The sequence below is a fragment of the Chenopodium quinoa genome, unplaced genomic scaffold (genome assembly GCF_001683475.1).
Source record: "Chenopodium quinoa cultivar QQ74 unplaced genomic scaffold, ASM168347v1, whole genome shotgun sequence".
Classification (NCBI taxonomy): Eukaryota; Viridiplantae; Streptophyta; class Magnoliopsida; order Caryophyllales; family Amaranthaceae; genus Chenopodium; species Chenopodium quinoa.
Window position 1 is genome coordinate 3899110 of NW_018744616.1, and position 71834 is coordinate 3970943.

Here is a 71834-nt window from a genome sequence, read left to right on the forward strand (position 1 = left end):
AACCTCTCGAACGGTACGAGGCGACTGCATGTCAATGACCGCCTGTACCTTCTCGGGGTTCGCCTCTATTCCTCTCTGGTTGATAAGGAATCCGAGAAATTTCCCAGACTCAACTCCAAATACACATTTCTTGGGATTGAGCATGACATGGTGCCGCCTGAGTGTGGCGAAAGTCTCTCGGAGGTCCGTCAGATGATCTTTCTGAAGTTTAGTCTTGACAATCATATCATCAATGTATGCCTCGACGTTTCTCCCAATCTGATCAAAGAACACTGTGTTTATCATTCGTTGGAAGGTAGCCGGAGCATTCTTAAGACCAAACGGCATGACCGTGTAACAGTATAATCCCTGATCAGTGACGAAGGCCGTCTTCTCCTGATCTTTCTTCCACAAAGGAATTTGATGAAAACCAGAATAGGCGTCCATAAAACTCATCAAGGCATGGCCGGCTGTTGAGTCGACCAGGTTATCAATTTTAGGCAGAGGGTAACTGTCTTTGGGGCACGCCTTGTTCAAGTCTGTGTAGTCTACACACATTCGCCAGGTGCCATTCGGCTTTTTAACAAGTACCACATTTGCAACCCAATCTGGGAAGTAACATTGCCGAATGAACCCTGCATCAAGTAATTTTTTGACTTCGGCGGCTGCCGCCTGACCTCTCTCTTCACCATGGTTCCGCTTCTTTTGCCGTACCGGCTTCTTTTTCGGATCCACAGCGAGTTTGTGTACTGCCAGATCAGGACTAATGCCTGGCATTTCATGGACTTCAAATGCAAAGATGTCCTTGTATTCTTTCAACAAGTTGTGAAAGTCGGCACCAAGGTTTCTTAGAGCAGCCGTCCCTACTTTGACTGTTCGGTCAGGATGGGAGTCGTCTAATATCAGGTCCGCATGCTCACCAGCCGGCTGAGGGCGGAACTCATCCGGCCGGTCCTCTGCCAATGATTGCTATTTTCTTGCTTTTCTTGCGGACTCAGTCTGGAGTGCCTTTCTCTTTTTGTCGCCTGTTTCTTGAACAGGCGCACTTTCCTTGACATTGTCAAGGTCTGTTTTTTCTCCACTTGACCCAGTGGCCATAACAGTGGGCTTGACATCCGAGAGATAGCACTCTCGGGCCATCCTCTGATCTCCCCTAAGGGAGCCGACTGTTCCATTGTCCCTTTCAAACTTAAGCAGCATAAGTGACGGGATTATAACAGCCTTGGAATTATTCAGGGTTGGTCGACCCAGAATCATGTTGTAGGCAGAGAGTTCCTCTACCACTAGGAACCGGACTACCATGTGTCGTCCTTCCCCTTTTTCGCCCAGGCGGATGGGTAGATCTACTCGTCCCAGTGGGTGGACGACTCCTCCCCCAAACCCTATTAAAGGGTGGGAGGCCGGATGTATGCAGTCCGTCTGATATTTCAGTTTTGATAGACATTTGCTGCTGATGAGATCTGAAGAGCTCCCGGTATCTATGAGGATTCGACCAACTCTCTGGTTGGCCACTTTACATTCAATAACGAGAGGGTCGTCATGCGGCCCCCTTATTCCTCCTAGATCCTCTTCAGTGATGACAATCTCAGGAAATGTATATTTGGACGGTCGTTCTTGGTGAACGGAATTTACATCTAACCGCCTTATATTATCTTTGTTGCCCCTAATAGAGGGGCCGCCTCCTGAGAAGCCGCCTGCAATGGTGTAGACGACTGCATCATCTGTATCAGAACTGTCGGCCTGCTGATTCTTTTTGGCCGACTGCTTTTTTGAGGAAGTGTTTCCCGCAGATTTCTTGACATAAGTGTCAAGATCACCTTGATCAGCCAATCGGTCTAGGTACCGCATGAGACTGATGCAGTCATTGGTGTGATGACCAATGTCATCATGATAAGCACAGATTTTGTCTTGGTTCCGGTTGCTCGCAGAACCCTTCATGGGGAGCGGCTTCTCAATTGAGAGCCGTCCCTTTATTTCTTTTAGGATAAACTGGTTATCCTTGTTAAACACATATTTTGGGGAGTATGGTTTGAATTCTTTTTTCTTTTTCTGGGCCGGCTGTTTAGAGGAATCAGCCGCCCAGACCCCTTTTCTTTTTTCATCCTTGTTGGACGACTGTTTCTGTCGTCCCTCTCTATTGTCGAACCTCTTCCCGTCCGACTGTTTCATCGTACACAGATCAGTCGCCTGTATATAGGCTTCTGCTTCAATCAAGGCCTCTTGAAGAGTCGCCACCCTTTTTCGAACTAAATCAAATTTGAAAGTAGACCCGTCTTTGAGACCTCTAAAAAAGTCAGTATAAGCTACCTCATCCGGTAACCCTTGAATCTGTATTCTCATCAGGTTGAACCGCCTGATGTAGGAACGAAGCCCCTCCTTTTCACCCTGCTGAATTGTTCCCAAATCAAGGGTCGTTTTCTTCGCAGGGATGTTCATTGCGAAGTTGGAGGCAAATAAGTAAGCAAGCGTCCTGAAGCTGTTTACACAACCAGTCGGCAGGTTGCCGAACCATTGCTGTGCAATTCCCTTGAGAGTCGCTGGGAAACACTTGCACCAAGTGGGATCATCCAACCCTTGAAGGTACATCAGGTTGGTGAATGCCATCAGATGGTCTTCCGGGTTAGTAGTGCCATCATAGGCGCCTACTAAAACATTTTTTACTTTGGCCGGCTGAGCGGCTTCAGTAATTTCCTTGGAGAAGGCCGACGGCTGTTCACCAAGTCTAAGCAGCCGTAGCTGCCAGTCCATAGGTTGGACGTTTTTTGCTGCAGGTCCACCAAATGGAGGTGGCTGCATAAAATACTGTTGTTGCGGCACAAATGGTAAGTTTGGTACCGCCTGGGCACTATGAAAGTCGGACTGACGGGAGGTGCCGCCTGACTGACTCTCATGGTACGACTGAGTTGGCCTCATCGAGGCGTTTCGCAAACTGTCCTGAAAATTTGAAGTAGAAGCCGACTCTGATAATCGGTCACTCTTCTTCTGCTCTAGCAGGTGCCGAGCATCTGTGAACGTTTGCTTTGACCCGTCCGCCTGAATATGACGAACCGGTTTCCTATTTCCCGTAGGGTAACGGAATTTTGTGAAATCAAGAGCAGACGGTTCCCGCTTCTTGGATTTAGGATGGGGAGTCGCCTCTCGCCCTTGAACTGGCTTCCTCCTCATTGAAGTGGAAGGTTTCTTGGCCGACTGCTCTTTGACTGAAGCAGGCGGTTTTTTGTTGATCAACTCTTGGATCTCTCCCTTGAAGTCCCTCATGAAGGTCATGAGTTCGTTCCTTATGATGGGAGCAGACCCATCAGTCGGCTGTTGCCGAGCAAGCGGTGCGCCTGCTGGCTCGCTTCCTGTTTGAAGATACTCCCGTTCCCTTATTTCAGTATGACGGGTACGGCGGGCCCTTAGGGTCCCGTCTGGAGCTGTATGAGTTTCAACTTCAAATTCACTTTCGGTATCATGGTCCGACTGAACTTGAGGGTCGTCTAGGGGACGCCTCTCTTCTGGAGTCGGTACAGACTTGGATGCCATCTCTGAAGTACTCTCCCCACAGACGGCGCCAAATGTTTCGGGGTTTTCTGATGTCCTGCGGGAGAGTTACAATTCCGAGACTGGAACCGGACGTCTGTACCTGCAAAATAACGGAGACTCCTGAGAGCTCCGCCTCCAACGGTCAAGTTAGTACCTGATTAAGGAGTAATCAATACAGAAAGTAAAGTAATGAGATCTCTCTAGGTGAGAGTGCTTAGTGTTGGTAATCTGCGTCGTTAGCGAGATTAGCCGGTTGTTAATAAGTCTGTTCTTCTCTGCTTGATCTCTTAATTATTCGGTTGTTTTTTTTGTTTCCTGATTAATGAGGATTAATCGAGTATTTATAGCCTTGGGAAGCGTGCAACTCTCTAGGTTTAAGGTAAACCTAGGGCTGATCGGGCCTCTAGACTGAAATGGGCCTTGATGGCCGGTTGTCCCACTTGGCATGGGTGGACACGTGGCGTGTCTTAAGTGGTCCGTGGAGGACGTATCTGTGACTGACACGTGGCAAGCTCCTGTTGGCCTTCGTGAAGGACACGTGGCGGAACCTGGTTGGTCCACTTGTCAGACGGTGATTGGTGGATAAAAATCCCCTAATCACCTGGCAACAGGGGAGCAATCCTCTTCTTCGTCCTAGCTCATCCTCGTGCGCTCGTCTTGGTGATGATGATGAAGACTAAGGTAGGCAGTCTTGAAATGGCCATTTTGGTGGGTTCATGCCAAAGATGATGTCCCCACCTCATGCATGCACCGATCTCATGAACTTTCTCCTTGCATTCCTTCAAACTTGAGCGACAAGCAAGAGGCATCCAAAATGATGAGAAATATGAGAGGAAGGCTGGGGAATCCTTGGAATACGATCATAACCTGAAAATACATGAAAACAAGCAAATAAAAGGGAAAAAGACCAAAAAAACTAAGAAATGCACAAAGAAAGAAAACTAACTAAGGAAAGCACAAACTAAAGAAATAAAGAACAAAACTAAGGAAAACTAAAGAAAAGAACTATAAAAGAGCATGAAAATCATCCTAAAAGAAGTCAAATGAGTGCCATAAATTGTAATACCCCGTATTTTTATGTATTTTTATAAAGTATTTAAGTATTAATAAAATGTATTGTTAAGGGCTCAAGTATTTTAATTAAATATTTTAAAGGGTAAAATATTTTAAATATAAGGTTTTATAAAAGTAAAATATATTTTTGGCCAAACGTTTATTCATTATTGGGCAATGTAAATTATTCCTACATACTCTTATTGGAATAACCCATTCCAAAACCCATAACTTAAGCCCACATTTTTTTAAGCCCAAATTTAACCCTACACTCTCTACTCTATAAACACCCCATGAATCCCCAAAATTTCCCACTCAAAAAGGTTAGTCTTATTTTCTTTCTCCCTTGTTTTATTAATTTGTGTAATTATAATTATTGATTTATGGAATTTGATTTTATTGTTTGAAATTAATTTAATTAGTATCAAATTGTATTTTTGATGATTAAACTTTATAATTTTTAGATTTTGTAAATTTATAACCTAGGGTTTTAATTATTGAAAATAATGATTTTAGAGTTTTTATGAACAATTGATTTAGGACTTTTATAGTAATGATTGTTTAAAATTTGGTGATTATAACTACTGATTATTTTAACTTAATTCCAGATTGTTTTGAACACATAAATTCGTGTTTTAATTATTAGATTTCCGTTCGTTAATATTAATCCCGTTTTAATCCCGATCAGGTTCTGAACTCATCCGATTTTGATAAAAAAAAAAAAGTAGTGTTTTTCTTGTGGAAACAACGTTCTAAGAAAGACTTACCACCTTTGGTAGTAAGCATCACCCTCTTGTGGCTAAATTAAGCCTTTAAATATGATTTTCGGGCAGTTTTTATTTTTTAACGAAGTTTTTTTATGTTTTAAATTTTATCCTTGAGTTTAAATGGTAAGAGATAATTTAATGTTTCTATGGATAACTTAATTATAAAGATGTATTTTGATGAAGTTTTAAAAGGGTTTTTAATTAGTTTAAATTGCTGGAATTTTATTTAAAATAGTATTATTGTGTGATTACCCATTAAAAAGGAGTTTAATTAGGGATTTTTAAATATATTTCAGATTATTATAAGTTATTTAAAGTGAGCTAAAGTTGCTGGAAATTGTGTATACAAGGGTAATTAATATAGTATTATTGTCTCTTTATGTAGGAGACTTGGTTCGAGAATTGTTGTAAAGTACTCGGTTATTTTAAGAGCTTATTTGAGGTATGTTCGCGTACTTAGTACATTTTGGTGATGTAGCATCATGCTAGGTTTTATTTAAATCAATTACAAGTAGTATCATGCTCAGGTCTATGATTGGAATTGTGAATTATTGGTGTTGGTGATTGAATTGTGAAGCATGAAGTATTTGTGATGGTTTATGGATTGGAAAATTATATTTTTGGCATGATTATATGGACTACACTTTTATTTAGGGCATGTTAGAGTGCATGTTTAATTAAACTACATGTTTAATTTGGCTTGGAATATCGAAAAGGAATTTTATTGTGGTTCATATAATTTTTATTGATGCTTTAAGCATGAGTAAGGAGCTATATAAGTGTCTATGTACACGAGGAATAAATTGTATATTGGTGCCTTTGTGCACTTAAGGTGTTTTTAACACCGAGGGATAGGATTTTTGGCACTTTATGCGTTTAAGGTGTCTTTGACACTGAGGTAGAATTAAAAGGGGTTCAACATTAAATAATATGTGGTCACTAATTATTCAAGAATTAAATTGGTATGTTTGGTTGATTGAATAATTATTGTTGATTGATTTATTATGCTTTGAGAGTCATCACCAAGTCCAATAACATGTAAATAACGTAAAGTGAAAGAGATTACGCACCAAAACTCTTGGAACGCATATACCTTGAGTATGAACAATGGGGGGAATTTATGGGGTTTTATATTTGACCATAAATTCTAATGGAGTACAGGACGCTGTACATTCCTTTTTATTTATTATTATGCGCATGAATTCCGCCACCTTTGAGTGGTTTTGTCGCTGGCACTGTTAGCTCCCGTGTCAGTTAACCTCAATTTAATTGGGGGAGGTATAGTTGGAAACCCGTTCGATTCGTAATCAACGCTAAATGAATTATTTAGTGTCTAGTTAATGTGTCTTGTTGATTGTTGTGTGTGCTTGTAAACAGGTGTAATGAGGTAAGTGTGTGTTGATAGGTGAAAGCATGTTAGTGTGTTTAATTATGCTTATGTACTCAGCTTTGCTGATTGTGTGTGTTTGTGTGTTTGGCCATGTCTTTATCTTGGCCCTATAATGACCCATTTTTAATGGAGAGTAGTGGGGACAAGTAGAGATAAACTTTTCAGGTATTGAAGCATATTCATGATGGGGCATGAGAGAAGAGTGAATCATGCTAGCTTTCATTAGTTTACGATGTGTTTTATGCTTTATTTATTTATGACATATTTTATGTGGACTAACGCAAAGGTTTGGTTTTGGAACGGTTTTGAATAAGGGCCTTTAATGGTTCCAAGTTGTAGTTTGGTTTTATTTGACTTCGTTTGTTTTGGTTTTAAACTTTACTTTCGTTTGGTTGACTATTGAGTTGACTTGTTTTAACGATTTTTTTTTAAGTCTTCCGCTGTGTATCTTTGATAATTGCCTTAGTCGTTTTCACGGTGGCGGTAATGTCTTAGATATTCCTAAATCGTATTTTAAAGAGTAGAATGGGTATTTAAAGGAAAGGAATTTCTAGGGTGTTACATAAATGACACTCATCAAATATCATCACCCGATTTGTACTAGGATACCCGCTGAATGACCTAGGAAGTTCCATGTGTGTTGATGGAGAGTCCAATTTATTTGAAAACATATTTACACAAATGGAAAAATCGTAAAAAACTGGAAGAGAGGAGAGGCGATTACCTTTTTGTTTAACTCTGAAACTTTGAAAACATCCTCAAGCGGTGAACGGTTATGTTCAATGGAAAGGCAAACGGAAGCTTGAGAAATCAACTACAGGCGGCATTAGAGTCTCTCTCTCTAGAAAAATGCTTTCTTTCTCTCTCTAGACTTGAAGAATGGTCAAAGATGTGGGAGAAAGAGGTGGGGTAAACCCCTATTTATAGAAGGTGAAGACTGGGGCATCCCCATCACACCTCAAAAGCAGAACAATCTTTTTACTGATCACCACCCATGGGGAGATGCGTGTAACATGCGCCCCGTGGCCTGCCACGTCACCCTGTAAGGGGAAAATGTTTAGGGTAAAATTACCCTGGACACGTGGCCTAATTAGAGAGGGACACGTGTCAACTGGACAAATAGAACATGGGCCACTCACCAACTGACACGTGTCAGCCTCAGATATCAGCTAGAATTGCGGCCTTTAAGGCCCAATTCCCGAGAAATACGCAAAACGGCGTAGCCCATTAAGTCAGAATGACCTAATGAGCACGTATTCCCATGACCCTGTAAATAGGGAGATTTTCCTTATTTTAGGGACACATTCATTTATTACACTACCCTACATTCTCTCTCATCCGAGAAAGCACCTGATCTCAGAATCCGTGAAGATCTCACTTTACTTTTTTTGCATTCTTTACATCTCCAAACACGTTCTAACTTAATCGTCGGAGACAGAGCTCCAACCACTAGGAGTCTTCGTTGTTTTGCAGGTACAGGCCGTACCGGACCAGTTTTCGAGCTGTAACTCTCCCGAGGGACTAAAAACACCCAAAACAGTAACGTTAGTCAAAAGATTCCTATAATCATATAATTTTATTTAAAATATAATTTATTTGATAAAGATTATATAGTACTCCGTATAATTGAGTACTTTACTAAAATATGATTTTTTTTTTTTTTACAATTTCACTTTACAATGCATTTCTAGTGCGGCTAGCCGCACCATGCGGTAGGGTGCAAAATCAGCAAATGACAAAGTAACCTAACCAACCTAGTAAACCCTCCAACCAAGTAATCTTTGACCCACTTGGTAACCCCTGAATTGACCAAGTAACCCCTGACTGGACCAAGTAACCCCTAATCGGACCTAGTAACCCTTGACCGGACCTATTAAGTATTAACCCCCCTAGTAACCCCTAACCAAGTAAGTAAACCCTAATCCTACACCACCTCAAAGCCTTAAACTCCCCCACACCACCACTTGTTGCACCTCTCTCATCTCACACATCTGACCACCTTTGCACCTCACAACAACTCCAGTGCACCTGACCACCACTCCTCCACCACACTTGACCACCTCACCTTCCTCACAACCAGCATCAATCGCAGGCCATCTGACCACCGCAACAACCTCTTATCTCACGCATCTCACCTACGAAGACATTAATGTCGCAATTTTCGCAATCTCCTTCAAATCTGCATTTCACCACAAAGAAGACGAAGATGATAGCGAAGATGACCAGTTCAACCGCGAAAACTTATTGTATGGAAGAAATAGGAATGAAAATGATGAATTGGTACCTGAATGATTTGTTGATATTTGAGGGAAATATAAGGGTTTGGAGCTTCGAATTTAGTCGCAATTCACCGTAATCTTCTTCAAATCGATCTGCAATTCATCACAAAGAAGACGAAGACGATGGTGGAGGTTAGTTTGGCTGGCAATTTCCGCGACAAAGAAGGCAAAGACGACGGCGCCGTCAGAGTTCTAGGTTGATTTGGCCGACAAAGACAAAGATGATGGCGGAGATGATGGAGGTCGGGTTGATTAGGCCAGTAAAGACGAAGACGACCACGGAGATGATGGAGGTATATATGGGGTGGAGGTGATGGTGGTCGGGGTTGATTAAGGTTTGGAGGTGATTATTGTGATTGACCATACCGTGTGGCCAGCCACATATGAAAGTTTATGTTCACTTTATGATTTTTTTTAATTATATATTAAGAAAATATATACTATACATGTTTTTTAATTATATTTTAAGAAAATATATACTAAACTTATAAGATATATATGTATAATTTCTTAGCTTATTAGTTTAAGAAAATATATTTTCTAATAAAAAGATATTTTAGTAAGTTTCTAAGAAAAATAATATTAAATAATATATTTATATATTGAGTAGATATTTGCATGGTAATAATATTAAGTAGGTATTTGTATGGTACTATACAATGATTTTTTCATATATATGCATGAGCAATAATCGATTTAAATACATATAAAAGTATAAAATAATATACCATGAACAATATTATTTGATGTTATTTCCAAAGTTGGTGAACAGTAAATTTATTGTTTTAGTAAAGATGAAGAATATTATTTACATATTCTTTACTAAAAATATATAAGAATATAATATGAATAATATTATTTGATGATCAATCTTACCATAATAAACACAATTACACATAGACTATTTATTAGTATGATTTTTAATTATTTATGTGAAAAAAATAATATTAAAAATTAAGATAGGGACACGTGCAGTCTTGGAGCTAGTGTACCATGTTTTAGTATAGTATATATATAGATACCTTATAATCATGGCCATTGTTTATCCACCAACCGATCCTCGTTGAAACCTCTCGAGACCCCACCATCCAACCGATGAGGGAAGAGGATAGAGAAATGGGTCGGGGTGGGGGAAAGTAGGGTCGGGGTAGATCATATGAAAGTAGGTTCAAGGACTAGGTCGGGGTAGGGATAGAGGTGACAATAAGGAAAGGGGTGGGGATCGAGTAGACCACGGTCGAGGGTGATTTGCAAAGACCGATGAGCAAGGAAGGTCGGGGTTAGGGTTATAGGTGAGGGAGGGCGTTGTCCAATGTTGGTTGGCAAAGGGGATTTGGCCAGCAAGGGATGAGTTGATATGGTGAGAAGGGTTTTCTTTAAAAAAAATTATTTTTAAAAAATATTTTATTTGTTGAAACAATTCTAACCAATACCGTGACACAACCTATTTAACAAGTAAATGGTTTTCTTATTCAATTTTTTAGTATATGTCTGTCAAATGTCGTTTTAGTTTGAAATAATCGAAAGATGGTTTTATTTTTAGAAGACCAGTCAAATATAGTATTATTCGTGGTACGGTGGTAATGTTCCTTTGACCTATAAATTTTTTTTAAAAAAACAAGTCTTTTTTTCATTAATATTGATACCTCTTTTTTTTTTTTTATTTGAAAAGTAATATTTAGACCTTTTGTTAAACTACTAAAAAATTTAATCTTCTTATTTTATATTGTTGGTGCGTCTTAGTTTAAAGTAATATCCAAATAAAAAACAAAAAAAAAAAAATAGAGAATATGTGAGATATTGCGTCTTCATGTTTGAGACATTCGAGACCCTACGTATTACAACTTAACAAGTGTGATAGATCCTTTTATATCTTAATTCATGCATTTCATGTTTACCACAAAAAAAAAAATAACGCTGGTAGAAGTCAGAAAGCAAAAGCGCAACAAAGTTCTAGATTTACGTGAAAATCGTGGAACAATTTGGATCAATCGCGACGCTAGGTAGTTAATTTTCACTAATTGTTGCTAATCTTCGCTAATTTCCAGCGTATTATATATTTCTTCCTCTATCACATTATTTCGTGCTTATTTCTAAAAAAACGATAATTAAGAAGAATGGTGGAAGTAGTGAAATATTACATTCGAAAGATAAAAGTACTACCTTCATCCCTAAATTACATTTCTATTTCTAAATTTACACGGGAATCTAGAAACTTAGAGTAACCTGAAAACCCATGATTAGAAAGCACAATAGGAATTACAATACATTTATTGTTATCTTTGAATAAAACAAATCAGGATGATATTAAATGCTTGCACATGTCATCTATCATTTGAAAAGAAAATTGACCAATCACATTTGTTTATGAAAAATAAAAAGACCAATCAAATTCATTTATTGTGCTGCACATGGGAGAAAGTAGTAATGGAGGAATGTTATGCATGTAAAAATGCATAACAAAGGACAATTATGTAATTACATATATGTTAGAGAGTGGTGTCATTGGATGATCAAATAATACCACTGAGTATACGATGATACTATGTATGCATATATTGGTATTATATATGCATTCAGTTGTACCAAATTTATACATAAATAGTACCACTAAAGATTCAATGGTATTATATAAGCTTACAGTGAAACAATCAGAATGTGGTCCCCCCATCACATGAGATAATCTGACCAAAAAATAAATGAGGTCCACCTTCAAACCTCCCTCTTTCCTTCTCTCTCCTCTTTTCTCTCTCTAGCATGTGTTTTTAGAATATTTTAATCATTGTTATGTATTTGTAAATACAAAACATTCCTCCCTATAAAATGTCTCCTGCACATGGATTACAATTTTTCACATGGACTAATCAAATTATGGCTTTTGTGCAGCAATTAATTGCCAAACGGAAAAGTAATTATAGTAATGCCACATCACACTGATTTAGGGATAATTTGGGGATATTTTGGGGAATAAATTTGGAGAATAAAGATAATTTGGTAAAAAATTCACTTAGTAATAAAAAAGGAAAGTGGGAATCGAATTTTTAAAACCCTGAAAAGGAAAGTAGTGTAATTTAGGGACGGAGGGAGTAGAGAATATTGTATGAGAATTATCAAAAGTAGAGAATATTGTATTAAAAAAATTAATGATTTTTTTGGGTGTATGTGTGTTTTGTATGGGAAAGATAAAAAGTAAGTAATAATTATTATCAAAGTAAGTAATAAAAGGTAATTAATAATTTTTTGGGTATATATGCATATAAATATCTTTGAAAAGGTATATAGACATGTAGTATATATGGGAATGAAAGGTAGTTGATTTAATTTTGAAAAATTTGCAAATTGCAGCCATTTAAAGTTTGTATTTTGCAAATAGCAGCCATTTAAATATTTTTTTTTTTGCTAATTGCAGCCCAAAAGTTTGTATAAATTTGTAAATAGCATCTCAATTCAACTTTTTCATTGTTAACATGTCAAAATATCTTCGTTTAAGGTTTTAAGGGCCATTTTAGTTCTTAGGGGATGGAATTGAGCTCGGAATTAGCAAAAAAATAATGTAACAGTCTCATTTTTACAGTTTTCAACAAATCGATATATTTTTGTTACGCAAAACGAGGCACTTATGTTATTTTTTGCTAATTTCAAGCTCAATTTGGATTCTTAAGGGCTAAAATGGCCCCTAAAATCTTAACCGAAGATTTTTCGACATGTACATCGATGTAAAAGTTGAATTGGGCTGCAATTTACAATTTATACAAACTTTTGGGCTGCAATTTGCAAAAAAAAAAAATTAAATGGCTGCAATTTGCAAAATTTGAACTTTAAATGGCTGCGATTTGCAAATTTTCCTTTAATTTTTGTCAAATAAAAAAAATTAAATATGAAAAATAGGAAGATGACGAGTGTCCTTCCAACTTCCTGTTTTAAATTATTAGTATTGATTTTGCTACAATTTTTACTAATAGATAATAAAATGTATTAATAGTCAAGTTGTGTCTCGGCAAATGTGTCGGTCAAACAGATGCAAAAAAAAAAAAAAACAACAACAACAAAGGGAGTATGTTTTAGGGTGTGTTTTATTCATCTAATTTTCACTGATCTGAATTTACTTTACTTATGTGAAATTACCCGAACTATTCTGAATTTATTAGAACTTATTAAAACTTGTTTTAATTGCAATTTGTACTTGGGTAACCCTTACAGAACTTATTAAATCCGGACTGGACTTTTTAGAACTTATTACACATGATATATAAGTGTAAATAAGGTGAAAAAAACAGACTCTTAACCAAAAAAAAAAACTTTCTAAAAAGGAATCCATGTCAACTAAAAAAAACATGGGTACTATATCATATTATTTAAAAAAAAAAAAAAAAACCCTAAACTAAACAAAACAAAAAACAGAAAATCACTGCGATACAAAACAAGCCCTAAGTTTTTAGTTTTGGTTAAAGTTACAACTTATGGATTCAAATCTTATCTACCCCTCCTTTTTTGTATAAAATCCTAAGTTTTGGATAAAAAATGGAACAAATTTTAAATGAATTTTGTAAATTATAAATGACCAAAATAATCAAAGTTGTATGTGTGATTATCGTAAAATGTATTTTGTCAAATTTAAAAATGTTGTAACATGTAAGACATACTCCCTTTATCATCTTTAATACAAACTTCGTACTTCGTATAACTTTTTTAAAATGACTGTTTTTTTGTAACATTTTTTGCCTTACCTTATACAACTGGTACAAGTGCATAATATCTCTTTCATTACATGTTCTCTACACCCATACTCATACTCTTTATGCTACGAAGTATTATTTATATTCTCTCACATACCTAACTTTCAAACACCTCAAGCATAATATTTGATACTCAACTCACCCACCTTAAACTTTAGACGAGTTAAACTGTTGCATTTAAAAAATGACAGGAGTTACTGATACGGAGTAGTAAATGGAAGAAGATTGATGGTGATAATACTATATTTCAATTTGAAGAATCAAGTTTTAATATAATCGATAAAAACAATTTATGTTCAATTAAAACAAGGGGAATGTTTAGGCAAATCTCAGCTAGGACATCTAAGAATCTGTTAGGTTTTGAGGGGTAATAACAATCATTCCACCAATAATATATAAAGCAATTAAGAATGATAATAAAGCATTAAATAACTAATAATTAAGCAATAAGTATTCGATAAGATCAAAGAGATTGAGTTCAGAGATACAATACTGAATAAGGACAAGCCTCCTTGTTCAGCAGGGACACAGATCCGTAGACAAGAGTAGAGTAACAGTTTATATTGAATTATGTGCGAGCGTACATGATTGTTATAATGTCTAACTCTTCCTATTTATACCTAGGGATTCCTATGGTTACACAAATATTCAAAATATATTCAAAATAGAGAGGATCTTCTTAATTTATTCTGTTCCCTGTTTTGTAGGTGTATTCTTGGCAAGTATCTTCTTGATTGATACTCTTGATCCTACTTTCCTTGTTTGTTCCAATCAAGCCGTTTTGTCTATTTTGCGGAATTCTTTGATCTTGGATTGGTGCCCTACGTATACTGGGTCGTATATTAATACGGGCCCAACATTTGCCCCTAATTTTTATTTTCAAGCGTTGAAGGTGAAAATTACCTAAAGAAGCCGTTTGAAGGATTTTCGAATTTTAGAAATTATTTCAACGGTTAACAAAAATAAGGAACGTGGTGGCAGTTTTAAGGCAATTTCTTCGGTAACCGTGAAGGGCGGTTTATTTCTTTCTTCATTATTTATTGGGTGTGCAGGCTTATGTCTAATCACTTTACTCTTTGCCCCAATTTCGAATTTCATGAGGTACTTTCTCTCTCTTAGCTTCTCTGTTCTTCTCTGTTTCTTCGCTTCTTTATTTTTCTTGCGTTTTTATGATGGATGGTACTGTAAGAGTGGTGTTTGCTGGGGTGGATGAAGGTGTGAAGAAGCCGACTTTGGTTGCGCAGATTGTTTTCCATGCTAAGGATGTTTATCCTTCCACTGTGACAAGGGAGGAGGTTCAAAAGATTGATGCAGTTGCGCGATTTCCTAATGGAGTGGTGGTAAAAATTCCATCTTCTAGGGAAAGAGCTCACTGGACTGCCCCTGGTTGGGTGTGCTTTTTCGAGTATCCCTCTGTGATTGGGCATACCTTCCCTTTCTCTCCCCTTGTTCGTCAATTTCTGTCTAGGGTTAGGGTCTCGCCTTGCCAGTTATTGTCCCAAACTTGGAGGGTTTTGAGAATTCTTGACTTGCTGAGTGTGAAATTGGGTATAGAACTTGATGTGAGGGTTTTATGCTATCCTTATACTATCGATTACATTCTTTATGTTGTTGTTGGAAATTTTATCGTCCTCTTGTTTTGCTTTTTCTTTATGGGCTGATCTGTATGCATTGTTAAGTTTGTTTTATAATTTGTTTTACTGTCTCTTATAGACCTGGTACTTTTTGCTGTATTCCCTTTTGAATTTTTTTTTTTTTTTTTTTTTGCAATGTGTAGATATTTCCCGGTCGTTGAGGTCTCATGAACTACTTAGTTCTTCTTCTATCTTCGGTCGCATTAGGTCGCGGGCCTCTCTTAAGGGTTCAGAGGATGTCCCTGCTCCAGCTAATGTGAAGCCTCTAAGGAGTGCTCCCCCTCCACCTCCTCCTCGTACCAACTTTAAGAGGAATCTTGAATCCCTACTGACGTTGATGCTGCTGACTTCTCTTATGACTCTTTGGCTCCCCATGTGGGTAACTTGCTCTTCACAGACTTTCGCTGACCTTTCTCAAGAGGTTGCCGCACGGTCTTTCTAGGTATAGTATACTCCCTTAAAAAAAATCAGAAAATCAGTTTGGGTGCCCCTTTGCGTCTCTTGACCTTGTTGTGATATTCTGTAGAGTTTTCAGTCGTGCCTTGGTGTATTGAGCAAGGTGTCAGAGTTCACTCAAGCTTATGATGTTATGAAGAAGGAACATGATGCCCTTGTTGATAAGTATAAGGCTGCCACTGATGCTTTGAAGGCTGAAAGGACCAAGTACAAGCAGTGCCTTGCAGATCGAGATGGGTTGAAGGGTACCTTGAAGGAGGCTGCAAAAGATTCTCTTAATGTGGCTAGTTATTATTTTGGAAAGGCGCGCTTAGAGATGATGGAGGATTACCAGAAGGGGAAGCATGGGGCATGGGACTATGATGCTGAGAAGTCTGCCTTTGAGAAAACTTTCCCTGCAGGGACTGCTGCTCCTGGTACCTTGCTGCTAGCCTATGCTGATGAAGAAGTTGATTCTCCCATGAACGAGGATATCAAGGATGGTCCTGAGGATTCCAAGTCTGTTGCTGAAGAGAGGGTCCATGTTGATAACACTAGGGAGTATTAGTTTCCATGGTGTTGTGTCACCTGCTAGTTGTGAACAATATTTAAGTTTTTTTTTTTTTTTTTTTTTTTTGGAGAATGTTTGTTTTTACTGCTCTAGTGCATAATTTGTGTTGTTTTTGTGCTGCCTTGTTGCAGCTGGATGATTTGCTTACTTTGTTGCTAAGTATTTTAACCTCTTTTGCTATGTTGTTCCTGTATTTCTTATTGCATCACATTTTTATTACAGCTGTATTACGGTTGTATTACAGTTGTAGTACGTACGTAATATTGCTTACAAGTTTGTGTTGATAGTGCCTTGTTGGCGCTTCTTGTAGGGATAGGTGGTTATCGCCTTCTTTTGCTTTGTATGGTAGCGTAGCTTGTTCGTCCTTGCAAAACAGAATTGGGTGAGGGGTGGCCGTGGATTTCCCCAATGGCCCTCCGATGCCAACGTCAGTACTCGTAGTGAATATAAATTGAATTGACAAAGTTTAGGTGAAGAAGAGTACATGTCGTGCTGCCTTTGGCTGTTGGAGATTTTTTGGTTTTTCTGTTTTTCTTCTTTTTTTGTGTTTTCGTTGCTTTTTTTGTTTTTTTTTTTGTATTTTGTATTTTTGTAAAAAGAAAACAAAATTTAAATGATAACTACGTACCTTTGTTCTTCAGAAATGATAGAGTTTTAGATGTGATGTATTCCAACTTCTTTGTACCTCTTTTCCTTTTGCGTTCTTGAGTCTGTAGGCTCCGTTGCCTACTACCTTGATGATTTCGTATGGTCCTTCCCATTTGGGTGCTAGTTTTCCTGCGTTTACTTCTCTAGTATTCTCGTACATTTTCCTGAGGACCCAATCTCCTAATTTGAAGACTCTTGCCCTGACGTTCTTGTTGAAGGACCTTGCTACTTCTTGCTGGTATGCTACCATTCTCATTTTTGCATCTTCCCTTAATTCTTCCACTGTGTCCAGGCTGTGCATTAGTTCCGCTTGGTTTCTTTCTTTTGTCATCAACCCGTACCTTGCTGTAGGGACTTCTACTTCTGTTGGGATTACTGCCTCGCATCCATACACCAATGAGAATGGGGTATGACCTGTGGCACCTTTTGGAGTTGTTCTGTCTGCCCATAGTATGTTGGGTAGTTCATCTGCCCACTTCCCTTTCGCTCCTTCTAGTCATTTCTTCATGTTGCCTATAAGGACTTTGTTACTTGACTCTGCCTGTCCGTTTTCTTGCGGGTATCTCGGTGTGGACATGATGAGGGAGATGTTCCACTCCTTACAGAACTTCGTGGTCTTGTTGCTGATGAACTGAGACCCGTTGTCTGTAATGATCTCTGCTGGCACTCCAAATCAACTTAGGATGTTTCTTTTGATGAATGAGATGACGTGCCTTATCCTTGATTTCCTTGTAAGCTTCTGCTTCGATCCATTTTGAAAAATAGTCTGTCGTTGCTAAGAAATACACTCTCTGCCCTGATGACGGGGGCAGTTTCACTATGTCCATTCCCCATTTCATGAATGGCCAAGGCGTCAGCGTTGGATGTAACTCTTCTGACGGTCTGTGTGTCAAAGGTGCGTGTTTTTGGTATGCTAAGCATTTCTTGGCAAATTCTGCAGCGTCCTTTCTCATGCTGGGCCAATAGTATCCCATTCTTAGAGCCTTGTTGGCTAGATTCCTTCCTCCTGAATGATTTCCGCATTCTCCGCTGTGTAGGGACTGTAGGACCTGCCGTGCTTCTTCTTTCTCTAAGCATCGTAAGAAGGGACCAGCTACAGACTTTTTGAAGAGTACGCTGCTGATTAGGCAATATTTTGAAGCTTTCGGGGTGAGTGCTTGAGCTGCTACTTTCCCTCTTGGTACTGTCTTGTCTAAGAGGTACTCTTTCAGTTGTTTAGTCCAGCTACCGTCCTCTTCCTCTGTAGAGTCTGATTAAACTTCGTAGACGTTCATAGTTGATTCTTTCTCTATGGCTGGAGAGAGTACGTGCACTAGGGGGATAGCTCCAAATTTTTCTGGGTTAATATTTGATCCCAAGTTTGCCAGTGCATCTGCTTCAGTGTTCAAGTTTCTGGGTACCTGGTCTATCTTGAATCCCTTAATGAGCTTCCATGTGACTTCTATGTAAGCTGTCATCCTAACGTCCTTTGTTGCGTATTCCCCATTGATTTGATTTACCATGAGCAAAGAGTCGAAAATTACCTCCAGGTGTTGTATCTTCATATCTTTTGCGACAGTTAACCCTGTTATTAGTGCTTTGTATTCGGCTTCATTGTTGGTGGCCTTGAAATTACACCTTACTGCTTGTGCTATTTTATCTCCTTGCGATGATGTCAGTACCACTCCTAGGCCTACACCACGTAAGTTTGCTGCGCCATCTGTATGGAGCATCCATTTCTGTGTAGCCTTTGGTTCTTGTAATGCAGTACTTCTTTCTGTGCTTCTTCCTTAAGGGTTGGGCTGAAGTCTGCTACGAAGTCGGCCAAGGCTTGTGATTTGATTGCAGTCCTGGGCTCGGATTGTATATCGTACCTGCTCAGATGTAGGGCCCATTTCTCCATCCTCCCTGACATTTCTAGCTTTCTCATGATGGCTTTGATGGGATAGTTGGTTCGTACTCGTGTAGGATGACTTTCAAAGTATGGGCGTAGCTTTATTGAGGCAGTAACTAAGGCTAAAATAATTTTCTCTAAGGATGCGTACCTCATTTCTGCACTGAGTAGGGTTTTGCTTACGTAATAGATGGGAAATTGCTCTTTGTCTTCCTCTCTTGTGAGGACTGCACTGACCGTCCCTTCTGACACTACGAGGTACAATTGGAGGGGCTCCCCTTCCTTAGGTTTAGAGAGTATCAATGGGTTGGCCAAATACTCCTTTAGCTTCTGAAATGCTTCGTCGTGCTCTTGTTCCCATTTGAATTCCTTGTCTTCTTCAGGACTTCGTAGAAGGCTCTGTTCTTGTCGAAAGATTTTGAGATGAACCTGTTTAGTGCTGCAATTTTTCCTGTTAAGCTCTGTACATCCTTCTTAGACTTTGGTCGCTCCAGGTCCAGGATGGCTTTGACTTGATCTGGGCTGGCCTCTATTCCTCTTTGCGTAACCATGTACCCTATGAAATTTCCTGACTGTACTCCGAATGTGCATTTCGTGAGATTTAGCTTCATGTCGTACTGCTTCAGGATGGCGAAGGCTTCTCTAAGGTCTCTGACATGATCATCTGCCTTCTTGGATTTAACTACCATGTCGTCTATGTAAACCTTTATTGTGTTTCCAATTTGTTCCTCGAACATCTTGTTCACCAACCTTTGATATGTTGCTTTTGCGTTTTTCAATCCGAAAGGCATTACCTTGTAGCAATAGATTCCTTGACTAGTGATGAAAGCAGTTTTTTCTTGGTCGACTTTATGCATGAGGATTTGATTGTACCCACTGTATGCATCCATGAAGGATAGCAGCTCGTGCCTTGTTGTTGCGTCTACCATGGCATCGATGTGAGGTAAAGGGAACGGGTCCTTTGGGCATGCCTTGTTAATATCTGTGAAGTCAATACAGATTCGCCATTTTTCGTTCTTTTTTCTGACTACCACCACGTTAGCGAGCCATTCTGGGTACTTCACCTCTCTGATCTTCCCTGTCTTCAATAGGTTTTGAATTTCCTCATTGATGATCTTGTTCCATTCTGGCGCAAATTTCCTTCTCTTTTGCTTTACTGGTCTATGCATTGGGTCTACGTTCAGTTTGTGAGTGATCACATCTGGGGAGATGCCTTTCATGTCTTTGTGGGTCCAAGCGAACGCATCTTTTTCTTCTTCCAAGAAGTCATAAATTTGCTGACGGAGATCTGAATTCAATTCTGATCCTATTCTGACCTTTTGATCTGGATGGTTAGGGTTCAGCTGGACTTCCGTGGCTTCCTGTTCTACTATGCTCAATTTCTCTTGGCCCAGCTGACCCTCTGATTGCTATGCTGAACTCTTTTCTGCAGATGTTGCTTTTAGTGCGATCTTGTAACATTCCTTGGCTTCCTTAGGATCTCCTCTGATTTCTTGGATACCCCACCTGGTAGGGAATTTGATGATTTGATGGTACGTGGAGGGGATGGCCTTCATCTCATGTATCCATGGTCTGCCTAGGATTATAATGTATGATGACAAAGTGTCAATCACCAGGAACTTGACTTGTAAGTTGACTCCTTTCGCATAGGTAGCTAATGTTATTTCTCCACTTGTTTTCTTGGTTTCCCCGCTGAATCCTACTAGCATTGTTGACTTATTGATGATGTTCTTCTCGTCGATGTTCATATGTTTCAGGGTATCAAGCATGATGATGTTTGCAGAGCTTCCATTATCAACAAGGATTCGCTTGATCATACAATTTCCAACTGGGAGTGAAATCACTAGACCGTCATGATGGCCTTCTATTGCGTCGCTCTCTTCAAACATGATGGGAATGTCCGCTTTTGATTTTTCCCTTCTGTCGGGCTGATCTTTATTGCTTTCCTTCGCATGCCGCTTCGCTGCTGAATATGTTAAGCCGCATACTTCTGACCCTCCTGATATGAAACAGATGGTTTTGACAATTGGAGGAGGAGGTGGGGGGCCTCCTTGCTTTGATTCTTTTTCCCTTCCCGGAGCTTTGGATCTATCTGACAGAAGTTCTTTGAGATATCCTTTCTTCAGCAGGTAAGCAACCTCCTTTCTGAGCGCGACACATTCATCGGTTGTATGGCCAATATCTGAATGGAAATCGCACCATCTTGATGGGTCTTTCTTTTCTCCAGGCCTGTCACTCTTTCTAGGCCACTACACGGTGTCTCCCATCTTGTTCAGGGTCCTAATTACTCATGCAGGGTTAACATTGAAACAATACTCATGCAATTTAGTTGGAAGTTCAGGATCTTCCCTCCTGTCTGAGAATTCTTCTTCAACAACATTGATTGATCCTTCATCAAAGCGGGAGCGCTGATACGGTTTGAATCGATGGTCTCTCCTGGGAAAATTTTTGTTCCTTCTTGGCTCGCGATCTGGCTTCGGGGTCTTTCTTGCATAGACATCTTCTTCAAACCTAACCTGAGCCATAACTTTGGCTTGTACATCCTCGAAGGTCGTGTAGGGATATTTGGTCAACTCTTTGTAGAGCTCACTATGGTCCAGCAACCCTCTTCTGAATGCTTCAATTGTTGTAGGAGCATCGCATTTGTGTATCCCAATCTTCTCCCTGTTGAACCTGTTAAGATAGTCTCTCAAGGATTCTCCGTGTCTTTGCACAACACGGTACAGATCTGAGGATTGCTTTTCAATTTTTCTGCTACTAGCAAATTGAATCTTGAATAGATTCACCATTCCTACAAAAGATCGAATTGTCCCATTATCTAAATTAATGAACCAAGTTAGGGCGGGACCTGACAATGTGGCTCCAAAGCCTTTGCACATGATAGCCTTTTTGATATCTCTAGGGATTGAGCTTGTCATCATCTTCTGCATGTAGAGGGACACGTGCTCATCAGGGTCCGTTGTTCCGTCGTACATAGCCATGTTGGGCGTGCTAAACCTCTTTGGCACTTCTACCATGGCGATCTCTTCTGAGAAAGGAGACTCTATATATCCATCCGCTGCCTCTTCTTCCATGGGCTTTGGCACTCCAGGGATTTTGGCGATCTTGGCCTCAAATGCCTTGAGGTATTCCTTAACCACCTTCTCTATTTTTCCCTGCTCAGCTCCTTCTTGTCTATCCTTCTTGAGAATTCTGCATCCAGAGAATATAGTCTAGGGGAATTTCCTTGCTGATAGATCCTTTTTCCCCGTTAGGGGTGTGGAAGGTTCCATACATATCAAGGTGCATGGCTATACTTTCGGTGCTTTTTCCGGTGTTAACGGTTTTAGATGCAACTGATTGTATTTGGCTACGGAGGGCTTCATTTTGTTTGGTTAAGCTGGTGAGTTTGGCTTCGGTTTGGACCTTTTGGGCCAACAATGTTTAGATTTGGCTTTTCTGTTAGTCTAAGGTTTGACGGAATGCGTTCATTCCTTCATTGATTTCGGCAATGGTAAAGGGTACTGGTTGTCCAGTCATGGTGATTGTCTCGGCTTTTGATGAATTGGTAGGTTAATTGATTATCAGCTCCACGGTGGGCGCCAAATTGTTTAGGCAAATCTCAGCTAGGACATCTAAGAATCTGCTAGGTTTTGAGGGGTAATAACAATCATTCCACCAATAATATATAAAGAAATTAAGAATGATAATAAAGCATTAAATAACTAATAATTAAGCAATAAGTATTCGATGAGATCAAAGAGATTGAGTTCAGAGATACAATACTGAATAAGGACAAGCCTCCTTGTTCAGCAGGGACACAAATCCGTGGATAAGAGTAGAGTAACAGTTTATATTGAATTATGTGCGAGCGTACATGAATGTTATAATGTCTAACTCTTCCTATTTATACCTAGGGATTCCTAGGGTTACATAAATATTCAGAATATATTCGAAATGTAGAGGATCTTCTTGATTTATTCTGTTCCCTGTTCTGTAGGTGTATTCTTGGCAAGTATCTTCTTGATTGATACTCTTGATCCTGCTTTCCTTGTTTGTTCCAATCAAGTCGTTTTGTCTATTTTGCGGAATTCTTTGATCTTGGATTGGTGCCCTTTGTATACTGGGTCGTATATTAATACGGGCCCAACAGAGAAGCGAACCTGACTTTAAATAAGCCTTGTTTCAGTTCAACTTACAATAATATTTACACCATTTTTCAATACCTGCAACATCTTGTACTAGTTACATTAGGGGTGTACAAAAATTGGCCCGGACCTAAAACCGGACCTGAACCGACCTGAACCGGACCGGACCTGACCCGGACCTGTTGATTCAGGTCCGGTCCCGGTTCTTAAAAATCCAGGTTCCCGGTCCGGACCCGGTCCAAACCCGGGGTTTTCAGGTCCGGACCTGAAACCCGGGAAAATCGTAATTAAAAAAAAAAAAAAAAAAAAAAAGAAAACCAAACTCTGAAAAATTGAAACTGAGTTTTCGTGGACTTATTTGTATTTTCGGTGGACTCATTTGTATTTTTGGTGTTTGAGAATCGGGACTTTATAGACTTTATGTAGTTTTGTAATTGATAATTTTGGTTTGTATGTGATTATTAAATTATGCAACAGGTCTAAAAATCACAAAACAGGTCCATATGCAGGTCCAACAGGTTTTGTATTAAAAAAAAAACGAAAAAGACACAAAACAGGTCCATTCAGGTCCAAACCCGGACCGGACCTGATTTTTCAGGTCTGGCCCGGAACCGGACCTGTTAATTCAGGTCCGGTCCCCGGTCCTCATAATTACCCAATTCAGGTCCCCGGTCCAAACAGGTCCGGTCCAAGTCCGGTCCGGTTTTGGACCGGTGTACACCCCTAAGTTACATATCAATTCTATTACATTTGATACAATATAGAATATACTACCTCCATTTCCATTATTTTATCATTTTCTACCCCACCTTAACCTTGTTAAATTTAATAATACTACCAACAACTAGAATGGTCAAGAAAGTTCAGGACTTGTTACATTGCTTTGATAATCACTTGTATAAATAGAATTCCTCCTTATAAACCTATTCAAGTTGTCGAATATAATACTAACAAAAAATTTTAATACTTCACAACTTTAACAGATTCTAGATTGTGTTCTTTGTAAGGTTGAAAATATGTCATTGGAGAGCAATTTAGTAGAAAACATGAAGAACATGTCACTTGAGAATTGGGATCCATTTTATTGGGCAGCTCAATCATGTCCTGTATTAAACAGCCCAGTAGATTGGAAAGAAACACCAAAGAATCATCTCTTTATAGTTGATCTTCCCGGTGTTACGAAAGATGTCAAGATAGAGGTGTTGGAAGTTCTTGAAGTAAAACCTAGAAAGTTACGGTGTTTATTCTTTTGACTGTTGGGATTTAATGGCTATTGGAATCCCTTAATTTTATCTTCCTCTTATTGCTAATTTAATGGGCATTATTGCTAATTAAAGTTGTTACTTAAAGACTAGCTGTTACCCTTTTAATGTTGATTAAAGCTAGCTCTTATTGGGGATTAATGGGTGGATGTTACACCACTTGATTGATGACCATTTTCCACTTAATTGCTAGTTGCTTTTACTCCTTCCATTGCCTTATAAATCAACCTTATTCACCTCCGAAAGATATGACAACAAAAATTATCCATCTTTAACTTCTTACCTCTCTTAAAATATATCCCTTCGGTTTTTGGGCAAGTATTCTGAATTCCAGTCGGGTTTGTGAGTGCACACAAATTCCGGCGTCGTGCTTATCCTGGAGGGCGACCGCTTGATGTCTATTGCACCGAGGTAGCGCGGAATCGTCTTTTAGGTCAATGGTTTACCACGACGCGGAAATTGTCAATTGGTCTACACAACATTGAGATAAGTACTTTCGTTTGATTTGCTTATCTACTAACAATCTAAAATACGATTGATATGATTTCTAAATATTTGAATTTTTGATATGTCATATTTAGACAATGTTGTGATTTGATTTATTCTGACTGTTAAGATATATTAGTCAAGAATATATCTTTGTATATATATCGGTTACTTGATTATAGCCTAGAATATTTTTGTAATTAGCTGTTGCCTAAAATGTAGCTATGTCAGTAGCTTGTGATAAGCTTGGTAGATTGTATAGATTGCCTTTTGCCAATAGTGCAAAGGATATCACTCACGGAATATAATTCTAATATGGTATATTGGTATTAGTTAGCTAGGATTATCTTTCTCGTTTCCGCTCGACCCTCACTGACCAATTTATTTTGTTGAGTATAATGTTGTTGTTGCTATCATGATTTATCAAGCAATCTTTATTACGGTTTATAATAGTATTTGCTTATATAGGTTGTGTTCATGCTATACATATGATTATTAATTTGCAGTGGTTGGTTGGCTGAATTTCATGGTATTCTTTGCCGCAAATTATTGTCTTAATGTTTTATTTACATAGATTTTTGCTACTTCGTATTATGATGAAGGGAAAGGGCTACAAGCTTTTGTCACTAATAATCATTTAACAATGCTTTTGTTTTTATTTGCAATTGCTTGGTTTGGGGATTATTTATTTATTCCATATATTCCTTTAAAATTTTGTAACTTCTAATTTGGTTTGATTTTGGTTTTATATGGTGGATATGGTTTAATAGACTTTGGTTTGTTTGCACGTGGGTTTGTGTTTGTATGATGCGTTGAGTTGATTTTCCTCACTAATTATTTAGTGATGGGTTCATCATATTGTTAATTTGTAATATTACTAATATTGCAATATGGGTTACTTTATTTTTAATTGGACAATGGTATTATGTTGTTGATATACATTGCAATATAACTAGTTGCAATCTTATATGATTACATAACGGAGTGTTATAATGTTCCCTAGACTCGATTTTTGTGGAGTTTTTGATGTTCTCTAATGCCTTTAATATGCTATATTTTGAGACTTTAGGACCTGTTCGTAATTCGCGGATTTTCGGGAGCAGCCCCAAAGATGACCCCCGATCAAAGGTCATCCTTGGTCGGTTAGCGCTGAAATTTTGGGAGTATGTTTGGGGCACATGAGGCTTATTTTTCAACGGTTGGATTCTCACTAGCTGCTCAGATTAGTGAATTATGATGACATCTTACGGCCCTTATTTACAACGAGGACGGTTAGACATCTCATAAAGGTCTCACACATGTTACTTGATTTAATTCAAGGGAGGTTCATTTTAAACCAAGTCTCGTGTTATTATGTTTATCATCTGGTTTAATTCCTAGTAATCATCTTAACAAATATATGTTTTTGTGGGTGTTGACAAAGTACGTTGAATGTTGAATTTGTCAATTAAATATTTGTTAAATGATTAATAGAAAGTAAAAGTTATAATGTCGATATTTTATGAGTATGACATTATATTGCACATAATCAGTTACCTTTAATTTATTGGTTTTACATTTTGTGGAGTAACTTGTTATTCAGTAGGATGCTTTTGAGCAATGTTTTAACATTTTTTTAGGTGCATGTATGTACTCTGAGTACTACTTTTATCATGATTCATGTATGTATTGAGTATGGATTTGAGGTGTACTATATATGTCAATTGCTTGAATCCATGATATGAAATACTCGTATTGAGAAACTTTATTCATAACTCAATTGATCTCATTACTTTATCCTCGGTTTAACATGTTTATCAAACTTGTTGAGTTTTGTGAAGGGAAATTATGTGATAATTTTACTTAAGGAGATTGTATGGCTTTCTCTTTGGAGAATTTTCGAGTAAATTATTTTGGGAATAGACTACGATTTTCCAATATTTTATGATGGTTTATTGTTACCGCCTTTGACTCTTTATTGTGTTATAATTCTTTATGAATAAAGCATGAGTAATTTGTAAATGCCTTGAATTTTATATGGTGTCTTGGGAGTTAATATTTTGAGGTATTGTTGAATTATTATCTTTGATTAATTCAATGTTTCTAAGATCTCTGCTCTTGTCCACCTTATATGTTATTATACCCAGTGTTATGACATAGTTGTGATTTTTTTTTTCCCAACCATATATCTGTTTATGCTCTATTTTGGTATTTGAACCTTGTCCTTTTCATGTGGGGGTTCATTGCATGTTTTATAAACTTATGCGTTTTCTGTATATGAAATCTATGTTAATAAAGACCCCATGTGATTTTTGGAAGGAGGTTTTTATATCCAAATATTTCATTCATTGAGAATGTGGGTGCACTGGTAAGGGTTTTGAATCGGACTTTGTTGTCCAATGTGGGGGAAGTAATAAATAATCAGTGTTGGACTCAAAGTCTTGCTTAGTTTTTGCTTGATAAATTGCATATTCTAATTGATTCTTTATTGAATAAATTGTCTTTGAGCATATATGTGTATTATTACTATGTTTCAAGTGGTTAGATATCCAAGCTGGATTACTTGAATCTAGTAGGAATGAGAGGCATTAATGTTAGAATTTTCTATTGTTTAATGCAAAGCCTAAAAGTGGTTAATTGAGCTAAAGATAATTTTTAATCGAGTTTGTCTTACAAGATTGTTTAGGTATCTCTATGTCTTTAGAGTATCAACTTTAAACTAGTGAAATGGCATGAGTGATTGTTTCTGTGGATGAAGTCGTTTGACTATGAGTTAGGTTATGTCTAACTATGTGTAGAATTTGACAATATTTTCCTTAGATTTGTAATGCTTGATATTTCTTCTATGGATTTTGTTGCTAATTCACTGAGTTTTGTTGGAAGTCTTTAAGGCTAAACTTGTGATGGATGAGTCATTGCTACAATATAAAGTTTTTGATCTTATTGATCATATGGAGCAATTTGTGTCCATTTGGTGTTATGTTTCTTGGGAACTATGCTTAATCTAACGTTTCTTATTTTGTAAGTAGATTAAGCAAGTATACTCTTAACTCGAGCAATGATCATGAGATAGTTTTGAGAAGGTTCCATAGGTACTTCAAAAGTACAAACTATTAGAGTTTGCTCTATTGCAAGTTTCCATGAGTTCTTGGAGTTCAACGAAGAGTTTAAACTCAAGCGGTTATGTCTACACCACTAAGTGGTGGAGCTATTTTTTGGAAATTGTGCAAAGCAACCTTGTTTTAATTTGCTATGTTTGTTTTGGAATAATCTAATTTATTTCTCTTGAATTGATAGGTTATGAGGCAAGATAGTCAAGAGTATATGGCTCTTTTGAGCAAATGTGCTTGCAAATATCCTATTGTAGGGGAATTTGTTGTGATTTGCATGTTGTGGTTACTTTTGATTGAACCATGCCTATAATGGTTGATGTCAAAAATGATCTGTAGAATGGGGTGATATCACTAGATTACATAAAAGTCTGAAAGGAATGTTACGGATCCGTTAACTAATAAAGGTCAATGTATAAAACTAGTTTTGGAAACATCGGAAGAGATGGGGCTAAAGCCCGTTGTATGAATTGTGAAATAGTGAACTCCTACTCACCATGAGTTCAAAGGGGAACATTATTTAATAATTCGGAAGCATAGTTTTTATTTTATTTGTCTATCTCTAGATGTTTGTTTGTGCTTAGCTACAAATGAGAAGGAGGTTGAGCATACGGCTCTTAATGAACCCATATCCATATTTTTGGAGGTGTGTTGTAGCTCACACTTGATGGAGTTCACCTACTTAGGTGTGGAAGTGTGGCCACTTCCTATGAGTATTGGGTGGGCTAATACTCTAGAGCACCTATGAGCATCCAGGCTGGACGTATGGCCAGTATAATGCGTCACTTTTATTCGCGGAATTTCAGAATATTATACATGTTCAATTGTGTGGCTCAAAGTGACGGGTCCCTAACTCCCTATTAAGTTCAAGATGAAAGTCACTTGGTAGGTGAGGGATCATAGCTTGATGTCCACTATGTGTTAATTCAAGTCGCGAGATATTGACACTTATGCAATTGTTCTGTTTTGCCCAAAACCAATTTTCTCTCTTTCTTTCTTTTCACTTCTTCGAACCTGTGGGGGATTGTTGAAAGTTCTTGAAGTAAAACCAAGAAAGTTACGGTGTTTATTCTTTTGACTGTTGGGATTTAATGGATATTGGAATCCCTTAATTTTAGCTTCCTCTTATTGCTAATTTAATGGGCGTTATTGCTAATTAAAGATGTTACTTAAAGACTAGTCGTTACCCTTTTAATGTTGATTAAAGCTAGCTCTTATTGGGGATTAATGGGTGGATGTTACACCACTTGATTGATGACCATTTTCCCCTTAATTACTGGTTGCTTTTACTCCCTCCATTGCCTTATAAATCAACCTTATTTACCTCCGAAAGATATGACAACAAAAACCATCCATCTTTAACTTCTTACCTTCTCTTAAAATATATCCTTTCGGTTTTTGGGCAAGTATTCTGAATTCCAGTCGGGTTTGTGAGTGCACACAAATTCCGGCGCCGTGCTTATCCTGGAGGGCGACCGCTTGATGTCTACTACATCGGGGTAGCGCGGAATCGTCTTTTAGGTCAGTGGTTTACCACGACGCGGCAATTGTCAATTGGTCTACACAACATTGAGATAAGTACTTTCGTTTGATTTGCTTATCTACTAACAAGAGGTTGATCAAGGAAGGGTCCCCAAATATGTGGGGATAGAGGTGGTGCCTCTGATCACCGGGAGGCGGGTTCCGAGGCTGCCAAAGACGGGGATAAATGGCACCGGATTGAGCGAAGCAGGGGTAAGTTCTGTAGGAGATTCCAACTGCCAGCGAATGCTAAGGCTGATGAAGTTAAGGCTAATATGGAGAATGGTGTGCTTAAGGTGATTATTCCTAAACAAGAGATGAAGAATCCTGACAAGAAAGTGATTGAGATTGAAGAGAAATAATGAGATGACACTATAAGGTCTTGGTTTGAAATCGATAATCTTGCATTGTAGAATATATGAAAAATAATAAAGATGCTGATGTACTGTGATATAATATAATGTGTCGAGTGTTTGAGATTTTGGGTTAAGTGAATATTTCCAATTGATTTAATATAATCTTGTCAAGTTTATTTTGAGTTGTTGGTATCTTGATAACATACAATTCGGGCTTTTCACATCAATTGCATATATATATATATATATATATATATATATATATATATATATATATATATCTATTTTAGCCAAGTCATGACTCAGTTAATAAAGTAATGTTGATGTACACAAAACCTGCAAATAGTTACTCCATCAAAGATAAATTCACATTGAAACTTGAAAAATGATTTTAATTCATAACCATAAGTGTAAAAACTAATATCTTTGCAAAGACTAATTGATTAATAGTTTTCAAAGGACATGAGATGGTTTCGAGTTGCTTCCAAGATAGGAAGTTTAACCTTTGTTGGAGGAAGGCTTGTGGCACCGTAACTTTTTTGAGGATCAAAGACAAGGTATGTAATGTGATTGTTGTGATCATCATCGTCGATTTCTTCAAGAAAGTACAGGCGTTGCCCTGCACCATACCCCTCAAGAAGTTGGTATGATCTTTCAGTTTGTTCCATTGTCAGACAAAAGTCTTCAGTACCTGTTATATTATTCAACATATTAAAAATACATCCTGCTGCACAATTAATATAGTAATGCAACATAGTTCTCTAGGAGGCCGGGAAAGTCTTCCGCCAAGGATGTGGCGACAGTTGGGGTGGAGGCAGAGGTGGTGGGGAGGGGAATCAAGGAAAAATGCTGGAGAATGTGTCATGTGTGTGCCTTATTACAGATTAAACAGAGTCGATGTAAGAACTTACACGCAGCAAGCTCCAACTGAGTTTGATAGATGAAATTCAGGACAGTAGAGAGCTCTTGTTCAAATTGATGAAAAGGCCCCCCTTCAAAATTCAGCTTTCGAAGCTTGCATAGACTCTCTCCCATCTCCATCATTGCACCCTTGTGATTCTGCATGCCCATTTTGTTTCGTCAAAATTCAACTGTGACCTGTTAGTTTATGTAATCCTTACCTCTAGAATTTATATCACATACTATTTCGTGTTTGTATATTTATTTAGAGTGTCTAAATATAGTAATGGTTTATGGATGAATTTACTGATATGCCGAAGCATAAACTAAGTGAATCACATAGGTAACAAAATGAAAAGAAATGAACTAACCAAAAGGGTATGATTGTCAAAATTTGTCATGTGCAAGTATGGGAGTCGGGATGATGGGAGTTAGAACAGTCTGAAAACTAATTCCAATTAGAGGGAGTTACTATGTATGTTTGATCTTCAAATAGCAAAACAAGTTTCTTAAATTACTTGGGGCACAGTCTGCAAGTGTGTGAGGGATTTGCAAGTTAAATTTCTGAACAATAACAGCTATGTTCTATACTTAAATTAAGTTGTAGAGCACATTTTCTGTCTATGAACAAAATTATATTTTATTAATTTTATAATTGCGATTTGTATTTAAAGATGCGATTGTTATTAAGTTCTGTATTTTGATTAAGAAGATGCAACCCACCTGGTTGAAGAGGTGATAGAAAGCAACAGCACATTGGAGGAGGGCATGAAGAAGGGTACGAAGAGGGTCGTATGAATCAAACCAAAGAGATTCAAGCAAGTCGTGGCATGCATAGTATTCCCTTCCATTGAACAGCTTCACTGCTTCTTCAAACCTCGAAAAATGATCGGAGCTAGAGTCAAGACTTGATTCTTCTTCATCCTCGAAGGAGATTGAACGGTAGGATCTGGGCAGATGCCATTTAGCTCTTCCAGCATCAGGAATGTTGCATTTGATCAGCCCAATGACGGGTATATTAGGATTGTGAACATTCCAACTGCAGGTAACGACACAACACAGATGGTGAGAAGAAAAGGGGAGCAAACCAGGAGAGGCGAAAGCTTGTCTATGTTGTACACACAGCATTGCTTAGGTCCTGATTTCCTTCTGTCCCCTCACTTCCTTGCTGACCACAAAATGGGATATTTCATGGGAGTATTTGTGGTGAAACCAAAGGCAGAATAGACATAAGACAGATATTTTAAATGCTAGTTGCGTTAGCTGCTAGTAATACTACAAGAAGCCAGTTAAGACAATATAACAACGGACTGAGGATTTGAATACAAGAACACTGTAATATCGACATTTACTGTTCAAAATCGTTTTACACAACCTTGTGATATTACGACAAAATTACATCATAAACACATTTTATAAAACTACAGTATAATAGCGGCAAGACCAGATATTCATTTCAAACTTGAACAGACTACTTCATATTAAACGAATAATAAAAATGCACCACCTTACAAGTAACAATGACATCAAGAATGACCCTTAGCTTATTGATATCAATGGATTCTGCAGAGAATCGATTCCAAAAAGAATACAATAACAAGCATAGTATCTGCCAACACTCAAGAGGAGGAGCTCCCAGGATTCGATGGGTTAAAAGGAACTTGTTCAGCACAGGTGAGCGTTTCACTGGGCCCTGCTTCTTCTCGGCCAACGCCCAACAAGTCAAGGTAGTAAAGGTAGTGAGACATGATGTTGTTCATATCATCGACATCACCCTTCCCACAAACACCATCTCCATACAATAAATTCATGGTGGCTCCAAAGCCAGGGACACGCTTAGACAAAGTATCGTTCTTGGTAGGCTTCCAATCACCAACAAAAGCCTGGTGTGCTGACGGTTGTCCCTTCTTCAATGGTGTCATCCACCTCCATATTGCAGCTGTGAAGGCAAGTGTAGCATTCTGCTCGATGAACTCTGGATGATTTAGCAAATCCTCCTTTAGTGCCTCACCAGCAGCTCCATAGTTGTAGTTCCTAGAAAAAGAGCATCAGAATGATTAATATTTTCATTTCATAAAATATATATGCCAAGTATACTACCTTCTTTTTACGTAGTCATTGATCATCATCATATCAAGCAAAATATTAATTAAAAAAGAAAGAAAATTGTAACATATCTAATTATCACTTGAATCTTTATTTTGCCTGAATGATCTAACTTGTCATCCATTTAATGATCTAAACTGAGCCTTTTGGCCAATAACTCGTCATCAAATAAAGCATTGAATTTGTTTTTGGGGAGGGAAATAGGGGAGAGATGACAAGGTATAGCTAAAATTAAGCTTTAATTAATAGTAAGAGGAAACCATATCAGCATGTCTAAATATCTAGTGTGACAGGTATAAGACATACGTCAGATCTAACAGAAGCTCACAGGCTGCTAGAGCATGCACACAAACAGTCCTCTAAACACTCATGGGAGATCAAACTGATAATAATAGGTAAATTCATAGTTCAAATAGAATTCACCTCAGGAAATGAAAATTGCACAAGTCAGCATCATAAAGGAGTGAGCAACAAAATGAATGCTGCAATTTACACATACCAATAAATGGGAATAGCCCCTCGGCCGTAGTATTCAGCGCCAGGTGCGCAGGGGTAAGTATACTTGTAACTGTCATCACAGTACGATTGGCTTGGGCTCATTTCCCTTTTATAGCAAAGTCCCCAAGCAAATGGTCCACCAGTGGCAACTCCATAGCCGCCTGATACACAAAACATCATTTTAAGCCTCATTTGATCAAAGACAATGCAAAATTTCCAGCAAAAACCATTGTAAACAGAATATAGATATCAAATAGATCATTCAGGCAATTCTCAAACCAAACAACACACAAATAAAAGTCAGCATCAACTTAATATAATAAAATCATATAGCACAATTAGCAACCTCGCGAAGATTGGAGAAATACTGGGCAAAAATTAGCTTTGAATTATGGTATTCAGACCAATTCTGACCATCCTATATACAACAATTCGTTTCTTTAGCTAAATAAATTAGCAATTGAAGCAACTACAATGTTATAATCCATCAAAATGCTCCACTACTTAGATAAAAACACCAAAGTAGTTCTAGCATAATCAATCCAATTTTTCAAAAACAGTAAACTTAATCAAACCCCACACCTTAGAACCTCACAACAATCATAATTCTTCTTCAAATATCAACAAACCCAACAATGACACATTATAAATTATAACCAAAGATCATCATCAACAACATCAAACAACAAAACCATTCACAGATCATAAGATTATATCAAAACAGACCACAATTCAATCAATTAAACCAAATGAAAACAAAAAATTCAACAAAATCAATTAATCAAAACCAAATAAATAAACAAAGAGATTGAGAAATTACATGAAGTTTTGCTGCCGACATGACCAAGAAAAGCAGCAAGCTCCTTCATACCCATAAGTTTACCACCAGTAGTACAAAACCCAAGATGTTGAAACAAAGAAGAAGCAGTAATAAAAGATTGATAATCCCAGAAATAAGCAGCATGAGCTTCTGGAAGATTCCTTTTAGCAAACAAATTCTCAAATTGGTAAGTCTGAAAGAAATCCGAAATTGTCTCATTACAACAATACTTAGACCAAGTAGTACACTCCCATCCTCTGGTACAAACCTTCTTCCCCTTCACCTTCTTCACCTTCGTCTCTTCCGACATATCCGCCATCGCTAACCCCGTCATTAACACCACCGCCAACACCACCGCCGACACCTTCCATGCCGACATCTTCACTAGCAATGATACAATAAGTTGTGAGGTTGGATAGATGAATTAAAAAGGAAGAGAGAGAAAATGATTGATTAACTGAGAATTGAATTGATTGCTTTAAATGGGTGTTATGGATCTTGAGTAGGGTGGAAGGGAAGAGAGGAGAGAGAGTGAATGTGTGTGTGTTAAGAAGGAAGGAAAGGAATTGGGAGGTGGGCTATGGTTGTCGAAGTAGGAGAGAGAAAGAGGAATGTGGGGTCGGAGTTGATGAGATTGGACAATAGAGAGAGATCAACGGTGGAGATTTGAGTTGATGGGTTTATTGAGTTTAGCTTTAAAGACAGGCTGGTTGAAATTTTAGTATATTTCTTTTTTTTTTTTTTTTTTTTTTTATTTTAAGATGTAATGTAATGTAATGCGAAGGCGACGACTCAACTCCTTAGCACCGACAGCCAGCTCCATTCCTTGTTTATGGTTAATTATTAGTAATTACAAGTGTTTGATAAGTGTAATGTTAAATTATTTTTATTAAGATCACATTTTTTTTTTATGTATATGAATATATTTATACCACTCCTTTAGTGACCAAAAATTCTCATTAGTTTATTAGAGATAATATAGTCCTGAGGATCGCCCGTTGTGCTTTCCTGTAAAAGTGATCGTTTGCGGGCTTGGACGGGAAACGGGCCGGGCCTATACTTCAATTTTTGTCCAACGAGCTTATTGTAGCTAACCCGAGCCCTTTTATGCGGGCTCGATAAATTGTCAATGCCTGCTCTATTAACGGGTCGGGCTTGTCCGCGGGCTCACAGGCCTAAAATATTTGTTTTACATATATCTAACACTAATTAATTTTTTTTTTTTATCATTTACTTAGGTTAATATTATTTTGATTTACTTATCTTAAAAATTTCTTGATCACAAATGATACTAGGAAAAAAAACATATTTAACTTGTGACATATGTTAGTGAAAAATAGAAAAGAATGAACTTATTTAATACAAGTATAATGATAAAATATAAAATTGAAATTAATAGTTATAGCTAGTAATAGCTTGGAGTCCAATGTATTCTCTTTGTATTTATTTTCTAAAATATACTACATAATCAATTAACTAAAAAATCATTAAACTATTAATTTTTGAAATAAACGGGCCGGGCGGGCTAGCCCACGGTACATATTGTCTTGTCCATGTCCGCCCATTTGTATTAACGGGCCGGGCCTAGCCCGCCCAAATTTTCAATTTTTTTCAAAATGGTTGTCCAACCCGCTTATTTTGCGGGCTAGGTTGGACGGGCTTAGCGGGTTGACCCGTCCATGCTCTATTTCCTAGTTTGCCCCCTATAGTTAGGTGCACGGTGAGATCACAAGTGATCCCGGATATAAACATCCTCCTATCGTGTTATGATTACTGTAGGGAATATTTCAAGCGTTAACCCCTAGCTTGAACCCCATTGTGATCATACACTAAAGTACGGTGGCGTCCAAAGGGAAAGAAGATAGAGCAAAAGAGTCACCAACAAGTTTTTTTTAGGAACTTGTAAACCGTTCACGGGGTGAAAGTTACAACCCTTAACGATCCAAGAGATCGTCAACTCCATAAAGTCTTGAACCAAATAGGGTTCGGGGATGAAGGTACAAATCCAACCTAAAAGAGATTGAACCTGCCCTAATAATAGGCCTCTACTTTATTCTGATCGTATTCATGTGCGCTTTCTGATTAACATGCAATCAATAGGATTACCCTAAACCTGTTTATCTATGTTGGTTGAATATTAATGCACAAATAAAACTATTATTTGCTATCACTTGAATTATAATCATATTAACCCTAAACAAGATTATTAATTATCTTATTAAGCGTGATTACAAGTACAAATTCCCTTTAAACATGTATAAAAGGTGTGATCAAGCAATAACAATAAGTATCAAGCAACATAATAAATAATCATCATAATAATAATTATAAAAATAATCATGATCATGTTAAAGCATAATAATTGCAAGACCCTAGGCATGATACTAACAAGATTAATAACAAACCCTAGCATGTCACTAAGCAATAAAAATCAAAGCTTTAGCCCTAACATGATACTAACATGATAAATATTAGGAAGAACATAAAAGACATCATACTTTTAATCATACTTGATATTAAAGTTACCCTAGACATGATACTAGGAATCAAAATAACAATCTAAGCATGATTTCTATATCATAATATCAATTAAACCACTAAAGTACTTACTTGGATGCCTCGTACCTCTTTCTAATAACAAAATACACTCGTTAGTAACTTCAAGGAAAATAAAAAACAAACAATTAAATTAAATAATTGAAAGAGAGATTTGGGACCAAACCCTCAGAAATTAAACCTTTCACGTCTAGGGCGAAGGCAACTTCGAACTTGGCTAGGTGTTTCTGAATCTAATGAATGCGGAATTTTGTATTTGGGAGAAAACTAGTTTAGAAAAGAGAGATAGAGAGAGTAATCAAGAAAATCTTGATGAGAGTTGGTGAATGAAAACGGAGTTTTTAGGAAGCTATTTATAGAGAAAATCAGCCAAAAAGATAGAAAAACCAAAACAGAGTTCTGACGCGCAAAACGAGGTTAGCGCCAAACGCTGATGTTAGCGCCAGGGGCCAAGCTTAACGTCAGGCGCTAATGCTGGCGTTTGGCGCTGACTAATTTTTTGACGTGTTTTCTTAAAATCATATAGAAATTGCCGTACAGGAGGATAAAATCGTATTTTCCTCAAAAACGTTCTTTTATTCTAATTCAATGCTAATCGAATTAGGAATGAAAAGAACCTTCTATAAGAATCTAAAAGATAAAAACCATTCCTAATTGCATTAGGAATGATAAATCTATGTTAGGCCCTCCTCTAGATCATTAGGCCGCATATAAGGCTCAAACCAAGCCCAGTTCAGTAATTTGGCCATAACTTTCTCAATATTCATCGGAATCGGGCTTATAATATATCGTTGGAAAGCTCTTTTCAAACCCCATCCAACTACACTACTATTGGACCTATATCATGGACCAACCAAACTGGATTGACTGTTTTCTTAAAATAGGTTTTCAAAAACAGAGAGAAGAGAAAAGAAATTAAAACTATCCGCAACAGTAAACTTTCAACACTTTCACTTCATTCGATTATGATTCGATGTGAAAGGTACTCATCACTGGGTTTGGTTTTGGGGAGACACAAATGGGTGTCTACAGAAGCCCCCACTTTGACTGAGTTTGGAGAAACGCAAGTTTCGAAAATAAAAGTCAAAGTAGCGATAGGGACGGAGAATGATTCAGAACGTTCTGCGATCCTAAATCATTCTTTTAACGTCGATACCTGCAAACTAGCGTTAGTTAAACAGATAAAAGAGTTAAGAAACGCGTATCTTGCATCGTCGAGCACACGTCTCTGAAGATGACCTCTTGCAAGCTAGAGAATGCCATCCCGCTTGAAAACCGCTACGCTTGTAACTGCCTCCAATTTCCGCCTTGATAATATTCCACAAACCAGGGAACACTATCGAAGATTGCTTCACTTGAAACTATCTTCTTCCTCTTTGTGACCATCTTACACATCTTAGGGAACATGATCGAAGACAACTTCGCTTAATATCACCTTCAGTTGTTTGTGACAACTTTCCACATTCTAGGGAACGCTGCCGAAGATATCCTCGCTTGAAGCTATCCTCATTTGTTGCGATAATTTTCCAAAGGAAATTACCGAAGACCTCTGCTTGTCGATCATTAAAAAACTCAATTGAACCTTGCTTCCGCTATGCCTGTACATCGGTGCTTTTGCTGCTTTTGAACCTGTATGTCGGTGCCTTTTGCTGAATTACGAAACAGTATATTGGTGCCTTTCCGAATGAACCAGTATGTCGGTGCCTTTTACGATGAGCTAATGTTTAGGCTTTTTAAGCCAAGTGAGACGATCTTTCATCAAGTCCATCACTTTGTGTAATCAAGCCGATTACTAAAAGTCGTGTCAAATTGCCTAGAGGGGCTAACTGGCGTACCAAGGAAACCAAAACATATTGTATAAGGTTAGAACAACCGTACCGAGTGGCTAAATGTTCTGGCGCCGCTGAAATATCGTCAGCGCCACTTAACTGGTTGTAGCGCCAGACGCTGGAGCTAGCGCCAGGCGCAAAAGCCTATTGACTGACGCCAAGGTCTGATGCTTGGCGCTAGAGTCGGGTTTTCCTTAAATACCCTTCTCTTCTTCATTTTCGATGCTGCTCTTCGCGTTTCTTGCTCGAGAATTCTAAGAACTTCATTTGATCCGTTCTTGCTCGTTTCTCAACCAAATTCGCTCAAATTTGTTGCAAATCAAAGCTCATTCCATCCATTTTCCCGATCTATGTAAGTTTTCTTCAAACTCACACCGGTTTTAATGAATTTTGCATGTGTTTATTCCCGAATGTCTTAAAAATTCAAAATTTATAATGCTTAATTCTCTTTGTTTGTTTAATTTTATACCATAAAATTGCTTGATTATGTTTATATATTGCCTTAGGATTAATTTGAGACTTGTTTCACTCAATTTGGTGAAGAAACGAACAAATCACCATTGTTGAACCTCTTAAGGTCGGGAATATAATGTGGCTTGTTCTTGATGTTTTTGGCTAGCAATTCTTTTCCAATTTGTCACAATAATTACTATAGTATTGCAAGAAATTGTTTTATTGCTTGAAATATGCCGTTATGCTCAATTTGAATTTGTGCTCTGTTTTAGTACTATGTGCTCTGTTTTTTGCGAACATAGTATCATGCGGCTAGGCAAACCTTAGATACTATAGAACCTTAATTTATGAGAATTTTGCACAATGTAGCATGGTTAGACAGCGAGGTTCCGGTTCACGGTCCCGAGACGTTCGACGGGAGCACGAGCCCGTAGAGGACGATGCCGAACCGTCCACTTCGCTTGGTCGATTCCCTAAATGGGATGAGCGAACCTTGTACTTTTCTCCTGTCCATCACATTTCTGAGAGGGTGAGACGGGGCATCACTGTTGGGAGGACGCGCTGTCATGGTTCCGGTTGTGACGGCTTGGGCGATCTGTACAAGATGTACATCGCCAGAGACGATCAGACGAGACTTCTATGGGAGTCTTGCTGGCTTACTGCGCTGTTCAAGACCTCCGAGGCATTGGTTGCCTCTAGCGGGGGTCACCATGTAGTTCGTGCTCTGGTGGAGTTCCTTTAGGACACCACCAACACTTTCCACTTTCCCTGTGGTGAGATGATGGTCACTCCTACCGACTTCAGTCTCATCATAGGACTAGAGTTTAGCTTCGTGCCACTACCGTTCAACAGCGGGATCGACGTCATTTCCCCTGAGGTCGATGAGCTGTTGGGTCCGATTGCTATTCGGCCTCGAGCTGAGGTAGAGTCGACTCAGTTCAGTGCTAGGGGATTTGCCGCTCATCTCTAGCAGCGACTTTTGATGATGGTGCGACAACCCGAGAGCAGCGGGTGCGCATCTTTGCACTTATCTTGCTGTCAGGGACGTTCTCCCCTAAAAAGGGTAGTAGGGCGCTGCTTTACTACCTTCTTGCCGTCCGCGATCTACACCGGATTGGGACTTGACTGGGCCAGCTTGGCCTATGCTGATTTCATTCGAGCGCTGCGGGACTCGTGTCGACATCGGTCCTTTGGATCGAATGTTGCTTTGTCCGGCTTTTGGAGGGTCGTAGAGGTATCCTTTATTCCCTATAAAGTTTAGCTCTACATTTTAGTTAGCACTTGCTGATAACTTTAGCTTCTTGTAGATCTGGTTCTACGAGTACTTCCTCTCAGCTGCGCCGGCGAGACCGTCGCCGCGCAGGCTTCCAGTTAGCGCTTCCTGGGGCAGCCGCCGTGTGGGGATGTCCACTGCCTATGTTTGAGATTGGATCATCTCGGTATGATTCTTTTCTTATTTGACATTTTGTGATGCCTTAGATAGACTCTTGCCTGATTGACGCTCTTTGCAGGAGCCTGAGGTGTTGTACCGACCGTGGGTCGACCTAGCAGTCTCTGGGTTAGCCGCGCAGTATTCTGCTGAGCGTCACTATTTCTTGGGGACCTACGAAGCGGCTGCGTACCTTAGAGAGGGGGTTGCTATTCAGCATTCCTCCGATACCTTTGTCGTTCCTGCTCCTCCACCACGTCACATGTTTAACGCCACAAGGTTAGTGACCATGTCAGAGGGAGCTGGTACCCCTTGGAGATCCTACACGATCCCTGGGCGATGCTATAGGGAGGAGCTACTGCCGTTGTTAGCTCCAGTTCCTGTACCTGCTGAGGATGTGGCAGTACGATTTTTCAGCTTTTACCTTTCGTTAAGTAGCCCCCAAGTGATGCTTCACTGATTTTGTTTTGCCTTGTCAGGACGATATTGCTGAGTTCGTGCCATCCCATATGTCTATCCATTATCAGGGGACGTATGGGCCGATTGAGGAGATGATTCCTCCGGCTCCTGAGGACGAGCGCTTTGTGGAGCAGTCGATTCCTCGCCACCGGACTCGGGTAAGCTTGTTTATTTACAAGTTTTGTCCATATATGTTATGCATGTTTAGTGACTTATTTCTTTGACAGTTCTCACGCAAGGTGGTTTCGGCGATGGCACGATGCATATATGCCTTCCAGAGCCAGCTTGTCCGGATGAGGAACGTGGCTACCTGTCGTCAAGACGACGCCGTTCAGGAGGTAGCTTCTCTTCTTATGTTTTGCATGGATCCCACCAGGCGGTAGAGGGCTCAAGCTCTTCATCTGAGGGTGCACATGCTGCGTCGGTAGGCTAGGGAGAGGCTACCTCGGCTCTTAGAGGTGGTGGGATTTACGAGATTGGCTCGTCATCGCAGCAGCCTCCGCAACCTCAGCCTCAGGTTGATCTTGGGTGGACGGGTCCTGTGTTGAGCTTTCCTCCTCCCGCGGAGACTGGAGCTGGTGGAGAGGTTACTCCTCGTATGGCGGAGTTTTATGCGATGATGGGTATACGTCCCCCGGCGCCGTAGCTTATTCCTGTGCTTTTTATTAATTATTTTGACTTTGTATAGAACTTTGCCTTTTAGTTAGACTCATTTTTTAGACACGTTTTGTATATACATACTATTATGAGTTTTATTTATTTATCATGTTTTTTTCATTTATTATTATTATTATTATTATTATTATTATTATTATTATTATTATTATTATTATTATTATTATTATTATTATTATTATGTGCATGTTTGTGTGTGCAAGGAAATGTGACAAATAATTTTGCGTAAAAATTCCGTCATTTTTGTTATTGATGGAGGGTATCCGACTTTCTCCCCTAAAAAAGAATAAAAATGAAAAAAGGAAAAGTGAAATAAAATATTGGATTTATAAAAACTTGGAAGTTAGTCGAAATAAAATCCAAAAAATAGTATAATTAATATGATAGCTATATTAATTGAATATTTTAAAAAAAAGATAAGGAAACCGTAAAGTCGTTAGCAGACTCGAATCAAGTCAAAAACGCGGTTTTTTAGAAAGCGCGTACGATGAGGCATATTGGCGCCAGCTGGCGCCACGCGTTTTGGTGTAGCGCCAGGCGCTACACTTAGCGTTTGGCGCCAGGCTCTAGCGTCAGGCGCCAATAGTTGGCGCCTGGCGCTAAAGAGCACTGACTCTGAATCCTTGCTGGATTAAAACTGCTCCGATTTTGTGCATAAATAGCACCCTGCCCAGACGATTCTCTTCGTAATTTCAGAAAATAAAATATTTCTTAGCTTTTAGAAAAATAACATCATGTCTCTAGTCACCAAGAGTTTCACCAACTACACCCATGAATGGTGTCGGTCTCTTAATGCCAAAGAGAGAAAAAAATTAGATGTGTTTCACTTGGGGGGTATTTATGGTATCAAAGGGGTAGATCTTGATTCAGATTTTATTCATACCGCTCTAGAATATTGGGATGTAGATACCCATTGCTTTAGAATAGGGTATGATGAAATTAGCCCTTTTTCGGAAGAATTTGGTGCTATTTTAGGTTTCCCTGTAATAGATCTTGTAGTAATCCCTAGAATAAATGAATATTATTATAAGGATTTTGAACGCTTCTTCAATTTAAAAGACTGAGATCTATCAAAAATAGTAGATGGCAATATAGTTAATTTGAAAGAATTTGCTCGCCATTATTTTGATAGACCTTATTCTGAATCTTTCCATGTTTATAGAAGAAGGGCTTTTCTGTTTTGTATGCTTAATCAATTTTTTCTTACTAGCGGTAAAAATAATGAGGGTCAATCAATTATAACCAATGTATAAAAACAAATTGAATTAGGGAGAAATCCAATGCCTTTAATAGTTGGAGAGACTATGCTTAGTCTTGATGAATTAAAGATGAATCCAAAAGCACCTTTTTGGGGCTCTCCAATTTTATTACAGGTAGAAAAATAATATTTTTAATTACAGAAATAAAAAATATATTTTTGTATAGTAATAATAATTTATTTGCATTGCAATTTTTTTACAGATGTGGCTAATGGAAAGACTGGAGTTAATTAGCCCTCCAGACAACATTGAGAAGTATACTCCAAATTGCTTCGTGAAGAGGAAGAAATGCTTCTCTAAGATGGGGATCCATGAATGGAAGAAGGTCTTCGAATCTTGCAATTTTGCCATCAAGTGGGTCATCCCTTGGTGGAAAATAGGAAAGATGGTTGGTGTCAACAAGCAACCATTCTGCCGTCTTCCAAGCTTGTCCCGTATGACTTTTTATTATCCCTGTAGGGTAAAAAGACAATACGGCCTACTTCAGACTATTCATTCCGGAGATCTTCGTCGTCCCTACGAGTTCCCTGTCTCCCAGGAAGTAGAAAAGTTTGATGCTTATTAGAGCGCTAGACCTTTATGGGAGGTAATTACCCAAAATGTTCCTTCTTCCTTGCCCAATGATGTGAAAAGGTGGCTTCTGAAGAAACCCACGAAGGACATGAAGAAAAATCAAAGTAAAACTGATGTGAAGAGTCGTAGGATTTATTATATTAATGAAATTCCAGCTTTTAATTAAATTATTTACTTTAAATTTATTTTATTAAAGCAATGAAAAACGAAAAATTAATTTTCCAGAAATTTTTTCGAGTACGGAAGTCGAAAATTTTCCGAAAAACACCGAAATATTCCCAGACTTTTAACTGTAAATTGGCGCCAACGATTTGCGACTGGCGCCGGTTGCGGCAGTCTGGCGTAAGGCGACGGATGCCGTCGTCTGGCGCTAACGATCATCGGCTGGCGCCAGTATTTTTTCTGTGACGCCGATGTTTCGTCGATCTTCTGTCGAATTTTTAATTAATTCTAGGATGCGAGATTTTTTTAAAAATTAAAGTGGCCGCACCCGTAAAGGGTTGCCTATGTATCCTTTCTTAAGGAATCTGGCCAAACGTAGCTCTCTTGAGTATCCTACTCAAGTAATTATGGGTAGTATTTCTTAAGTTGGTCAAGATTTGTCATGTTCGAGAACTCATTGCCATCCATATTAGTTAATTTTGTTGCACCTCCTGACAGGATTGTTTTGACAATGTAGGGTCTAGACCAATTAGGTCTAAATTTTCCCCTTGGATCTAAAACATTTTTCCTTAATTCTTTTAACACCAAGTCTCCTACTATGATGTTTCTTGTCTTGACCTTCTTATTAAAATGCCTAGCCATACGAGTTTGATCACACTGAGTGTGGTGTAGAGCTTCTAGTCGTTTTTCATCGAGTAGAATTAACTCTTCATATCTTGCTCTAGTCCAGTCAACTTCATCGAGTTTGCTCTCTAACGCGATGCGTAGAGATGGAATCTCTAGTTCGATAAGTTGTACGACATCCAATCCATAAACCAAGGAAAATGGCGTATTTCCTGTTGATGTGCGAATTGACGTGCGATAACCCCACAATGCGAAGTGAAGTTTGTCAGGCCAATCCTTATAATTTTCCGTCATTTTCTCGATGATAGTCTTTAAATTTTTATTAGCTGCCTCGACTGCTCCATTTGCTTGATGTCTATAAGGGGAAGAATGATGATGTTGAATGCCATATTTTTGTAACAATTCTTCACATTCGGCTTGAAAGTGAGTTCCATTGTCACTTATCATTTCATGTGGGACTCCGTATCGACAAATAATATTTCTCTCGATAAAGAGTGCTACATGTTTTGCTGTGAGTTTAGCGTATGATTGCGCTTCGACCCACTTTGTGAAGTAATCAATTGCTACTAGGATATATTTGTGGCCTCTTGTTCCTGGGGGAGTGATTTTGCCGATGATGTCAATTCCCCATGTAGAGAACGTCCATGGTGACGTGTAGGTGTAGAGCAAGGATGGAGGAACATGTTGTAAATTGGCATAGATTTGGCACTTAGGGCATCTTTTTACGTATTGATGGCAATCCCGATTCATTGTAGTCCAATAATATCCTTCTCGCATTATCTTTTAGACTAACATTTTGCCATTTATGTGAGTGCCACAGATTCCTTCGTGGACTATCCTCATTGCTCTTTGTGCATCCTTTTTTCCTACACATAATAGAGCTCGACCCTTAGGTACCCTTTTATGTAGCTCGTTGTCTATGAGCACATATTGGGAAGCCAAGAGTCTTAAAGCTCGTTTTGCTCTTTTGTCAGCATGGGGAGGGTATTCTCCTTTGGTGACATAATTGAGTATATCCATGTACCACGGTTCTACTTCTTCTTCTTCTTCTTCTTCTTCTTCTTCTTCTTCTTCTTCTTCTTCTTCTTCTTCTTCTTCTTCTTTCTTCTTCTTCTTCTTCTTCTTCTTCTTCTTCTTCTTCTTCTTCTTCTTCTTCTTCTTCTTCTTCTTCTTCTTCTTCTTCTTCTTCTTCTTTCTTCTTCTTCTTCTTCTTCTTCTTCTTCTTCTTCTTCTTCTTCTTCTTCTTCTTCTTCTTCTTCTTCTTCTTCTTCTTCTTCTTCTTCTTCTTCTTGGACTACTTCATCAACTTCTATAGCCTGGATGTATGCTGGTTTGTGCCTTTTTTCTATAGTTAGAGGCATTTGCTCGATTTCCGTGGGAATCCTAACCATCGAGGCTAGTCTTGCCAAGGCATCAGCAAATTGATTTTCTTCCCTAGGTAGATATGTGTATTCTTCCTTCTCTAACTGATTAGTAAGATTTTCCAGATAGGTTTGGTAAAGGGCTAGACTTTCACTCCTTACTTTCCACCTTTTGGATATTTGATTTATGATTAATGAAGAGTCTCCGAAAACCTGTAACTTTTTTTACTCCTAATGCCAAAGCTGTTTCAAGGCCTACCACGCATGCTTCGTATTCAGCAGCGTTGTTGGTAACGTCGAAGTCAAGCTTTATGGAGATTGGGACATGCTCTTCTTTAGGTGATACTAGTAATACTCCAACGCCACATCCCTTTTGGTTTGAGGCTCCGTCGAAGTATAAGGTCCACGTATGATCTTCAGTGACCATTAAGTCTTCATCTGGAAATTCATTGTCTTGTATCGGTGTCGAGTCTTCTATTGGAAAGTCCGCTAGAAAGTCTAACACTACAGATCCTTTGATAGCTTTTTGCGGCATAAACCTTACATCAAACTAGGCTAAATTGACTATCCATCTCGATATACGTCCATTGAGTGTAGATTTCTCGAATAGATACTTGAGTGGATCTAATCGGGAGACTACAAAGACGGTATGCACTAGCATGTAATGTCTTAACTTGGTTGTGGCCCACACCAAGGCGAGGCACAATTTCTCAAGTGGTGTATAACGTGCTTCATATTCGAGCATTTTCTTGCTTAGATAGTAGATTGCGTTTTCTTTGCCTTTTACTTCTTGTGCTAGCATAGCTCCCATTGTCTCTTTGGTAACTGTTAAGTACAACCTAAGAGGTATTCCGGGAAGTGCTGGTGCTAATACGGATTTGTGAGATAGGCTTTGATCTTTTCAAAGGATTTTTGACACTCGTCATCCCATATTACTGGTACATTCTTCTTAAGCTTTTTAAAGATTGGTTCACATATCGTCGTCAATTTTGATATGAACCTACTTATGTATTGAAACCGACCAATAAATCCTCGAATCTGTTTCACGGTTTTGGGCGGTGGCATTGACATGATTGCTTTGATCTTGGTTGGGTCTATCTCTATTCCTCTAGAGCTTATGACATAACCCAAAAGCTTGCCTGAGGTGACTCCAAAAGCACACTTAGATGGGTTCAACCTCATATTGTATTTTTTTAGCCTTTCGAAAAATTTTCTTAAGGCTACTTGATGGCCTGGGCGGTCTTTTGATTTTACAATCATGTCGTCGACATATACTTCAACTTCTTTATGCATCATGTCATTGAGTAAGGCAGTCGCTTCATGTTGGTAAGTGGCACCCGCGTTTTTCAACCTGAATGGCATTACCGTGTAGCAGTAAGTGCCCCATGGTGTTATGAAGGTTGTTTTCTCCATATCTTCTTCTGCCATGATATAGACACCCATTTTTGTCTCCCCAAAACAAAACCCAGTGATGAATACCTTTCACGTCATTTGATTATCGAATAAAGCGAAAGAGTGAAAAGTCTAGTGATGAGGATGTTTTTATTAAAATATCTCTTCTTTTTGTTTTTGAAAATATTTCTTTTCATACCTTATTTTTGAAAAACGTGCATTATAGTTTAGTTTGGTCCTGATAAGGGTCCAATAATAGTGTAGTTGGATGGGGTTAGAAAATACCTTTCCAACGATATATTATAAGCCCAATTCCGATGAATAATGAGGAAGTTATGGCCAAAATACTAAACTGGGCCCGATTTGGTTTTTATATGCAGTCCAATGATCTAGAGGAGGACCTATTATTAATTATCATTCCTAAAGCTATTAGGATTGATTATAGTCTTTTAGAATACTCTAGAAGGTTCTCTTAAATCCTAATGGAGTTAGGATTGATAATTATGTTTTAAAGAGTTTGAAATTGAATAAAACTACTTCTTTTGAGAATCCTTGTTTTGTACGAAGTGAATATATTCAGATTTTATTTTTGTGACTCAAATATTCATCCAAATTTTATATGGTTGGATAGATCTTGAAATTATCTTTCCAATGATATATTATAATATTAAATCTGAGTTATAACGAAAAAGATATGAATGAGACATGAAACTCTATCCAAAACTGACACCCTTCCACTTTTTTGGCCATATCTTTTTATCTAAAAAAGATTTTAATCTGATTCAAATTGGGTTGGAAAGTAGACTTCAAAATCTTTCCAAGACATATTATATGCCTTATTTGGACATCCAGATCATAAGATATGATAAAAACAAAAACGCGTGAAACTGATTATTAGCGCCTGAAGCTAAGCATTAGCGCCTGGCGCCCCTTAGCGCCTGGCACTAATTTCCAGCGTCGACGCTAATCAAGTTTTATGCGCGTCAGAACTCTGTTTCGATTTTCTATCTTTTAGGCTAATTTTCTCTATAAATAGCTTTCTAAAAACTCCGTTTTCATCATCAACTCTCATCAAGAATTTCTTGATTCTCTCTCTCTTTCTAAACTAGCCTTTTAAAATCAATTCCTCATACATTAGCACTAGAAACACCTAGCCAAGTTTGAAGTTGTCTTCTCCCTAGACGTGAAAGTTTTGATATTTCTGAGGGTTTGGTCCCAAATATCTCTTTTCAATTATTTAATTTAATTGTTTTTTTATTATTTTCCTTGAAGTTACTAACGTGTGTATTTTGTTATTAGAAAGAGGTACGAGGCATCCAAGTAAGTGCTTTAATTGTTTAATTGATATTATCATGTTAGGATGTTTTATGATTCCTAGTATCATGTTTGGATATTTTTCTTAATTTGATGTTTAGGGTGACAACAATAAATTCTTAGTACCATGTTTAGGGTAAAGAATATAATATCAAGTATGATTAAAAGTATGATGCCTTCTATTTTCTTTCCTAATATTCATGTTACTATCATGTTAGGGTTAAAGATTTGATTTTTATTGCTTAGTGACATGTTAGGGTTTGTTATTAATCTTGTTAGTATCATACCTAGGATCTTGCTATTAATATTATGCTTTAACATGATTATGATAAATATGATTATTTTAATTATCATTATGATTATTATAATTGTTATAATTATTATGATTATTTATGATTATTATTATGTTGCTTGATGATTTTTATTGTTATTGCTTGATCACACCTTTTATGCATGTTTAAAGGGAAGTGGTACTTGTAATCACGCTTATATAAGATATTTAATAATCTTGTTTAGGGTTAATATGATTATAATTCAAGTGATCGCCAATAATAGTTTATTTGTGCATTAAATTCAACCAACATAGATTAAACATGTTTAGGGTTAATCCTATTGATTGCATGTTAGTCAGAAAGCGCACATGAATACGATCAGAATAAAGTAGAGGCCTATTATTAGGGCAGGTTCAATCTCTTTTAGGTTGGATTTGTACCTTCATCCCCGAACTACCAGTCATGGTTCAAGACCTATTGAAGTTGACGATCTCCTGGATCGTTAAGGGGTGTAACCTTTACCTCGTGAACGGTTTACAAGTTCCTAAAACTTGTTGGCGACTCTTTTGCTCTATCTTCTTTCCCTTTGGACGCCACCGTACTTTACTATATGATCACAATGGGGTTCAAGCTAGGGAATTAACGCTTGAAATATTCCCTATAGTTTTTTGGCGACTCCACTGGGGAGGATTTCTATTTTAATTCCTGAAATTTATTTCGGCAATGATTTAGAATGAGTGGATGAGACTCGAAAAGTTCTAAGTATTTCATGTGCGTAATTTTGATTAACATTATTGTCATATGCATAAAAAAGATCTCATTGGAAAAACCATCCGTAATGAGTTCAAACATAGGATTTTTACACGTAGGAAGTTTGAGGAATATCTTTCACTACTAGGACCGAAATAACACTGCGCGAAACTGGAAAATTTTATCGAGCACAGAAAGCTGCTGAGGCATGTAGGAATTAGTGTCAGCGAACAAAAGTTAGCGCTAGCATTTTGATTTTAGCGCCAGATGACACGTCTATCGCCAGGCGCTAAAGCCAAAAGTTGGCGCCAATCTCTGTTTGCCGGTGCCAAATTCTTCCAATACCGAGCCAGACTTATGCGTTCTAATTTCGACCAGTTTTTAGCAATGTTTACTTGATCCTACTTCCTGATTGAGTTTTTCTCACTTTTTTGAAACCCATATGTGTTCTACATATGGACATAACCCTCTGGGAATTCATGCTCCATCTACCTAATTGAACGCTCTGAGAACCAAAGGGTACATCCGAGAATGTTGAATTCACCAAACCATGGAGGCGAGTTTTTCTAAACTCGCGGTGTCCCATCCACTCGCGTAAACCCTTCACGGATAGGCTTCCCGCGGTGCATCCGGACAATTAACCATGGACCCTCTTTGACTAACCCAAATCCCGAACTTTAGAGAACTAGAGCCATGGTTAGGTTGCAAACTTATTGCATCATGTTGTGCCTAATTGACTACTTGTGCATACTCTATGTGTTTTTCCTAACCTTTTGTTTGACTTGTAATTAAGTCTAAATAAAATAATTAATGACTAAAGGACTTTGTTTAATTAATTAATTAATTTAAGCTAATAAATATGTCTAAAATCGAGTCATAGTCCCTTTAAGTTAACTCGGATTTTTATTCCCGTATACTACACAAATGTCATCTTGTTTTGGTCATAGACGGAGTTATAGGAAGAACTACGAGTCTTAAACCTATTGAGCTATAGCCCCGAGTTTTATCTTTAATTTGGCGTTGGTTTCATCCCAATCAGAGTCACAGATCAAAATTTATGACTAAAATACCACAGCCTGTCCAGTTTAATGCATATACATGAGGTCTTAACTTAGTCTTTGTTCGAGTCTAGTCACACAGTCTAGCCACATGGTCATGACACGAGTCTTAACATGTCACCTATACTCACTAGTCCTATCACAAACTTTATATATATGTACACCATGACCATGTCTTAGGTTCATGCATGAGTCGGTTTTCTCCGTCATTTAAGTGGGAGTACATTCTATTCCTAATTTTTCATGTCACTGCATCTACATGATTTCTCCATTTCACAACCTTCATTCTTCCTACCTTCTTCCATCTATGCATGTTGAATAGAGTTGATTCAAATAATTAACAATGAATATCCCTAATTTCCCTTTCCACAGTACTTGGTCAAGGAGAGAAGGGCGATTAATCAAGGACAACACCTTTGTTCAGTTCTTACTTTTTGATAAACCGATTCGTCAAAAGAGGAAAGCTAAGAAGATAATGGCAAGTCAAGAAGAAGTCGATGAACTTATGAATCAATTGACTACCGTGAATGAAGCATTAAAGGCTTTAACCCTCAAAATTGATGACCCTGTGAAGCAACAACAAATGGAGCTCATGCAAGAGAGCTTGAGAAAGCTATCTAGTGACTACAAATTTCAAGGCATTAGTTCACAAGCGGTCTTGGTGGACAAGGAGCTTCTTCCGCAGAAGTTCAATGCCAACGAAATCCCAAAATTCAAGGAAATTGACAACCCTTATTTTCATCTAAGAGCTTTTGAAACAATAATGAGTATTAAGGGTATTGATAAGAAAATGTTTCCCTCTATATTTTCTCTATCTCTTGAAACCGTTTTCCAACAATGGTTCTTCTCCCTTGACAAAGAGAAAACCTCTTCTTGGGATTCGATAACAAACGCTTTCATAGATAGATATAAGTGCAATATTCAAAACGAAACAGACCACATACAACTTGAGATGTTAAAACAAAAAGAAAATGAAGGGTTCACTTCTTTCTTCAACAGATGGAAGGAAACTTCTGCTAATATGGTCAAGGTTGCTACCGAAAAAGAATCTGTGAGGATGTTTATCAAGAATATCCAGGGGAAGTATTCAAAGCACTTAAAATACCAACACAATTTGAATACTTTCAAGGCTGTGTATAATATTGGCATTGACATTGAAGATGACCTTCTAGCCATCGAAGAAGATCAAACATCCTTCGATCCATCACTTCTTATCACACCTGTAGGTGAGCCCATGATCGAGACAACTTATATAACCTCTCTTGATGAAGTGGCCATAATTAAGGAGGATGAAAGTCTCTTCTTAGATAACACCAGGGAAGACTCGTCAAGTCTAAAAGAGGACATTCGGAAACTGCAAGATGTCGTTGCCATGCTCTTGAATGTGGTAGGAGGACTAGCAAATTGGGTGATGGTTATCGAACAAAATTCTCGCCAAGGATTTAATGAAGAACTCAATGCTCCTAAGCCACGGGCAAAACGGACCATTGAAGAATACACACCAATAGGAATAACTTACAATGAAGCTTTTAACTGTCTTCACGATCAAGGTCTCATTCATCCCATTAGTCCCAGTCAAGACCCTCCACCTGAAAAACGGTCTCCCAATTGGGATCCAAATTCTTATTGTCGATACCATAGAGGTCGTGGTCACGCCACCGAAGTATGTCTCGCCCTCAAAGATCGTGTTCAAGATCTCATTGATTCAAATCTCCTTCATTTTCCTCCGCGCGACAAGAAGGCCAAGATTAGTAACAATAAAAACAGTGGCTGTACAAGAAAGAAGAACGACTATCCTTCTTCTTCCGAAAACACCTACTCTAGTAACAATATTGGTACTTTCGACCTTAATGAAATCCTAGCCATGGATAATCGAGGATTTAGAAAGCAACTGAGAAAGGATTTCACCTTTATTGGAATTAGCTACGATGATGCTTTCGATCGACTCCATGCAAAGGGACTCATTACTCCTATTGAACCTATTCAAGATCCCCCACTTGAGAAGAGACTGCCTAGTTGGAACCCAAATGTACGCTGTAAGTACCATCAAGGTAGGGGTCATACTACCGAGAGCTTTTGGAAGCTAAAGGAAGCAATCCAATGTTTGATCGACGATAACGGGCTTCCAATACCTCCAGTCGGCAAGAACACCAAGTGATGATGAGCCAAGGGATAGGAAGAAAGCTTCAACGACAAGATTTCATGATCTTGTTTTATTTTTTTTTTTTTATTCACCGTTTCTTCAATAAGTCTAGCATAGGCACCTTTCTATTCTCTTTAGATTTATTTTGTAGGACCATTATTTCTTTTCCTTAAATAAAATGAGCATTTTATTCTCTTACATATAATCATCACATTGCATTGCATAAAAAAAAAATCCATGTCAAACTAAGCACAAGGTATACCAATGATTTGAGGCACCCCTTGTAGCCCATCATATCACCTTTCACCCTTCAATTATACATCCTTTCTTCATAAACCACTTTGAGCCTCGTCTAACGATAGACCTTTCTTTTTTTTTTCAACCCGCATCTACCTAACCTTGGGATGGGATAGTGTGTTACTTATGCAATCTCAAAAGCTTGAGTGATTTCAAAAGATCAAAATAAAAAAAAATAAGCAAAAAAAATAAAAATAAATAAAAGTGTACAAAAGGGCAAGTGTTCCAATATTTTTGACATGAAAATGTCTTTGATAAGAACACATCTCAGATTGCGTTTCTTATCGAGTGCTCGGTACCGTGCCTGAGAAACATGAATGCCAAGTGAGTGATAGACCGCATGATCGGGATTGCCCACACTTATGAAAATAAAATAAATGCTAAAGCAAAAAAAAAAAAAAAGAGCTAAAAATGAATTAAAAGCCTCAAGCATAAAATTATAAAGATTAAAAAGCAAGGTTGCACACCTTGGGGGCTTATCGAGGGTCTTGAGCCTTTATCCCCTTCTTCTATAACCTTTAGCCTTACCACGTTACAACCCTTAAAAAGACCTATTTGAGGTATACACACACTTGTGCTAGGTTCGGCTAGAGCTACGTTCGGCCTGATTCCTAACGGATACGTAGGCAACCTCACATCGAGGTGCGGCAGTAATAAAAATGCATTCATATTCACATTCACACACTCACACCATGATCATATCAAGGGATCCCCTATGCTCATCCCTTTTCATTTAGAGCTAGACTTGGGGGCTTGATCCTTACATCATTAGCTTACCTAGTCTGAGAGTCACCATTATTTGACTCTTCTAAAAATAATATTTTCTCCACACACGTAGCCTTTGCGGCCTAACCTTAGTGTCACTTTCACACACCCGCACAGATACATGACCAAATATACTTCCCTTAGGAACCCTTTGTCATAAAATCTTAACATAACGCTAAAGCATGTCTTGTCATGTCAAAATCACCTATAAATCATAATCATCATTTCATCAAAGTATGAAGTGCTTAGCCTCCGCACCTAAGTTACCTAAATACTCTCATTATCGAGTCAACTAGGATAGTCTAAGATGTTACAATCCTTGTAATGTGAGAAACAACATTTGACTAAGCTCATTCAACATGCACCTTCAAAAACTTCACTTTAATTTTTTTTCGTGTCTTTCTTTTTCAAGAGAAAGTCGGTACCCTCCACAAAAGTGACAAATTTTTTTTTGATTTTTTTCATTTTCGAGTCACACAATCATAATACAATGCATGAGTCACACGTGTCATTTCACTTCGAGTCGAGTCAACCTCGAGTCAATCACAGCGAGTCAAGTTTATACCTTGAGTCGTGTCAAGTCAATGAGTCAAGCAACACTAAGCCTTAGGTCAACCCTAAGATAATTAAAGAAATTAGCATAGTCCTATAGTAAAAAATAAATACAAGTGCAGCAGAATAGGGAAGACCCTACTCCAGCGCCAGACGAAAACATCTAGCGTTTGGCAATAATTTTTAGCGCCTGGCGCTAGATCTCAGCGTCTGGCGACAGAGCCAATTCTTGGCGCCAGAGACATTGCAGCGGCGACAGAACGCTAAACCACTCAGAGCGGTTATTTCGACCTCTTTCAGCAAATTTCGGGTTCCTTGGTACGCCAGTTAGCCCCTATAAGCAATTTGACATGATCAAGTAGTCAACTTGATTACAATCGCAATAAGTGATCGACCTGACGAAAGATCGTCTCACTTAGCTTAAAGTGCCTAAGCATTGGCTCATCGAAAAAAGCACCGACATACTGGTTCTTAATTCAGCGAAAGGCACCGACATAATGGCTCACAAGCACCAAAAGCGCCGACGTATTGGAATAGCGGAAGCAAAGTTCAAGCGAGCTTTAAAGATCGACAAGCATTGGTCTTCATAAGTTTTCTTCAGAATATTATCGCAACAAACATTCAAGTATCGAAGCTCTTTTGTTCAGAGACGCGTGGACATTTCTTTCAAGTTCTTTTGTTCAGAGACGCGTGGACATTTCTTTCAAGCTCTTTAGTTCAGAGACGCGTGGACATATCATCAAGCTCTTTTGTTCAGAGACGCGTGGACATATCATCAAGCTTTTTTGTTCAGAGACGCGTGTACATATCATTTGAAAGCTCTTTGTTCAGAGACGCGTGGACAATATTTTCAAGCTTTTTTTTCATAGACGCGTGGACATATCATCAAAGCTCTTTTGCTCCAGAGACGCGTGGGCATATCATTCAAAAGCTCTTTTGTTCAGAGACGCGTGGACAATCCTTTCAAGCTCTTTTGTTCAGAGACGCGTGGACAATCCTTTCAAGCTCTATTATTCAGAGACGCGTGGACATATTAAAAAAAGAAGCTCTTTGTTCAGAGGCGCGTGAACATATCCAAAAAAAAGAAGCTCTTTGTTCAGAGACGAGTGAACATCGAAACTGCAAGATGGCATTCCCTAGATTGTGGAGAGTTGTCACAAACAACTGAAGGTAATTTCAAGCAAAGTTGTCTTCGATCGTGTTCCCTAAGATGTGGAGGATGGTCATAAAGCGGAAGAGGATCGTTTCAAGCGAGGCAATCTTCGATAGTGTTCCCTGGCTTGCGGAAGATTATCAAGGCGGAAATTGGAGGCAGTTGCAAGCGTAGCAGTCTTCAAGAAGGATGGCATTCTCTGACTTGCAGGAGGTCATCAAAACAGAAAAAGCAGCAACAAATCGGTTACCTCTAGAGACGTGTGCTCGACGGTGCAAGAACGCGTTTCTTAACTCTTTTATCTGTTTAACTAACGCGAGTTTGCATGAATCGGCGTTACAAGAATGATTTAGGATCGCAGAATGTTCTGAATCATTCTCCGTCCCTATCGATACTTTGACTTTTGTTTTCAAAACTTGCGTTTCTCCAAACTCAGTCAAAGTGGGGGCTTTTGTAGACACCCATTTGTGTCTGCCCAAAACCAAACCCAGTGATGAATACCTTTCACGTCATTTGATTATTGAATAAAGAGAAAGTGTGAAAAGTCTAGTGATGAGGATGTTTTTATTAAAATATCTCTTCTTTCTGTTTTTGAAAATATTTCTTTTCTTACCTTATTTTTAAAAACGTGCATTATATTTTAGTTTGGTCCATGATAAGGTGTAGCTGGATGGGGTTTGAAAAGACCTTTCCAACGATATATTATAAGCCCAATTCCGATGAATAATGAGGAAGTTATGGCTAAAATACTAAACTGGGCCCGATTTGGTTTTTATATGCGGCCCAATGATCTAGAGGAGGACCTATTATTAATTATCATTCCTAAAGCTATTAGGATTGATTATAGTCTTTTAGAATACTCTAGAAGGTTCTCTTAAATCCTAATGGAGTTAGGATTGATAATTATGTTTTAAAGAGTTTGAAATTGAATAAAACTACTTCTTTTGAGAATCCTTGTTTTGTACGAAGTGGAATATATTTAGATTTTATTTTCGTGACTCATAATATTTACCCAAATTTTATATGGTTGGATAGATCTTGAAATTATCTTTACAATGATATATTATAATATTAAATCCGAGTTATAACGAAAAAGATATGAATGAGACATGAAACTATATCCAAAACTGACACCCTTCCACTATTTTGGCCATAAATTTTTATATAAAGAAGATTTTAATCTGGTTCAAATTGGGTTGGAAATTAGACTTCAAGATATTTCCAACAACATATTATATGCCTTATTTGGACTTCCGGATCATAAGATATGATAAAAACAAAAACGCGTGAAACTGATTATTAGCGCATGACGCTAAGCATTAGCGCCTGGCGCTAAGGCTTGGCGCCTGGCGCTAATTGCCAGCGTCGAAGCTGATCAAGTTTTATGCGCGTCAAAACTCTGTTTTGATTTTCTATCTTTTTGGCTGATTTTCTCTATAAATAGCTTTCTAAAAACTCTGTTTTCATCATCAACTCTCATCAAGAATTTCTTGATTCTCTCTCTCTTTTTAAACTAGCCTTTTTACAAACACAATTCCTCATACATTAGCACTAGACACACCTCACCAAGTTTGAAGTTGTCTTCTCCCTAGACTTGAAAGTTTTGATATTTCTGAGGGTTTGGTCCCAAATATCTCTTTTCAATTATTTAATTTAATTGTTTGTTTATTATTTTCCTTGAAGTTACTAACGTGTGTATTTTGTTATTAGAAAGAGGTACGAGGCATCCAAGTAAGTGATTTAAATATTTAATTGATATTATCATGTTAGGATGTTTTATGATTCCTAGTATCATGTTAGGATGTTTTTCTTAATTTGATGTTTAGGGTGACAACAACAAATTCTTAGTATCATGTTTAGGGGGTAATGAATATAATATCAAGTATGATTAAAAGTATGATGCCTTCTATTTTCTTTCCTAATATTCATGTTACTATCATGTTAGGGTTAAAGATTTGATTTTTATTGCCTAGTGACATGCTAGGGTTTGTTATTAATCTTGTTAGTATCATGCCTAGGATCTTGCTATTAATATTATGCTTTAACATGATTATGATAAATATGATTATTTTAATTATCATTATGATTATTATAATTGTTATAATTATTATGATTATTATTATGTTGCTTGATGATTTTTATTTTTATTGCTTGATCACACCTTGAATGCATGTTTAAAGGGAATTGGTACTTGTAATCACGCTTATATAAGATAATTAATAATCTTGTTTAGGGTTAATATGATTATTATTCAAGTGATAGCCAATAATAGTTTATTTGTGCATTAAATTCAACCAACATAGATTAAACAGGTTTAGGGTTAATCCTATTGATTGCATGTTAGTCAGAAAGCGCACATGAATACAATCAAAATAAAGTAGAGGCCTATTATTAGGGCAGGTTCAATCTCTTTTAGGTTCGATTTGTACCTTCATCCCCGAACTACCAGTCATGGTTCAAGACCTATTGGAGTTGATGATCTCCTGGATCGTTAAGGGTGTAACCTTCACCTCGTAAACGGTTTACAAGTTCCTAAAACTTGTTGGCGACTCTTTTGCTCTATCTTCTTTCCCTTTGGACGCCACCATACTTTACTGTATGATCACAGTGGGGTTCAAGCTAAGGGATTAACGCTTGAAATATTCCCTACACATGAGAATTTGATTATAACTTGCATATCCATCCATGAACGAGAGAAGTGCGTGATTTGCCATGTTATCTACCAGAATATCGATGTGTGGTAAAGGGATGTCGTCCTTTGGACTTGCCTTATTTAGATCTCGATAGTCGACACACATTCTTACCCTTCCATCTTTTTTCGGAACTGGGACGACGTTGGTGACCCATTAAGGGTATTTAGATACCTTGATGAAACCTGCAGTTATTTGTTTTTGAACTTCTTCTTTTATTTTAAGAGCTACGTCGGGTTTCATTCGACGTAACTTTTGTTTTATAGGTTTCATTCCCAGAATTAGTGGTATAGTGTGTTGAGCTATTTCTCTATTAATTCCTGGCATATCTTCGTATGACCAAGCAAACACGTCGATAAATTCTTTAAGTAAGTTAATTAAATTGGTTCTTTCTTGTTCATTAAGTGTTAGTCCAATTTTAACTTCTCTTTTATTGATTGAATCATTTGAGATATCAACCATCTCAGTCTATTCAATTACCGGTGTTTTCTTTTCGAGTGTTTCCATTGCTTTAATAAGTCCTTTGTCTTTTTCATTGTTAGTTAAGCAATGCTCGTCATCTTGAGTTAGAGAAGAACACAAGAAGTAAGGAGAAGAAATTATATCATTATACTCTGAGATCATTACATCAAAGAGTGATATGTCCTCAGGGACTTGATCACTAACTATTCTAGGAGAAGAGATAGAAGGGGAAGGTGCTACTACTAAAGACCTAGATGACTCTATAGGGAGAGACTCTGACTCTGACTCAGACGGCTCTTCGAACATCGGTCCTTGACCTGTCGTGATGGATATCTGTCTTCCACTTGGAGTAGTCACCTTGACGGTCTTGCGCCACCCTTGTAGTGATCAAAGCTTCGAGGGATCGAAACTTTCGCTTTGTAGGACTGTTTGAATGAGCGAGGAGTTATGCTCTTTGTAAGTTGGCTCATCCTTTTCTCGCCCAAACAATAATCCCATGACGTTAAAGTCAAAGCATGGGGGTGCTTTCTCCTTATGGTCAGGAGTTGGGATTTCATCCGTGAAATAGCAATCCAAGAAAATTTCAAATCCCGGTTGCCTTATGCCGTTTACGATAAATGGTTTGGGAAATTCATGGCATGGATAGTCCTCTCCTTATTTTATGAATTGACCATTAAGGGTAAGAGGGTACTAATCCATTGGGATTGCTTTCTTTTGAATGCGAGCGTCCCTACGTGCCTTCGATTTTTCCTGGGCTCGCTTATGAGCTTTCTAAGTCAGTCCGAAACCAAGTCCGAAAGTATCTAATTTAGGGAGGCCAGGTGACTCCAGCGGTTTTGCTATTCCTTTCTTCTTTCCTAGGGTCATCCTAGGAAAATGTCCTTGTTTCTTCAGAATAGCATTTATGATCTTGTTAGAATGGGGTTCATGGCAAAGAGGGGTCCTTTCATCCTCCTAGATTAAGGAGACCTCTTCGTTAAAGCCCTATAAATCTTCATCATCCTCATCGTGTTCCACGTTAATTATTGGATTTTCTATAGACTTGATTCTCATAGGCGAAGCATCGATGGTGATAGGAATTCCCCCAACTATGGCTTTTACTTGTTGGTGGAGAGATGAGGAGACGAACTTTAGGTCATGAAGCCAAGGGCGTCCCAACAGTAGATTGAATGAAGCTTTAATGTCTACTACTTGGAAAGTAGTAGCATGTTCTATTGCTCCCGCCGTTACATTCATGGTAATTTTACCAAGAGCTTGACGACGAGTGTTGTCGTAGGCCCTTATTCCTTGTGTTGACGGGGTTAAATCTTCATCCCTTATACCTAGCATCCTCGCAGTTCTAAGTGGACAAACGTTAATGGCTGATCCATTGTCTACAAGAGTCATAGGGACGTTCATTCTCTTGCAAACTACTGTGAGGTTTAATTCCTTATAGTGTTTGTCACCTTCTGGAGGTAAATCCTTGTCAGAAAAGGTGATCAAATTGATGGGACTAGGTAGATCAATCGTGAGGAAGTTAGTCAACCCCTCAGGAGTGGTGTCAAAATCTATCCCTATTTTGTCTATATTAGCTTTCTAATAATTCTGAACCCACTAACAGAATAGTACACTTGTTCGAAGGACACCATTCCTTTCAATCTCCCACTTGTCCTTCCGGAAAAGTGTGCATTTTGTGTACAGCCTTTTTCCTATGTCGCTTAATGTCTCTTCATGAACTATAAGGTAAGATTTATTTTGTCATCCTTATTACGTCCAGAAGTGTTTCTCGATTCCTAGTCCGACTTTCAATAAACAGATGATTTCTAAAATCCATCCGAGCACGGCCATGCATTTTACAGTCTCGCTCTTCGAGAGGCCTTGTATACAACAAAGACATCTTCCCTATTTTAGTAGGGGGACATTCCTAGTCTTGTAATGTAGCTCCTCTTACTGAGAGGACCTAGTCGCCCGAGTGTTGCCGTTATAATCCCCTATTACGGCAGACATTTGACAACGTCAAAGAGAACTAGTACTCAAACAAGAGAACTCATAATACTCATGGTCGAGGAAATAGGTTCCGATAGACATAATGAGAAGTATACTTATGACAAATTTTTTAATTTCTTAAAGTATTCTCATAGGTTGATCCAGTATGGTTCTAAACCAATACCTGCGCAAATGATTTATGACAATCATGTCCTTGTAGCACATGAAACGGTGCTATAAATCAAACTACACACTAATCTCAATCGGTCATTAATCGTCCATCGTTTAAATGACCTTGATTAGGGATAATTTTCGATTATAATATTCAATGTTCACTTAATAGGTGTTTCCTTACCAAGACTGGTCTTGATACCCTATTTTGAATATTCTCAGAATCGAATGGACTCATTATTTAATCCTAAACCACAATTAAATAGCATAACGGAGTAATAAAATATTGCATGAAATTTTATATTACTCCAAAACTTGAATGGTTTTCCTTAGCGTCTTACATTACTTTTTCTCAAAATTAACTAAAACACTAAACAAGGAAATCAAAGCCAGTCTCCTACATGCTTGATTCCCATTGCCTCAACGTGCTTGTTGTGCTTCACTTGAGGCAAAGGTTTAGTAAGTGGATCGGCTACATTGTCATCCGTTCCAACTTTGCAAATTCTGATTTCACCCTCTAATTTCCATTCTCGAATCATGTGAAATCGCCGCTTGACATGTTTGACCTTCTGATGTTCCCTAGGCTCTCTGGCCTGAGCAATAGCTTCATTGTTGTCACAATAGAGGGCTATTGGACCCTTTATAGAGGGTACAACATCAAGTTCACCAACGAACTTACAAATCCAAACAGCCTCCTTAGCTGCTTCAGCAGCTGCTAAGTATTCGACTTCAGTTGTAGAATCTGCAGTTGTACTCTACTTTGCGCTCTTCCAACTAAACGCCCCTCCATTTAGACAGAATACATATCCAGATTGCGATTTGAAATCGTCTCTGTCTGTCTGGAAGCTTGCGTCCTTCCACAACTAAATCCTCTGCACCACCATACTCCAGGAATTTATCCTTGTTCCTTTTCAGGTACTTTAGGATATTTTTGGCCGCAGTCCAATGCGCCTCTCCTGGGTCTGATTGGTAACGGCTCGTAGCACTCAAGGCATACGATACATCTGGCCTAGTACATATCATGGCATACATGATCGATCCAATAAGCGAAGCATATGGAATCTGATTCATTCTTACCCGCTCATCAAGTGTCTGTGGACACTGCTTCTTGCTTAGGGTTATGCCATGTGACATTGGCAGGTGACCTCTCTTGGCCTCCTCCATGCCAAATCGAGCAAGTACCTTATCAATATAAGTACTCTGACTCAATCCAATCATCCTTTTCGATCTATCCCTATAGATCTTGATTCCTAGTATGTATAGAGCCTCTCCCAAGTCTTTCATTGAGAAGCACTTTCCAAGCCAGGCCTTTACAGACTCTAACAACGGAATGCTGTTTCCAATGAGAAATATGTCATTGACATATAAGACTAGGAAGGCGATGTCACTCCCACTGACCTTCTTGTAAACACAAGATTCATCTGTATTCTTGATAAAACCAAACTTACTGATGGCTTCATCGAATTGCAGATTCCAACTTCTGCTTGCTTGATTTAGTCCATAAATGGACTTCTTAAGCTTACAAACTTTCCTAGCATTGTTTTGGTTGACAAAACCTTCAGGCTGTGTCATATACACAGTTTCTTCCAAATAACCATTAAGGAAGGCGGTTTTGACGTCCATCTGCCATATTTCATAATTGTAATATGCAGCAATCGCTAGGAGGATCCGAACGGATTTAAGCATTGCGACTGGTGAAAAGGTTTCATCGTAATCAATACCATGAACTTGTCTGTAACCTTTTGCCACCAATCTAGCTTTGTAAATGAATACATTTCCATCTTTGTCGGTTTTCAACTTGAAAATCCACTTACATCCGATAGGTTTATAACCTTCGGGTAAGTCAACCAAGTCCCAGACTTGATTTTCAAACATGGAATCCATTTCAGATCTTATGGCCTCTTGCCATTTAGCAGAGTCGATGCTTGCCATCGCTTGCTTGTAGGTTGCCGGTTCATCTCCATCCATAATCAGGATGTCCTGATTCTCGGTTAATACTAAACCAAGACATCTATCTGGTTGAGATCTCGGCCTCTGAGACCTACGTAGGGTAATGGGTTGAGCGTTTGCATTGTCGGTTCGACTTTGCACATTTTGATCATTTTGACCTGCGTCAACAGATGTTGTTTGAGCACTTCGACTGTCATTATGATTTTGTTGCTCATCCTCACGAACTTCGTCGAGTTCGATTTTCCTCCCACTTGTCATTTTGGAAAGGTGCTCCTTCTCCAAAAAGACACCATCGCGAGCAACAAACACTTTGTTCTCCGATTTGTTGTAGAAGTAATACCCTTTGGTTTCTTTTGGGTAGCCCACAAAGTAAACCTTGTCAGATTTGGGACGAAGTTTGTCAGAAATCAATTTCTTGACATATGTTTCGCATCCCCATATCTTTAGAAAAGATAACCTAGGAGGTTTCTTCGTCCATAATTCATATGGAGTCTTTTCTACAGCTTTTGATGGAGCACGGTTCAGTGTTAGTGCCGCAGTTAGAAGTGCGTGTCCCGAGAAAGAGATAAGAAGATCACTAAGACCCATTGTTGATCGTACCATGTCTAACAAGCTCCGATTTCTCCTTTCGGATACTCCGTTCCATTGAGGAGTTCCTGGAGGTGTCAATTCTGAAAGTATACCCTTTTCTTTCAGATGGTCATCGAATTCTTGGCTCAAGTATTCACCACCTCGATCCGATCGAAGGGCTTTGATTTTCTTGCCAAGATGATTTTCAACTTCACTCTGAAATTCTTTGAACTTTTCAAATGATTCAGATTTATGCGACATGAGGTAGACATAGCCATATCTACTATAGTCGTCTGTGAAAGTGATGAAATATCAATGGCCATTTCTTTTGGTTGAGCTCATTGGTCCACATACATTGATATGTATAAGACCCAATAAGTCACTTGCCCTTTATCCCAACTTGTAGAATGGATGTTTAATCATCTTGCCTAATAGACATCCCTCGCAATTCTCAAAACGATTCTAAATCGAAAGAGTCAAGAACACCTTCTTGTAGAAGTTTCTTGATGCGTTTGATGTTGATGTGGCCAAGACGACAATGCCACAAGTAAGTCTGATTTGACTCTATGGTCTTAGCTCTTTTGGTATCATTATAAACAATTTGTCCAAAGACACAAACGTGTCATTCCATAAATATAAACAAGATGATATGTCTTGTGATCAAGTTCAAAATGACGTCCAACGCCACAAGATCAAAATATGGTAGATAAAACTAAACAAGTTTTAAATCTAGACAAAATATGAGATTACAAGCTTTCTTTGAAAGATTATCTTCTTCTTCCACTTGTGTACTCATATCCACTTGAAAAGCACCGCTCACTTTGTTCCTGAAACAGGAGCATATAGTGAGCCAATTTTCCGGTATCTAATACCTTATATATGGCTTATGTTTAAGTGTAAAGATGATACCTGAGATTGAGGTTACTTTTCTTTTCGCCTCATCTTCTAGATACATGCTACATTCTCTTTTGTAGTGTCCGGGTCTACTACAATAGAAGCAGCGCATCTTAGCTTTGTTCTTGAACTCCTTCTTCTTTGGTCTCAGAGCAACCTTAGCCTTCTTGCAAGAATAGGTTTTCTGGAGCTCTTGAACAACTTCCATCAAGGACAGTTTGTTCCGCTTGGCCGTAAGTCGCATCTTTAATGCAACATACCCCGAATGGAGTGAGCTTAGTAGCATGAGAGCCGCTTGCTCATCGTCCACTAGTTCGCCAATTAGCTCCAGATGGGTGAATAGCCTTGTCATGTTGAGCACATGAGCTTGAAGTGGCATCCCGGGTCTAAGTCTTGCATTATAGACCTTAGCCCATACTTCTTGTCTCTCTTTCGTGAGACACCCATCTTGCGGTGGCTTAATCCTCATGTTCGAGAGTGACCTAGTCACATCTTCCACAAGTCCATCATAGTTGCCTCTGGTACTTTTGGTGACTCTCAAATTGACTACATCTTCTAGAGCTTTGAGCATCATGTCCGGAAAATAGTTGGAGAACTTCCACTTCCATTGTACCGGGATGGAGTTTGCCATGAGTCTGGAAACTCTTTTACAATCCACACTCCATACCTCATGTGCCTCATCACTCATAATCCCCTTTAAGTAGAAACTCGGGATTTGAGTGTCCAGAATGTGCTCTAGGTAGCAATTTCGGAGGGTCTTTCGGAGTTCCTCTTCCCATTCCTTAAAGTTTACCAAGTTCAGAGAAATTGGCAACTTTTCGGGCAATTCCGGGAGCACAAGGTCGTTGATATTAGTTGAAGACATGATTCTACATTTGAAAAAATTTGAAATAAAAAACCATTCATTATACTTAAATAAGATTGAATTCATGCATTTTAATCAAACTTATTTAAAACGTCATATTCACACATTTAAAGTTTTCCCCATTTTGGGTGAGAATTAGTCGATTCCAAGATCCGAAGAAACAAAGAGTGGTTAAGCATGCTTTGGCTTGTCTTAACACTCAATCTCCTAAGGTAAGCAACGCTTTTCTAGTGGCTCCAAGCCACTCTTAGTTGAATAAATCGTCGCATCCAATGCTATCTAAACAATTTATTCACTTTGCCACGACATGTTAGGACTCCATCACTCATATCGTTGAGTATAACCAAAACCACCTTGCATACCCGGTATGCCTTACGTTCCTTGGAGAAGTAGTGATGCCTCGCTTTGGCGTAGCCCACCACTACCCTCGTTCGGTTGGTAAGTGTGTTTTGGAATGGCAAGTTTTACTCAATATTTTAGGGACCTAGGGTTTCTATATTGGTTGATTTAAGTGAACTTAATTAATCATCTCAACATTCGAAATCCTAAACATGCATCTAACTTATAATTCATATATATATAAACACAAATATATATCGAAAACATAAATAGAGATGCATTTGGCAACTAGCATGACCCCTTGAGATCTTCAAGTCTTCAAAAGGTCTTCTTTTGCAACTTCATGGCTTTGTCTTCTAAGAACCCCGTCTTCAAGACTTGACCAAAATATTACAATTGCTAGTATCTACGATTAGGACTAATCTAAATATTAAGGTACAAAAATACTCAACGGTTCGCAGACCGTATTTAGATTTACAAAAATACATCACGGATCACAGTCCGTATTTTCTATCCTAATCGGGCCCCACTAGTTGACATTTCATAAAACCCGTGAGAGAATTTTACATTCCATTCATCCATTCACTATCTGTGAATGGCCCATGCATTTTACAATGATAAACAAGTAACAATGCATAAAACGCGCGAGAACTAGTAACTAATCTAGGTGGTTAATCCAATTAACACGCCTAATTAAACTAGTCAAAGTTGTTTTAACCGGTTATGGAAATAACTAGAGACGCTCCCACTGAATTCCGCATCCAACTTAACTAATTAAGTCGGTGAACCCAAATATTTGCCAAAATTAATTTTGCTAATGTCGCTCAAAACCCGAGGCCTAGCCTCCAAAAATTTTAATTAAATAAACAAAATAATTAAAACGACAATTTAAGCAAAATTACGAATTCCAAAATGTCTAAGTGCCTAGCACTAAGACTTGGAGTGCAAAAAATAATACCCTTATTTACATATTAAGCAACGCTAAAATTAACTTTAAAATAGCATCGCCTTAATAACCCGGGGTTATTGTGCCAATTATGGGATTGTACGTATCGTACAACAAGCACGTAGTATGCCCATGCGCACCCCCGCAACACCAAGTATGCATGTGGGCTGCTTGTGCTCGCATGCGCCACGCCCAGCCCAACCAAGCGTAGCAGCACGCACAACGCGCACAGCCTTATGCTGCTGATGCACCATGCTGCTTGCTGCTGGCAGCGAGCAGCAGCCCACGCCCTTCCTCGCACACACACACGCACAGCACCAAGCACCTAAGAACGAAGTGCCCAGCAGCCTCGGCAGCCACATATGGGTTGCGTGAGCAGCCCAGCTGGCCGAGAGCTAGCTCGGGGCTCTTACGCCTCGTGTTGCGTGCTAATGCTTCGAAAATTATCGATTTTTGTGTGTGACATTATAAATCAATTCTAAATTAATTTTAGAATCAATTTTGAGGAAAAATGAAAAATAACAAGTCTAACTTAAATAATTCATCCAAATGCAATTAACCAAATTTATTTCCAAGAACCATTCTTTAATAAAATTGGTTTTACTTGGTGTAATAAAATAAATTAGGGCAATTCTCACTATTAATTTAATCACTTTAAATTAATCTTGAGATTTTGACAAAATAAAAGGGAGTTGGAAAATGAACATAAGTTCAATAAAGACTCCAACTTTAATACTTGTGACTCCATGAAAAAAATTATATCTTCCAATATGAAGATAAACCAATTTCAATCACAAGTTTTAAACTTTATGATTCCAATCAACTAAAAAATGATTAAATCAACAAAGTTTAACCAAAATTCATGGAATTTAGTAACTCAAAGTTTCAATCACTTATCATAAATAAAGATTGAATCTTTAGTACTTGGAAGCAACAAAGAACAACAATTTCACACTTAATGCAATAAATTTGCAATTATGTGAAAAAATAAAACCAAACTTTCAAGCACCAATTACTACCAAGTAATCATGCTTAAAGTGGTCTAAAATTGCATATAAATAAAGGAAAGAACCAAATTCATAACCACCATAAAATATGCAATCAATTTTCAAGGTTAGAAAGACTTTAAATTTTTCGTCAAAACAAAAAATCCCTCGAAAAATGCATTTCTGGTCGTTTTTTGGCTAAAAACAGAGTCCTAAAGGGTAAAACCATTTCCAAAACGCCTTTTCCACCCAAAATTCACTATTTTTGGGTCGAAATCTGGGTTCGGGAGCTGAAGACAGCTCTAATACGAGGTAAAAATTGGAAAAAACGAGTTACTAATCTAATTAGCAACTTAAAACCATAAAAATTAAGCCATAAAAACACCTTGAAAATATTATGATTTTAAAAATAAACGAGCGAGGCTCCGATACCGCTGTTGGGGTTTGGTGAGTCCGACTCACCGCGGAAACAAACCCAAAAACAAGACCCGCACTCGCAATAAATAAAACCATAAGCATAATTAAATTAATCACAAGATTAAGATAAGCTAATTACCTTTGACGCGTGCTTCGCTCCAAAATGAGCTCTTACTTGAAAGCTTCAAGTCCCGCTCACACGGAGACCTCCAACGAAGTCCACCCGCACCAACAAAACTGACTAGGTCCGATGTCTTGGGGTTAGCAAGACCCGACCAATAAAACCCGAGTAATTATATTGAGTTCAAAGGTTTTCACTAATTGTGATGCATTTTCCAACTCTTACTCAAGCATCATTCCCAATGCCCATACTTGGGTATTTATAGGAAATGATGGGAGTATCATTTACTCTCCCATCAATGTGGGATAGTATGATTTTTCCATTTTATTTTAAAGCTAAAATAAAATTAATAATCAAGCTAGTAATAAATCAACAAGTGGCAAGCTCATGTGAGTGGTTAGGTGAGGACCACTTGGAGAAGGGGGGGACTAAACTTGCTCCCCACTCCCTCTCCCATAACCGGCCACCTCACTCCACACACACTCAAGGACCACAAGCCACATGGAACCCACCCTTGGGCACCAAGGCAGCCAAGGTGGGCTGCCATGCGCTGTTGTCCGTGGCAGCCACGCCCAGCAAGCCCAGCAGGCCCAGCACTCGCATGCGGGCTACCAGGTGCTGCTGGCCAGCAAGCCCAGCATGCTTGTGCGGGCTGCTGCTGGCCTTGTGCCTTGGCCAGCGCTGCTAGGCAGCAAGCAATGGCCTAGCCATGCTGCTGCTAGCTGTGGCGAGCTGGCGCGCCTAGCGTGCTAGCTGCTGCAGCTTGTTGCGGCATGGCTTGCTAGCCATTGCGCGAACAAGGCTGTGCCTAGCATGCTAGCACGCACTAGGCAGTGCCTAGCCTTGCGATGCTTGCATGGGTGCGCTAGCACGCACCAGCCAGCCTAGGCTCGGCTTGGTGCGCATGCTAGCCACCATGCTAGGCCATACGCCCTTAGCACTCGGTTTTCTTGGGCATTCCGATGCTAGGGGTATTTTGGTCTTTTGTTGATTTATTACTATTTCTCGTCTCGTCTTTCACTATTTTTCGACTCGACTTCCGACGCTCGGTTTCGACGCTCTAAGCTCGAATTTCCGACGTCTAAATAAATATTACTCGGTCGACTCATTAATTCCTTCCGAATTAATTAGTCGGTTCGGTTTGTTGAATGCTTGGGTGTGACCCGAAGGGTTCAGTCAAGATTAAGCTGTAATATTAATTATTCATTAATATTACTGATCGGAAGCGGCCTCCACCCAGGCATTCCGATCACTTGACCTCACTGAATTTATTAGCTTTCTAATAATTCTGAACCCACTAACGGAATAGTACACTTGTTCGAAGGACACCATTCCTTTCAACAAGTTCCTAAAAAACTTGTTGGCGACTTTTTTGCTCTATCTTCTTCCCTTTTGGACGCCACCGTACTTTAGTGCATGATCACAGTGGGGTTCAAGCTAGTGGGATTAAAGCTTGAAATTATTCCCTACACTAGGTAAGGTGAAATATAGTATCTACTTGTAAAGTTGCTAATTTTGCTTCCAGACTTGTAGATTCTACTTTTGAAGTAGCAACATTTGCTTCTAAACTTGTAGATTTATTTTTCCTTTAGCCATAACTTCTTCCTTTAGTTCAACCACATTGTGAGATGAGTGATCTAAACAAGACATTTTATGTACAAGAAGTAGCAATATGCTAAATCAATTTTTATTATATACTACTTAAATTTAGAACATTTCCATTCTTTTACCTTCCAACTATATGACGTAGTTTATAATCAATTGGAATTGGTCCATTTAATTTGAAACATTTGTTGTTCATAACAACTTTTAGCATGTAAGCAGTCTAGGTTTGAGAAGTAGCAACTTGTTTTCATTTCTTGGCCTATAACTTCTTAATGTAATCCTCATATATTCTTAAACCTTTCCCATTTGAGCCACTTAGAACATTTCTCTTAGGTTCAAAATGATGCTTTGCTTAACTACTTTAATAACATTTCATGATCTTGCTAAGTCTATTCAATCACTATTCATATTAGAGTTTAATCAACTATTAACTCTTATATAAAAGGGATGAAGAATAACGTCACTTGATCAACTTTTGATCATAGAGATTTCCAATAACTTTCTTATATTAAATCATATTGAAGATAAGAGATTTTATTAGATTTTTATACTTGTTTTTTAGACGATTTGTACCTCCCATCTCATTATATCCCTTGAAACACTTTTCTAAATGAAGATGTGTTGGCAATTTTCTCAAACATTTTGAACAAAACCAACCTTAGACATGTGACATGGGTTTCCAAAACTTGCCTTTTAGAACCATTTTACAAAATTGGAAATAGGTTTATGGATTATCTTTTAAACTTTTGAGAACGTTTCTCAACTTTATTTTCAATAGAGGAGATTATATATAATAATAAAATTAGAACGACATGTTACTTATAAGTAAACGCAAAATTCAATTGTATTTAATATAATTTTCAAGTGCCATAAGCGAATTAAATTGGTAACTTTAAAACATTCACTAGTGGAAAAATTGTCATTTGTAACACCCTATTTGTAACGGGCATGATAAAATCCATTACAAAAAGAGTAATTGTAACGGGCAAAATATTTGATCGTTACGGAAAAACTTATTTGTAACGGGCAAACAAATGTCCGTTACGAACAATTAATAATTGTAACGGGCAAATAAATGCCCGTTACGAATAGATATTAATTGTAACGGACAAATATAAAGGCTGTTACAACTAAATAACTCTCTAGGGTTAAATGTTCGATCTGTTCCCACTTCCCCAGCCACATTTCTTCCTCACTCCTCTTCTCTTTCTCTCTCCTCAAACCACTCTCTCTTTCCGCATTTCTCTTCTTCCTCACTCATCTGCTCTTTCTCTCTCCTCAAATCACTCACTCTCTCTACTCAAACCAGAAAAATGTCAATAGCTAAAACTCACGAGTGATTTGCTCAAGAATATTAGGGAGATCGAGGCCAATGAGACATTATCTGAGCCTGAAAAGGCGAAGAAGTGTCAGCAGCTTCTGGGTGGGATTAGATCCGGAGCAAGCATCGATTGCCCATAACCACCGTCGCCGCCGTCGTCAATTTGAACCAAATACAATAACAACAACAAACTTGAATCAATTATTGATTCAAAAATCAGAAATTTGATGATAGGGTTTCTGGGTTCTTTAGCTTTGCGTTTTGGTCCAATTATTCAGGTTAAATGCATTCATTTTTTGGGTTTAATTTATGTAATATTGTTTGAAAAATTACTCCATTTTAACTCACAATCCACTCTTCAAATCCTATTATTTTAGGGTTAGGGTTTTTCTAAATGGACCCAATTGCTTTGGTTGTCGATAATTTAAAATCATTTGCAAAATCTGGCCAAGATCTTATCACCGGCATCACTCGCCGCCGGCAGAATTAGTCCCGTCAAAATCCAGTACATTTATTTGTTTCTTACTTCTATTTTAATTTCTGTATATTATCATTTTGTTTGGCCTTGTTAATTCTCAAATTTGATGCTGCAATGTTGTAAAATGATGAATTTGATCTTGTTTTCAGCTTATTATATGCTAATTTACATTTTTTTTTTGTAATTATTGATTTGATAGTGTCAAATTTGATCTTAATTGCTTGACTTGCTTTAGTTTATGCCAATTTTACTCAGAAATTATCATTTTAGCCAGTACAATTTGATCTTTATTTGAAGTTTTATGGAATATATGTTTGTTTTTTTTTTTGTTTTTCTTTTGAAATTTGATTAACTGATTTTAATAAGTATAAAGTTCACTATGATGTACATATGTTCTTTACAGAGTATGTGTTCCCTTGGAGGCTAACTCCCTTTTTATTTGTATTGCCATTTGGATTTTTTGAACAATTGAACCCCATATATGCACTTGAGTGCTGTTCCACATTGGGAAAAAGAGCAAAGTACCTTTTTCCACTTCTAGGAAGTCACTTTATCTATTTCCAATTGGCTTTAAGGCGAAGCCTCACTTAGTCTTATCCCAGATTGTTGCAAATTGTGATTACATATTTCATCTTGTTGCTATCAGATAATACTCAATCGATTTCTTTATGTGACACTAGTTATGTTTTAGTTGCATTTGTATGTGTTGCCATTCACTGGCCCCTGAGGAGATCATGGATTTGACACTAAAATGAGTGTTTTTCCAGACAGATGATTTTGATGTTGATGTGCATTTTCTTCTCCAGTCTTTTGAAAATTTCTTTGCTTGTCTACCTTTTTTTAGGTACAAAGACGTCTTGCAAAAAATTGTTAGGCTGCTCGCAAAATTCGTATGCGGAAAAGGTGGGAAGAGAAGTGTTCCA

General features: G+C 38.2%; 5 protein-coding genes and 1 long non-coding RNA gene across 8 annotated transcripts in view; 2 read left to right on the forward strand and 4 right to left on the reverse strand.

Moving 5' to 3' along the window:
- Positions 1–17616: 17616 nt before the first annotated feature.
- On the reverse strand, positions 17617–17991 carry LOC110700115. The gene has a single exon (XM_021877603.1). It carries the CDS (start codon positions 17989–17991, stop codon positions 17617–17619), a length of 375 nt encoding a protein of 124 aa, XP_021733295.1.
- Positions 17992–20299: 2308 nt separating this feature from the next.
- On the reverse strand, positions 20300–22178 carry LOC110700116. Its single transcript, XM_021877604.1, has 3 exons — positions 22165–22178; positions 21194–22082; positions 20300–21139 (listed from the first exon to the last, which is right to left on the reverse strand). Exons 1-3 carry the CDS (start codon positions 22176–22178, stop codon positions 20300–20302), a joined length of 1743 nt encoding a protein of 580 aa, XP_021733296.1.
- Positions 22179–22380: 202 nt separating this feature from the next.
- LOC110700117 (18.1 kDa class I heat shock protein-like) lies at positions 22381–29851 on the forward strand. The gene is made up of 3 exons (XM_021877605.1): positions 22381–22437; positions 24001–24234; positions 29483–29851. Exons 1-3 carry the CDS (start codon positions 22381–22383, stop codon positions 29735–29737), a joined length of 546 nt encoding a protein of 181 aa, XP_021733297.1. The 3' UTR covers positions 29738–29851.
- A 226-nt stretch (positions 29852–30077) lies between these two features.
- On the reverse strand, positions 30078–31859 carry LOC110700064. The gene is made up of 3 exons (XM_021877566.1): positions 31355–31859; positions 30643–30790; positions 30078–30422 (listed from the first exon to the last, which is right to left on the reverse strand). Exons 1-3 carry the CDS (start codon positions 31757–31759, stop codon positions 30175–30177), a joined length of 801 nt encoding a protein of 266 aa, XP_021733258.1. The 5' UTR covers positions 31760–31859; the 3' UTR covers positions 30078–30174.
- A 113-nt stretch (positions 31860–31972) lies between these two features.
- Positions 31973–34699, reverse strand: LOC110700063 (chitinase-like protein 1). Its single transcript, XM_021877565.1, has 3 exons — positions 34056–34699; positions 33237–33396; positions 31973–32665 (listed from the first exon to the last, which is right to left on the reverse strand). The coding sequence occupies exons 1-3, from the start codon at positions 34432–34434 to the stop codon at positions 32251–32253; spliced, it is 954 nt and encodes a 317-aa protein (XP_021733257.1). The 5' UTR covers positions 34435–34699; the 3' UTR covers positions 31973–32250.
- Positions 34700–70208: 35509 nt separating this feature from the next.
- LOC110700065 overlaps positions 70209–71834 on the forward strand; it is a 2444-nt gene continuing 818 nt past the window's right edge. The window contains exons 1-2 of one of the 3 annotated variants that reach the window (XR_002507102.1): positions 70209–70711; positions 70811–71814. This is a non-coding gene — a long non-coding RNA (uncharacterized LOC110700065). Of the gene's footprint in view, positions 71815–71834 lie in introns of all 3 variants that reach the window. The other 2 variants (XR_002507104.1, XR_002507101.1) reach the window with 2 other exon arrangements.

Bases quoted from the DNA above. Each gene is read 5' to 3' on its own strand.
- LOC110700115 (XM_021877603.1), bottom strand. From the start codon at position 17,991: ATGGGATACTATTGGCCCAGCATGAGAAAGGACGCTGCAGAATTTGCC.
- LOC110700116 (XM_021877604.1), bottom strand. The intron at 21,140-21,193 runs GTTAACCCTGCA...GACACCGTGTAG, and splicing joins TGCATGAGTATTGTTTCAAT to TGGCCTAGAAAGAGTGACAG.
- LOC110700117 (XM_021877605.1), top strand. From the start codon at position 22,381: ATGGTAAAGGGTACTGGTTGTCCAGTCATGGTGATTGTCTCGGCTTTT. The intron at 22,438-24,000 runs GTAGGTTAATTG...CAACTTTAACAG, and splicing joins TCTCGGCTTTTGATGAATTG to ATTCTAGATTGTGTTCTTTG. The intron at 24,235-29,482 runs GTAAAACCTAGA...TGATCAAGGAAG, and splicing joins AGGTGTTGGAAGTTCTTGAA to GGTCCCCAAATATGTGGGGA.
- LOC110700064 (XM_021877566.1), bottom strand. From the start codon at position 31,759: ATGCTGTGTGTACAACATAGACAAGCTTTCGCCTCTCCTGGTTTGCTC. The intron at 30,791-31,354 runs GTGGGTTGCATC...ATGGGCATGCAG, and splicing joins TCTATCACCTCTTCAACCAG to AATCACAAGGGTGCAATGAT. The intron at 30,423-30,642 runs GTAAGTTCTTAC...ATAATATAACAG, and splicing joins TCAGTTGGAGCTTGCTGCGT to GTACTGAAGACTTTTGTCTG.
- LOC110700063 (XM_021877565.1), bottom strand. From the start codon at position 34,434: ATGTCGGCATGGAAGGTGTCGGCGGTGGTGTTGGCGGTGGTGTTAATG. The intron at 33,397-34,055 runs GTAATTTCTCAA...TTTGTGTATCAG, and splicing joins TGTCGGCAGCAAAACTTCAT to GCGGCTATGGAGTTGCCACT. The intron at 32,666-33,236 runs GTATGTGTAAAT...CTCTTTTTCTAG, and splicing joins GGGGCTATTCCCATTTATTG to GAACTACAACTATGGAGCTG.